The following is a 72,089-nucleotide window of genomic DNA, read 5'->3' as shown; positions in this document are numbered from 1 at the left end:
TTCCACAGCATGTCTTTTATCCTGTCTTCCTTCTCTCACCCCAACTGGTCGCAGCAGATGGCCCCGCCCCTCCCTGAGCCTGGTTCTGCTGGAGGTTTCTTCCTGTTAAAAGGGAGTTTTTCCTTCCCACTGTTGCCAAAGTGCTTGCTCATAGGGGGTCATATGATTGTTGGGTTTTTCTCTGTATCTATGAAGCGCCTTGAGGCGACTGATGTTGTGATTTGGCGCTATATAAATAAAATTGAATTGAATTGAACTAATCTGCTCTGTAAACTTGGCTGGACCACTTTAACCAGCCAGCAGAAGACAAAAGAAGATCATGTTTAATGGGGCTGGCAAAGTATTATGAGCACATTAAAATGTAATGAAGACCAGTACACCACCATTGTTGAGTAAATAATCCACATAAAGTAAATTAATTTTATGTTAGAGTTGGGGAACCTACACACTGAATGAACCAGCGATGGGGCAGCTTAGCCCCGTAGCTGTACTCCAGCAGATGACTGCAGATGTGTGAAGACTAAGCATAGCCCAAAACAGAAGATTGTGTTGCTGACGAAGGGAAGATTACTTAAGATTGAGGCATTTCAACAGATTATTTTAGGTACCCTAACACTGACTATGAACACTATAGCACCAGTCCAACATAGTTCTGTAAATACACCACAGTACAAGCTAAACTATGTACTCTGCACTGAACTGCCAAGTATTTTCATGCAACCTTTGAATAATACAAAGTTAGTACACTTCAGTTTGTTTGAATGACATTTCACAGTATGAGAATACATCATTTATCAAAATCTGAAATCTTCTGAAACCCAATATCCGATTTTATAAAGATTGCATTACATATGAGCTTTAGATTTCTAGGTTATCAGATGTTACTGAACAGTCGTTATATCTAAATGCAACCTCTCTTCTCCCGCTCCTGTCCTTCCTTTCTTGCATTCGTTGTTCCTTGTCTCTCCCTTAGAAATGCAGCAGCTAGAACTGTGAGACAAAATGCACAAAACATTTGTGTGTTTGCTGATATTCACTGAACTGTTAGAAATTGCTGGCCACCCCATATGGAAAAGAAATAGTAAAAACATATATGATTTACTCATGAAAGTGGCCACTTTCTCATTACTTTCATATATTTTTTTAGTAAGTATACAAAACATACAAGTTTCATTATATAATTTTTCAAGGGATCTTATATGTGTTTTCACTCTTGTATGCTTTTCATACAAGTTTCATACAAGACAGATACAAACTTTATAAGATTTATATATATCTTTTCCATATGGGACAACACATTACTCCATTTATGCTGGTGCCTCATCGAACACTAGCTAGATGTTGAAGTAATACAACCAAAACTTACAGACATCTGCACACATCCTGGTCCACTTTAACCCCTGGATATAGTGCTATTAATGATACGGAATGACAGAAGATACACCAGTAAGACCAGTAAGCATTTCTGTGTCACTGTTCCCTCCAGTTAGACTCAAAACAGTTTGATGTTTGAAGGCACATAGGGATTTGAAATATCAAATAACTTAAAAGTTTTAAATTGTCTTAAACAGATATTTGTGCAATTTCTTGCTGGTAAAAGTGAAATGTTGTCAAAAAATACTCAAGTACAAACGTTTGTATGAGTATCCACAGTAAGACTCTGTTGGACTCTGAGGACATAGCGCGCATACAGACTTATCATTATCACTTCACTTCAGAAGACAATAACTCTTTGTAAATGTAATAAAAGTCACATTAAATAATCCCTGGTTCAGTGTTTGGCAGCGTGTGGGACAGTTTTCTCAGCTCTGGCCTGAGACAATGATATGGTACTGATCCTGAAAACTCTAAAGGATCCTCTCCAAAAGGTGAAGTTCTGCACTTGCAGTGTTATGCAATCACAAGTATTAACCCCCAGAACAGCACCCAGGAAAACTGGTGGTAATGTCTTATGAATCCACCAGGGGGAGCAGTGTGGAGTTTTGACATTACCTGACGGATGGCATTACTGCCGCTAATCCTGGGATATTAAATTTGTGTGATTCAGTTTCATACTCTGTTTCAGAAATGTTGATCTATGAAAGGGACAATGCAAATGCAACAACGGACACATGTCCCACAATATAGGGTCCAACCTGCTGCAGTAGTTTGTTTGTTAGCAACGAAAATCACGTGCTGACTATGCAATCAATAGTTTATTAACAACTGATGTTGATTTTATACATTTTGGTATCATTTTTTGGGATTGTGGAATCAAAGCAACATCATCATATGGATGTAGAGGGTGTAAATCCTGCAAAATGTATGACAAACTATGTCTTAAAATGCAGGAACTGGCTGTCCATCCAGGCTTTCTTCAGACTGACAATAAATAAATAAACAACAGTATTAATGACAGGATTTGTAACATGTATTGCGTAGCTGTCTTAACAGCTGTTTTATTAATAGTGTAAAGACTGCATTATTTTAAAATGCAGTAAATTCCCAGCTGTGAATCCCTTGTATTTTCTTCTTCTTCCACACTCTGCACATCTCTGGTGAATCGCTGGAGTAAAAAACAAGTTTTGAACACGGGTAAGAAAGCCGGCCAGCGTCCAAAGAACAACTCTGAAACACCTTCATAAAGCTTCACATAATAAATGACAGTAGTTGTATTTTAGTATTGATTGGTGGCTTAAGGCTTTTGCACAATTATTGTGCACGATTTCCACAATTTAAAAGTTTAAATATTAAGTTGTAACCTAAAATAAAAATTGTAGGTCATGCTCATAATTCGTTATGGTGAAGAGAGAACTGAGCGTAAAAGTGAAGCAGAGATGCCTCCTGGGTACTTTTCTGTGAGTCCCTTCTGGCCCTGAGGAGGCCTCCGGGCAAACCCAGGAGGCGATGCAGAGATTACACCTCTCACCTGACCTGGGAACGCCTCGCTGTATCCCCGCATGGCAATGTTGGCATGGAAGAGGGGGCTGGAGACAGGGAGGTCTGCTGCCTCAGCAACCCAGCCTCAGATAAGCAACAGAAGATAAATGGATTTATTGCATTTCTTTCTCGTGATGTTGTTTTTTCTTCCAAAATCTTTTCCAGTTATGTCTTTCTTTCTTTTTTTTAGTAGGATAAGAATGGGATGATACTGCTCCTTTAAACAAATTAGAGAAGTGTTCAGATATGATTATTTTTTTAATGAAGAATATCCACTCCCTCTTTAAAACATGATTAAAGTCAGAGATGTGTTATAGCAGCATCTGGCGGTTGATTTTTGTTGGAGCTTTTTACTGAGCTTAAAAGAGACCAGGAGCATGACCGTTTATTGTTCCTGAGTGGATCTGTGTTTGTGATATATCTGGGTAAAAAGAACTGCTGGTTAACTAAACTTCTTTCAGGCAGAACCATGCTCAGTGAGGGACAGGCATCTGTGACAACTGGCTGAGGGTAAGAGGAAGAGAAGATGACAAAATAGCAAGAAAAAATATTCACAAATCCCAACTTAGGCTGTATAAGAAGTTTTGAAGCTTTACCAGATAAAACTAGAGAGAAATATAAATGCTTATCCTTATCAGGATCACGGAAATAAAATCCAAGAAGTAAATAATTCTATTGACCCAACAAACTGTCCAATTCAGGATTAAGGCTGAGATAAAATGTGACTCGTTGAGTCTATGGCAGGGCTAATAGAGACAGAGAAATGCTCAAACACACATTCACACACCTAGAGGCAATTCAGAAAAACCAGTTAAGTCCACAGACATGCACATTAGATTATTTCTTTGGTCTGTGCGAAGAAGCCAGAGAAGACCACAGAGACACAAGAAGACCGACATCTCGCTGTGAGATACGTGCTAAACACCCTGGTGGCATTGCTAATTTAATTTCCCTTCCTCCACTACATAGTGCCAGCTATTAAATATGGATGCAACATGTTTTAAATTCTCTAAAACGTGGTACTCTGCGTGCTTGTGGCTTATGGTGCAGTTTTCACACCGATAGTTTATTTACTTTGGTCAGAATCAGTTGATGAATTTTTAAACTTGTAGCTTTTCCTCATGATTTCATTTCTTTTCACACAGAAAAATCCAAGTGAACTCCTAGAAAACCAAAAAGCATGGTCCCATGGCTGAAGGGTGAGAGTCTCAGAGAACCAAAGGCCAGCCACCCGGCACCTGCCGTGAACACAGTTCTAGTGCCCCAGGTGCTCGAGACCTGCCCCCTACACCAAAGAGGCCCAAGGGAGCTGGTCATCACCCACACCAGAACATCCAGTCACACGCCTGAACTGGGGGGGCAGCAACATCCAGAAGGGTGTGGTAGGGACCATAACCATGCCCCAAAAAAGGGCCAAGCTCAGCATCAGTCCTTTGTCTTGCAGCATAAAGAAGTATGTAATTATTAGTTAACACAAACGTTTGGATATCAGAAGCCATAGTCGAGTCTCCAGGCCTATCTATCTGGACTCATACGTGTCAACTTGCATTGAATTTCCATAAATCTAAAGTGAATTCCCCTGCTGGGCAAAGTCTTCAGTTGACATGCTTGCTGTTCTGTCCTGATAGACCTTTATGTTCTGTTGTTGGGGTTGCTGACAGTAATGCTCTTTGTGGTCTTTCAAAGATTGAGAGCCGTCCATTACCGAAAGCAGAGTCAGAGTCAGGAGCTACAAAGGGAGCAAACAGTGTGTCTCTTAGAAACCTTTAGGCTTTTATCAGTGTCTAAAAGTTGCATCAGCATATTGTGGTTGTTTTTACTGCTGCACCACAGGGTTCATGGGTGCCGAGGGTTCGGTGTCTTTCAACTCTGAGGTCGTTTGAACTTAGACAGGAGCGCACAACACAACAGAAATCTGCATGCTCAAAGCTGTGGTTTCAAACACTGTGATCAAATGAAACCTGTTTTTCAAAACTGAGCAAAGTGTCTTCAGTTTTCAGGATGCTCTCGTCCATTTTAAAGCTACCATGATTCCAACACTCACTGTGCAGTACGATGAGCTGTTCAGACTGTTACTGATCATTACGTTATGTGCTAATGTCTTGCAGTTTACTGGCCTTCTTTCGCTACATAGCATTCAAGCTGAATTTGACAGAGATGTGAGTAAATATACAAACCTGTTTCCAAAGTAAGCTGAGAAACTGAATAAAATGTCATTGAAAAGTAGAATGCACTGATTTACAACTTAGAGCAAACAAACACAGTATAGCCAGTATCAGAACTGAGAATTACACAGAACACAGATTTTCAGAGCTGCTTAAAAATATTTTTTTAAACATATATATAATCTTTTTTAATTAGTGATAGCTGTGAACTCTAGGCAGACTCTGAAACTGAGAAAAGCCTGTGACGTGTGGCATCACAGTTTAGTATAAATAGCTTTAAAGCGTTTGAACTTCGATGGGGCGATAAACCTGCTCATGAAGTGATTTCATATTCTGTTTTTTATGCAGTGGTATTAGAGGCGAATTCATGTTTTTGGACTTTTTGGCCCCTAAATTCTTGAACTATTCACACGTAGAGCCTTACACAGAGCAGCCTGCAGCTTCCCATCATTAGTTCTGAAAGACTCGGGTTCTCTGGGGTACTTAACTAAGCAATCTTACTAAGAAACCAAGAAAAGATAATCTTGATTGATTTTTAGCAGTCCATACCTGTGTCACTAGGATCAAATTCAAACTCACGATTGTTTGTTTGTTCTTAAATTAACAAAAAAAACAATACAATTTCTCAGTTTCAATATCTCATGTGCTGTCTTTGTGGGAAAATAGAAATTTCCATCGATTAACTTGATGATTTGCAAGTTATACTGCTACTTACATCTTTGCACAGCTATTTTCAGAATTTTATTTTACACAACAGGTATAGCAGCACATAAAAAATGCTAAATTACATACCTCAACCCTTTGGCATAATGTGGCAACGAGAAAACCTGTTTTACAAGCAGTGGGCAGAAGTTACTGTTCACAGAAACTAACTTAAAGATTGCAACATGACATGATTGTGCATTAGTAAATCCCCTTGTTTTGATTTTTGCATTATTAAGCAAACACAGAATATTATCATGAAATAAGGTTGAAAGATCAGATAAAGGTTAGTGTATGTTGGTCAAAATAAGAGTTAGTAATTGTAAAAATCATTATTGTATGGCCATCAACAGCCACAGCGAAAAAGTAATCTTAACAGAAAATTCTTTTACTGGCAAAAAAGGTTGCAAACACTTGAAAGTGGCGACAGAATGCCAGACACCTTTATAATGAACAATCCGGTCTTTAAGTCTGACGTCATCAGCTGTTTCCGGGTCCAAACGCTGCTTCAGGTCCCAAAGTCAAACAAACACTGCTGCATCACTGCGAGTTAAAAACTGTCCACAAACTTTCATCATAAACTGATCAGCGTTGCTTCTTTACCAGGTGTAAGAGTTATGTTTAACATCCAGGCATCCGTGAAAACAGAATTTATGAAGTTTAACAGAGTTAGAATTTAACAGGAAGTTAGCTCGCTAGTTTCCACTGTTCCACTGTGTTACTGTTCACAACTGCGGTGACACAGAGTCTAACACAAAACTGCATTTGGTTGGTTTCCTGTCTCAATCGTTTCAATTCCTAACTGAAATGGAATCACACATAGTGCATAATAGTTTTTGGGGGGGGGGGCAATGGAAGGTACAGAATACTGTAACCAGAAAACTGATACTGGAGAGATTTGGCAGCCAAAGCTGCTTGCTGGTCTTTACATACAAATAAAGAACCTTGAGTTAACAGTTGTAGTGATTTTGTGCTATAGAAATAAAAGTCATGGCTCTCTGTTTTATCCTTGGATCACAGGAGAATAATAGTAAATCCTGTATGTGCTTGTGCAGAGAAGAAGATTTTATTGGTATTCAAAACAAATCATCAAATATTTAAACTGGGAAAATGTACCAGTGGAAAGATTTGGTAATTTTTAATCTGATGGCAGCAACACTTCTCACAAAATCTTGGACATTTTCTCACGGTGCACCCTCTCCTTCAACAACAATCTTTAAATGTTATAATTTTCATCTTTACTCCTGAGAAACTCTCTAACGTGCTCTTTTCTATACCCTGTCTTCTTAATGACCTGATGTTTCTTGTTAGCACCACTACTTTGTTCCACCTTGTTGTTTTTTGAGATGTGTTACTGTCAAAGTCAAAAGGTCCTAATATTTTTCATGACATAATAAAATGTTGCAGGTTAAACAAATTAACCTGATACATTCTGTTTGTTATGTTTTAATAAAATGCACATTTTAAACTGAGCTTGTATGTCCTGCTCTTCACTGTCACTTGATGACCAGTTTGTCATATTAAAGCCATTTAGCATTCTTGCTCTCAGTCGAACACCTGTACTCTGTGACTCCAGTTTGTCTGCCTCAGCCCGACTCCTGTTTCACTGCAGCTCTAACTGTCTTCCTAACGGTCCCTCTGGTCCTTCATTGTTTTTGCTCTCTAGAATAATGATCCTAAGGCAGCTGGCGCCTCCATTAAGGATGTGCTTCCTTTCAAGCCTGACTTTAGTTGTGTTGAAATCTACTGGTGAGCATATTACAAAGACTGCTGTACAGTTATCCAAAAGGCCATAGGGTCCTGTGGGAAATACACTTATCAGGCAACATTTATCATCAGCCTTTTTCAGATCTGTTGTAGTTTAATCATTTAGTGAAAAACAGAATAATCACATTAGTGCCCACTCTGATGTTGATGGTGCTACAGGAACAGAAGGGTTCAACAAGGGTTCGATCCTGTCAGTCTTGTCTCTGTGTTTCATTCTTTAGCGTCCCCCTCCCCTCCTCTTACACTCACTTTAGTGTCTTCCATGTTAAATCTGTCATGTGTCCGTGATTGCTACCTTCAGTCTTCCGAGCCCATCATGTCGCGGTGTCTCTCTCTTTCCCTGTCTTAAGTCTGGGTCTCTGTTTGTTGTTTCCTGTCCTATTCTGATCCTCGTTCCTTGTTATTATGTTCAGTTTTGCTTCAGTTTTTGCTTCCCCTGTCTCATTATGTCCAATTTTGTGCCCCCCCTTCCCTGATGTCTTTTGTCACAGTGTCTGTGCACTTGCCCTTGTGTCTCCAGGTTTCAGCGGGCCTAGTTTTCTATTTTTCCAAGAGGTTAAAAAGGGTACCTCTCATCACAGGACACTGATGGATCCTGCTCACACTGGACTGAGTTAGAACTGGATATATTCAAATGAAAAGATATGCCCATCCCCCTAAAGTCATTCTTTTAATTTAACAGCCACACTCGCATGAATGGCTTTCATGGTAAATGGCCTGTATTTATATAGTGCTTTACTAGTCCCTAAGGACCCCAAAGCGCTTTTCACATCCAGTCATCCAAACAACTGGTGATGGCAAGCTACATTGTAGCCACAGCCACCCTGGGGCGCACTGACAGAGGCGAGGCTGCCGGACACTGGTGCCACTGGGCCCTCTGACCACAACCAGTAGGCAACGTGTGAAGTGTCTTGCCCAAAGACACAACGACCGAGACTGTTGGAGCCAGGGCTCGAACCGGCAACCTTCAGATTACAAGGCGAACTCCCAACTCTTGAGCCACGTTCAAGGATGTCAGAGCCACAACACAAAGACTAAGTTAAAACTGGAGCCTCTGAGACTGAATAATAAAAATCACTGTGTGGAAACAGAAATATGAGTAATTTCTGTGTCTGCGTGACTCAGTCAATGTCAGAGAGAACGCCAACATTATATCATTTGTTCTTAAACTGAGTTTAAGTGCTTGCAATCCATCCTGCCTTTTTATGTAACACAAAACTCACCTGTTTCATCTGTATAGTTTGTTATCAGAGTATACTGTCCATGTAGACAAATTAATGTTTTTAATTTATGAGTCTGTTGTTATATAAGATGTGTGCCAGCTCTGAGAAACCTATGATGTGAAAGAGCATGGATAATATTCCATGTGGCTTTTAAATGTGGGACATGGTTGCATGTTGCCAGCTGAGCCAGCTTTGCACAGAGAGCATCTGCAAACCACACACTCGTGCTCGGTGCTGGAGCCTTGAGCTCTGTCACCTTCTGTCTCCAAGGGTCATGTAGTCAGAACAGGTTAGGTCCCACAGTGGGAAATGTTTGCTGCACACAGAGGACACATTGGGGGTTGTACCAAGGCCCAGTAAAAAATAAATGAGGATTATTTTGAATTGTGAATCATGCAGATATATAAGTCCACATATAAAAGAAACTGATCTAAAAATGAGCAGAATACAACCTGTTTAAGTACGTTTTGATTCAGAGTCTGTGTGGCCAAACTTGGACTGACTAGTTTCTCCATTTCTTTGGCATTATGAGTATGATTTGAAAAGTGTTTTGACTCCTACTCATCTGGATGGGACATCTCAGATTGCAGCAATTATTCTTGAATCAGCCCTGCACACATGCAGCTATGTGAAAAGCAACAATTTAAAAAAAAATCACAAAAAAGTCAAAAGCATTTGTCTGCTTTCTGATTTTCTTGTTTTTCTTAGTTTTTGCATATTTCTCACACTAAACTGTATCAGATAATTCAAAACATACTAATACTACACAAAGACATCCTGAGTCATCTCAATCTGATTTTAGTGTGGACTCCAAAATCATAATTTGTTTTTATTTTTTTTAATGTTTTAGCCATTTAGAGGCGGACTTGTGTTTATTGATCACTGTCCTGCTGCATAACCCAAGTGAGTTTGCGTTTCAGGGGATGAATTGATGACCCGACATTCTTATTCAAGAGATTCTGGTCGAGACCAGAAGTCATGGTTCCATTAATTACGACAAGTCATTCCTGAAGCAGCAAAGCAGCTCCAGGCCATCACACCACCATCACCATTTCTGACTGATATCATTTAGTTGCTGTCGTTAGTTTAATGCTAGATCTAAAGGACATGAACTCTGGAAAAACTTCAACTTTTGTCCACAGAGTGTTTTTCCAATAGTCTTGGGCATCATTGTGTTTCAGGAAGTGTGAGAATACCCTGTGTGTCCTTTTGGGTGCAGCAGTGGTTTTCACTTTGAACATTAACACGAAGAAACAAGTGTTTAAAGTTTTAAAAATAAGCCATCTTCTGTCAGTATGGAGGGTGATGTTACGTGTGGTTGGTTGCGGTTGCAGGGCCCAAAGAAGCCGTTGTATTATTAATCCAGGATAATTAACCTAGGGCCTGGCATCCACATATGTGGACATCACATTTTGGGTTGTCTGTCAATTTTGCTCTACAAGCGCCTGATATCCACTTACGAGGACATTGTGCTGCCACAGTTCTATCCAAATTTAAAACGAATGTCCTCAAATGTGGATCTCATTTTTCTTAGAAACAAAAATCTGGTTAAAAAAATTCTGGTAATTCTTTGTTTTTACATTCATCAGGTCCCAGTCAGCCCAAATAGCAAAGAGAAATTAAAAATGGATGCTGTGACAGAGCTGCGAGGTTAATGGTGTGCCCCTGCACACCTGCACACTTTTATGTGCATGCATAAACACCCAAGTGTCAGAGTTTCAGCTCACATTTCTGAGTTCAGTTTCAAAAAGCAAACCCACTGGGTAGAGAATCGCACAACAAACCAGCCATCAGCACAACCTTTATCTTGCTCTAACCTGACTATAGTAACGCAAAAGAAAATTTTATGAATGACTGATGAACTGATGAATAAAGGTGGTGCTGTGTTTGTTTATTGGCCTGTCTTTTTTCATTTCAAGTGTCATGTGACACAGAAGATATATATAGATATGCGTGTGTGTGTGCGTGCGTGTCTCTGTGTGTGTGTGTGCGCGCGCACGTGCGTGCGTGTGTGCGTGTTCTGGTTTGCCCACATTCACACACTTGCCTCCACCAGTGTGTGAATGTGAGAGTGAATGAATAGTGGTATTGTAAAGCGCTTTGGGTGCCTTGAAAAGCGCTATATAAATCCAATCCATTATTATTATTATTATATTCACTATTTCAGTCACAATCTTTTTAGCATTTACAGTCTTCCTCCTTTCAAACCAAAACAGGACATTAAACCAAATAGAACAGCACCCAGTTATTGGAAAAGCAGCCAGAAAACACAAACTGTGTTCCTGCAGCAGCTGTCAGCTCAGACAGTCAAATTATAGCATTTAAAATCACATCATATATCAACACATACATGACCCTGTGTTGGTGACAACACAACAACCAATACAGGCAGCATTACAACTGCTTGTTTGCTTCTGTGGTGGGGTTTCCCCTCTAAATATTAAATTCTCTCTTATTTGAATTATTTTCATGTCAGAGAAAATACATAAAGCAAGCCAACAATTTTACACCTGCATGTAAATTCACCAAGCCATGCATACAGAGAAGCATTCAGCCATGTCAGAGTGCCTCCTTTGCTCGCGCTGCATCAATTTCATGCTTACTCAGGTAATCTTTGCTTCCATGACTCACTCTGACTTTTGACAGTTCTGAGGTGGATACCAATGGATTGACTGGCCATCACATGATTGGTCGCTTTCAAATGACATACAAATGACAAGGTCCACATACTCAAGGCCTTGAATTTGAGTGACAGCTGTTGGAGTACTGACTAATGGCAGACAAATAAATGATAAATGCTGATAAATGGTTTTGTCCAACAACTCCGAACTTTGCTAACTTTGTCCTTTTGATTCAACGTTAAGATGGTTACTGTGAGCTTTGTTACCTGCTGTTCGACATAGTTTATAGCAACTAGAAACTAATGTAACTGCAATTGTTTCATGCAGCAAGATAGTTAACTAGCATTTGGTTGGTGTTAAAAGAAACTTTGTTATCAAGTCTGGTTTGCTTCCATGACTCACATTTGAAAAATGAAACTATGACACATCTTTAAAAAAGAAGTGTTTGGCCATGTTTCAGTCAATATACAAGGCTCCTTTATTTAGTCATAAATATGACTTCAGGATAATGTAAACATGGCTCATTAATCATGTCTTTCTTTCAACGGGGTGTTCTTAGAAATTAGAGTATTTCAAGAATGTGGGGAGGGCTGTAATGTTAATGTTCACCCAGAAATAGTACAGGCCTTAAGAGTCTCTGGCAAATGAGAATATCATGTTTGAAGCATGCTGGGTGTTTACTGCACCAGCCACAACCATTTACTCCACAGATTAGAGTTGCTAATTATGTTTCCTCCTGTTGGGTTAAAAAAAAAAGTGCCTTTGAAGCAGGGCTGGGTATCGTCACTGATTTCTATAATCAATTCGATTTGATTCAGTTTTGACTCAGACACTCAGCTTTTATAAAGGCTGACCCTCTGCATGCTTACAAGGTTTAATCCAGCAATTTCCTGAGAAAAACTAGAGCAAATATTGGAATGCTTTGGCACTAACAGAGTAATAAGGAATTGATAAACTCCTTCACAAAGTTAGGTCCCAAATTAAGGATAACAACACAGTACCAACCAAAACAGTTATTGAGTAGCTCAACGATCTCTTTGTTAAATGCCTGGATGAGTGTAGACAGTGGCAGCACTCTAGGTGGGCCTCGGGAGACCTTTCTGGTCACGTTCCAGGCTACAGTGGAGGAATGTCAATGACTGGAAGAGTTGTTCAGCCTTCCAGCAGCGTCTCCAGGTTGTTTTGCACAATGTTGGTGAATTAATTTTCCTTTTTCATCTTCAATACTAATATTTGTTTCTTGGGGCTGATTCTTCACTAACAGTTTTTCCTGTGTCTCATGACAGTCACTGATCCTTCCAACTAATGACAAGCAGATAAATGAACATTAATATGTAACATAAATCCCTTGGCTTTGTTGTTTTGTGGAATTCTACTCTAGCTTCTCGCGAGAGGAACATCTATAATGACAAAAGATCTTACAGTGAGATTGTGTGACTAAAGAAGAAATGATGCATTCTTTCTCTTCAGGATATGTAATAGCTTCAAGATTAATAATTACCCTCAGAGTGCTGTTACGCTAATTGCACCAAATAATCAAAGAAATGTAGTGTAATATTTTTGAATCCATTTTGGTTACTTTTTAACAAGTGCTTTAATCTGGGCAAACACACATTACACTGCACAGTGATGGTAGAGTCCTGCTTTCACAGGGAAAATGCTGATGAATTCCTAGCGCTGAAAGGTGCATGACTTTACGGCCCCCTACTTTCATGTATTAGAAAGCAGACCAGTCATTTTTCCAATCTTCCACTGCACTGGAGGTTGCCAGGACTATACTGCTTAAATCAAATTAAACTTAAATTGTCCCCTGTGTGAGACATATTACCTGGCTCTAAGAAACAAAAGGAAGAAGTGCTACGTTCTCTGTTATGCTTTCAGTGAACACATAATAAGGAGTGATGCACTGCCTGTTGACACAGCAGACTCTGGTTTGATTGGCATAAGAGAGGCAGTGAAAATTCAATCAAGAGTAAGTGAGCGCTGTTGGGCTTAAAGTAGTTGGACTTTTCTTACCCATGTTTTGTAATAATATAATACCACATGAAGAGATTAATCCAGACTAATCCAACTGGCTTCCCTCTGGCTTACCTCTCATTACATCTGAGAGAGGGTGAAAGGACTAGCTTTTTATTATTCAAGTGATCCACAGTGACAGAGCAGAGTTTACCTATATGTGCTTTTGCTGTTAGATCATCTTTACATTTCTCATTCATCATGTTAATTAGACACAATTAGAAACCCAGAAAACAATCCCTCTCCTCTTGCAGTTCCACTCCTGGAGGATCTCTATATAAATATCCCATAGGGGTCATACAAGCTAGGTCCCGTAGCTTTGGGTAGCTGTTGAAAGGATACAGTTGTGGTATATCAATGGTTAGAAATACCATTATTATTTTAGGATTAGTTCAACACAAAGTCAGGGCTGACCCGGGACCATTGCTGTGAGTCACAGTGTGCAGCATAAAGGCCCTTTCACAGTGGACATAGCATGTGCTGCTAATGCTAACTGCTAACTAAGAGCCAAGGATCCAGAATTTATTACGTTGGCTGCTGAGCTCTGTGGGTTTTTGCGGCAGCTCTACCTGTACTAGATGCACCTGCTCCTTGTCATTTCTATCTCTGACTTTATGTCCTCTACGAGAGTTTGTGTTGTTTTATCTTCAAATGTTCAATAAAAACATGAAAAACATGTATCGCTAATTCATAATGAAGAAAGCTTTGTAATTATCCCCACTAATGAAGACTGTGTCATTTCTACAACACTCCCCCGCAGCGCTGTTGAAAAGGCTCTGGAGTAGCCCATACTGGAGGTCTCCGTATAAGCACGTAAACCTGTGATACCAAAATCACCGAACACGGACACACACAGACTGTTTTCATGGTAATGAAGGAAAACACTGGGCTGGCATGTAAAGGGGCATTTATTCTTCCAGGACCTAAAGCTCAGTAAAGTACCCCTCCAACAGCTAAAGCCGTCTGTTCTCTGATTGGATTGTTAAAGTTGTGATTGACATGACATTGACCAATCAGCTGAAAGGAAGAAAAATCATGTCAAAATTTGTACTTGTATGTTGAGAGTCACACACAACCAGGGAACCTGAGCTCAGGGTTTTACACGTAGTTTTTTGCTTTGTATCCGTGAGCAGACCTTAACAAAAAAATTTGGAACTCATATAAATATTTTTTACAGATGCACAAACATCAAATTTTCACATATTTTGCTTTACAAGATTACAAAACTCAGTTCTCAAATACACATTTGATTTACAAGTACAAAATATTTATGACAACAATTTGAGCCCACAGCATTCTCTGTGTGAATTGTCCCTGTGTAAATAAAAGCTTGTAAATAGTTCATCGTCTGCATTTGGATCCAAAGCAACCAGAACCTGGAGTTCGTGACAGCAACTAATATAACAAATAAAAAATACTATCTTCATAAGAAATGTATTCTTATAGCAGGCCTCTCACTGAGTCTGAGACCTTGCAGGCTATGTGAAAAGGATGGGAGGGGGAAGTGAGCGTGAGGAGACCATCAGTCTCAAAGGATCTCTGACTTTAACATGTGTGTGTTTAAGAAAGAAATTACATAAAGCATACTGTGATTGATAAACACAAGTCATGACGAGAAAAAGTATTCCTATTTTACTGGGTTAACGATTTTATTGCTTGTTTTTAAGCCTCTTAATGGACGCTCTCCCATCTTTTAACAAGAAATTGTCATGGTCCTGGGTCGTGCGACCCAGTGTTTTGAGTTTTAGTCTATTTTGATGTTTATTGTTTGTTTAGGTTCATTAAGTTATTCTAGCTCATTTGTAATTATATTACCCTTGTGTTAAGTCTCCCTTGCCCTTCATGTGTTTATGTCTGTGTGTCTTATGTTGCCAAGTTCATGTTGTCATTTCTGTCATCTTCCCCTGTACTCAGTCTCCCTGGTTCGTGGGACTACCTGTCATGAGTCATGTCTGCGTGGTTATGTTTAGCTTATGTCATGTCTAATCTCCATGTTTCCTGTTTTACTTTGAAAGTCTGTATTCAAGGTCAGTGTATTTAGTTTCACTTCTCCTGTCCTGTCTTTAGGTTCATGTGTGTCAGCTGTGCTCCCATGTGTGTGTGTGTGTGGTCACTTCCCCTGATCATCCCTCATGTGTATTTAGTCTCTGGCTGTGTCCCAATTAAGAGACTGCACGCTTGAAGTACGCATTTTAAGTGCGGTTACGTCACCGCCACGCGACGACGGCTGTCCCAATTCGAAGTGTGCTTCAAATGCATGCTCCAAATGCGCCGTCGATTTCCCCAAATATCAAGCATGGTCCGGTGCATGCTTCATGGTCCCATATATCCCACAATTCATAGCGCGGCGGTGGGTGTGGAGAATTGTGCCGCAAAATACGGCAGAAGGGAGCGGCTGAAGAGGTTGTTTTTTTTTTCCCAAACTTTTTTGAAATCATAAAGCGAACAGTCAGTCATTCCAGTTCAGTTTGTGCAGTAGACATACACGGCAAATAAGAGTAACAATATACAGTACAATGAAATAAGAAGGATAAATAAATAAAGGATAAAAAAAGAAGAAAGGGGGGAATGTGACAGACTTCATAACAACTTTGTATTTGACAGTTGTGACAGCTCATTCGTTAAACATTTCTGAATGAATTTCAATCAATGATAAACCTTTTTTATTGAAAGTTAATTTAAGAGAGTTTAAGTACTATTCAGTTTCAATCAAAAACAAATTAAATGATGGGGTTGAGTTTTGAAATTTACATTTATGTATATGGAATTTCCCTAATAAGATGGAGCGGCCGCAGAGTGAACTGTCAAAAGTACTGAATATGACGTCACTTATTTATGTGCGAATGTTTAATAATTGAAGTCAGTCATATATCCACAAACACAACAAGCTGAAAGTCAGTGATATATGTGTGTGTGTGTGTGTGTGTGTGTGTGTATATATATATATATATATATATATATATATATATATATATATATATATATATATATATATATATATATATTCATAAGTCTTGTTAATGATCTCACTGAGGGGGTTCAGGCCTATGCAGAACAGAACAGAGGAGAAGTGTAGTCGGATGGTAACAAAGAGAGGGAAGGTAGTCAGGACTGAGGGCATTGAACTACCAGAAGGCAACATTGCAGACATAGAGGACAGTTACAAGTACCTGGGGATCCCGCAGGCGAATGGGAACCATGAAGAGGCCACTAGAAAAGCTGCAACCACCAAGTACCTGCAGAGGGTCAGGCAAGTCCTGAGGAGTCAGCTGAATGGTAAGAACAAGATCCGGGCCATCAACACGTACGCCCTGCCCGTGATCAGGTACCCTGCTGGGGTAATAGGCTGGCCAAAGGAGGAGATAGAAGCCACTGACATAAAGACAAGAAAGCTCCTTACCATGCATGGAGGGTTTCACCCCAAGTCCAGCACCCTGAGGCTGTACGCTAAGCGGAAGGAAGGGGGCCGGGGACTGGTGAGTATCAGCACCACAGTCCAGGATGAGACAACGAACATCCAAGAATACATTGGGAAGATGGCCCCAACTGACCGAGTGCTCAGTGAATACCTCAGGCAGCAGAAACCCAAGAAAGAGGAGGGAGACGAGGAACCATCATGGAAGGACAGGCCCCTGCACGGTATGTACCACCGGCAGATAGAGGAGGTGGCTGATATCCAGAAATCCTACCAGTGGCTGGACAAAGCTGGACTGAAAGACAGCACAGAGGCACTAATCATGGCAGCACAAGAACAAGCTCTGAGCACAAGATCCATAGAGGCTGGGGTCTATCACACCAGGCAAGACCCCAGGTGCAGGCTGTGTAAAGATGCCCCAGAGACAATCCAGCACATAACCGCAGGGTGCAAGATGCTAGCAGGCAAGGCATACATGGAACGCCATAACCAAGTGGCCGGCATAGTGTACAGGAACATCTGTGCCGAGTATAACCTGGAAGTCCCGAGGTCAAAATGGGAGACGCCCCCAAGGGTGGTGGAGAATGACCGAGCTAAGATCCTGTGGGACTTCCAGATACAGACGGACAAAATGGTGGTGGCTAACCAACCGGACATAGTGGTGGTAGACAAACAGAAGAAGATGGCCGTAGTGATCGATGTAGCGGTTCCGAATGACAGCAATATCAGGAAGAAGGAACACGAGAAGCTGGAGAAATACCAAGGGCTCAGAGAAGCGCTCGAGAAGATGTGGAGGGTGAAGGTGATGGTGGTCCCCGTGGTAATCAGAGCACTAGGTGCGGTGACTCCCAAGCTAGGCGAGTGGCTCCAGCAGATCCCGGGAACAACATCGGAGATCTCTGTCCAGAAGAGCGCAGTCCTGGGAACAGCTAAGATACTGCGCAGGACCCTCAAGCTCCCAGGCCTCTGGTAGAGGACCCGAGCTTGAAGGATAAACCGCCCGCAGGGGCGTGCTGGGTGTTTTTTTTTTTTTTTTTTTCATAATAATCTGACAATACTATAATATTGGCCATATTATATTTACATTGCCACAGTGAGTTGACTTTAGTCTCATGAACAACATTAACTAATTGTTATTTACTAACTAATCTTAAATGACTGTTCAGCACAGAAATGAAGCCCAACAATCATGTTTTACAGTCCCGTGGTCTCAGCCTCAGATACTCAACTAATCAAAGTGATGTCATGACAAAAATGAATGACCAACAAAACATTTTTCTCCTTCATTTCTGTCAAACAAAGCTGTATGTAACGTGTCTCGCGGTTAGTATCATGGTTGCTAGGCAACCTGAACAGCGCAACGAAGCGTATACCGTCCCATTTCACAAGCCTCTCACTTCCGCACTTCTCGTACTTATAGTACGCACCGTACGTAGTACGCGTAGTGCACGTACTTCAAGTGTGCAGTCTCTTAATTGGGACACAGCCTCTGTGTTTCATGCAGTCTGTGTCGCGTCGTCTGTGTTCCCACCTCCATGTTTTCACGGTCAGTCTTTGCAGTTATCACCATAGTCTCTGAGTCTTCTTAGTTTGTCACAGTACTAGTTTTCCCAGTTTAGTTATAGTCTAGTTAGTCACGCTATCCCTGCTGTGTTTGTACACTTTGTCTTCAGCCATAATAAAGGCTCGCTTTCTGTTAAGTTCACTCCCGTCTACTCACTTGTGTACGCACCTGGGTCCATCACACACACCACCACACGGCCTGTCTCCGCAGACCGTGACAGAAATACTCCAAGCAGAACTCTGAGGTCAGCTGATTGTTGCTTCTGATTGTTCCTAGAAGCAGACTGAAACACAGAGCGGCCTCTTCAAGTGAGGATCTGTCCAACACTCAACATCTTTGAATCCCGTCTGAAAACTTTTAATTGGGACTGAGTTTTTGTTTTGTGTTTGCTTTACTTTTTACTTTGTACAGCACTTTGGTCAACTTGTGTTGTTTTTAAATGTGCTCATAAATGCATTCATTGATTGATGATTTTTATGAGATTGAGCTGATGAAAGTCAGGTTGATGGAGTTAATGATGGACCATGTTAAAGTACAACATAGAAAAGGAGAAAATGTAATGAAGTGATTTTTAATGTTTGGGCATAGCTTTAAATCATGTATGAGAAAGGTGACACAGAGAGAGAAGCAACAGTGTACGACCTGATGTAGATGTAAAATTTCAAATTTCAACAGAGACACCAGAGGGATCGAGCGCTGCCAAAACTGTGCACTTACAACTTTTATCCTGGTCATTTTTGCTGTATTCAATTATAAATTTAAGAGGATTTGGATTTCCATTGGTTTCCCAGAGGATGGAATTTTCAGTTGATGCTGGTTTCCTGTAGGACTGTATCTACATGGAACACAGATTAGTGTGTCTAGAGTAGGTAACAACTACTGGAAAAGTGCATAAGGAAGAAAATGAGGAAAACCATTGTGCCCCATACCATACCATTCAGGTATGGTTTCATACAATGCCACGAACATTTCAACATTTTTCCAATAATTCAATGCACTCCTGCACTGATTATCCACAAAACAAAAGGAGTAATATATTTCTTACTTTCCTGTATTAATGTTTTATTTTATGTGTCAGTGCAGATGAAGAGCTTATACGGGTAAAATAGTCATTTCTGGCAAAAACAATTTTACATCATGTACAACATCAGGTGCTGCACAGCCCGTCCAAATCACTTCATACTACAAACAACTTTGTTTAAATTATGTAAGAGGAGGAAAAAAAAGAGGCAGAACGATTCCGAGCTACAGTTTTCCACTTCATTAAAATTTTGCAGTGAGCTCCTAACAAAGACTAAACCACAATTTCTGATCTCATCATCCACTGAACATAGAACTCGTGTAGAAGATCAAGAGGAGGCAGTAGAGCATTTCCTTTACTGTCGTACACAAGAGAAAAGGACTGGAAGCCTTCAGAGCTCTCCATTTTATCAACAGAATTGTGTAAACGAACTTCCAAAGCATCGCAGTTAGCTTTTTAAATCTTTCTGCAGAGAACTAGGAAAAAATAATAGGACTGCTCTTTATTAATGGAGTTTTTCCCCCCACTGTATGTCTTTCCCTTAGACTGCTGTATAAATGAATGCCAGATTAACTTTAGGACTAATTCTGCATCTTACACACTCGCTCATTATGCCATTCCAACTGAACACAGCGCTTTCAAACAGTGTGGCAGCTCCTTCCCACTAGGCGTTCAGATGTTAATGTCATTTGCTAACTTAGCATTCGATGAATCAATTGCCTATACAGCTTCTGCTGCTAATGTGGAAAATATAACCGTCAGGTGGTACACCTCTGTGTATACGTCTATGAATGCATACTCCTGCAGACCACAGTTGGATTGAGACACAGGTTTTCAGGATCTGAATAATAATCGGAACCCATCTTATCTTAAAGACCTCAAAGTCCTATAATACCCCAATAGAGCACTTCACTCTCAGACAGCAGGACTACTGTAATTCATTATTATCAGGAAGTCCTAAAAACTCCCTGAAAAGCCTTCAGTTAATCCAAAATGCTGCAGCAAGAGTCCTGACAGGGACTAGAAAGAGAGAGCAGATATCGCCTGTATTGGCTTCCCTTCATTGGCTTCCTGTTAAATCCAGAATCAAATTTAATATCCTTCTCATTACATATGAGGTCTTGAATAATCGGGCTGTACTTTATCTTAAGGATCTCATTCAATTCAATTTAATTCCATTCAATTTATTTGTACAGCGCCAATACACAACAACAGTTGCATCAAGGTGCTTTATAATATAAGGTAGACCCTACAATAATACATACAGAGAAAAACCCAACAATCATATGACCCCCAATGATCAAACACTTTGGCAACAGTGGGAAGGAAAAACTCCCTTTTAACAGGAAGAAACCTCCAGCAGAACCAGGCTCAGGGAGGGGCGGCTATGTGTTTATTATGTGCGTTGAAGGACATATCCTGGTCAAAAATGACTCCAAAGTGTTACTGGAGGCCAAGGTAATGCCATCCAGAGTAAGAATCTGGTTAGATACCATATTTCTAAGATTTTCAGTACAATAACCTCAGTTTTATCTGAATTAAGAAGCAGAAAGTTAGCGGCCATCCAGGTCTTTATGTCTTTAAGACATTCCTGCAGTTTAACTAATTGGTGTGTGTTATCTGGCTTCATGGACAGATAGAGCTGGGTGTCATCTGCATAGCAGTGAAAATGTATGGTATGTCTTCTAATGATACTGCCTAGGGGAAGCATGTATAGTGTAAACAGAATTGGTCCTAGCACTGAACCCTGTGGAACTCCATAATTAACCTCAGTGTGTGAAGAGGACTCTCCATTTACATGCTCAAATTGGAGTCTATTAGATAGATATGATACAAACCACAGCAGTGCAGTACCTGTAATACCTACAACGTGCTCTAATCACTCTAACAGGATATTATGGTCAACAGTATCGAAGGCTGCACTGAGGTCCATCAGGACAAGCACAGAGATGAGTCCACTGTCAGGCCATAAGAAGATCATTTGTAACCTTCACTAAAGCTGTTTCTGTGCTGTGATGAACTCTGAAACCTGACTGAAACTCTTCAAATAAACCATTCCTCTGCAGATGATCTGTTAGCTGTTTGACAACTACTCTTTCAAGGATTTTTGATATGAAAGGAAGGTTAGAGATTGGCCTGTAATTAGCTAAGACTGCTGGGTCTAGAGATGGCTTTTTGAGTAAAGGTTTAACTACAGCTAGCTTGAAGGCCTGTGGTACATAGCCGATTATTAGAGATAGGTTGATCATATTTAAGATTGAAGCATTAATTAATGGCAGGACTTCTTTGAGCAGTTTTGTAGGAATGGGGTCTAAAAGACATGTTGATGGTTTGGAGGAAGTAATTGTTGAAGTTAACTCAGAAAGATCAATTGGAGAAAAAGAGTCTAACTTAACATCAATGGTACTAAGAGTAGCTGTAGATAATATTACATCTGTGGGATGATTATTGGTAATTTTTTCTCAAATGATAAAAATGTTATTTGTGAAGAAGTTCATGAAGTCATTACTAGTTAACGTTAAAGGGATTGTTGGCTCAAAAGAGCTCTGACTTTTTGTCAGCCTGGCTACAGTGCTGAAGAGAAACCTGGGGTTGTTCTTATTTTCTTCAATCAGTGACGAATAGTAAGATGTTCGGCTTTGCGGAGGGCTTTCTTATAAAGCAGCAAACTATTTCTCAAGGCTAAATGATGATCCTCTAAATTTGTGACACGCCATGTCCTCTCCAGCTTACAAGTTATCTGCTTTAGGCTACGTGTTTGAGAATTATACCACGGAATCAGGTACTTCTGATTTGAGGCCTTAGTTTTCACCAGAGCTACAGTATCCAGAGTCGTACGTAGTGAGGAGGTAAAATTATTAACAAGATGATCGACCTCTGTTGGAGTAGCATTCAGGTAGCTGCTCTGCTCTGTGTTGGTACAGGGCATTGAAGATGATAAGGAAGTTATCATCTTCATAAGTTTTCAGGAAACACTGTTAAATGTTCCGTTTCTATGCCATATGTTAAAACAAGATCTAGAGTGTGATTAAAGTGATGGGTGGGTTCTTTTACATTTTGAGAGAAACCAATTGAGTCTAATAACAGATTAAATGCCATGTTGAGGCTGTCAACATGGCAAAATCACCCACAATAATTATTTTATCTGAGCTGAGCACTAAATCAGATAAAAAGTCTGAGAAATCAGACATAGTAAGATGTCACTTCAAAGGAGCACTTCGCTCATGCTGCGGGCTTACTTGTGGTCCTGAGGACATGAGATCCAAAGCCTTCAGGCCCCTCTTCTGTGGTACCAACATCTCCAAGATGGCACGGGCTCTTGAGGCCAAAACAATAGTGAGAAGCTGCACGGTGGATTTTGAGCAGAAATGTCCCCAGCTTCTGACAGACAGTTTGTAAAATTGACAAAGTTGATGTTCCAGTTCATAAGTTTAACCTGGTTTCAAATAAGTTCATTAATTAAATGAAATAAACCAGTTAAAGAAAAACAGGAAAATGTAAAATAACAACAAAAAATACATTAAATTGGACTGACTAAATGAATAGGCTCACACATAATAAATCGTGTTTGTTTTGTTGATAACAACAACAATGTTGATATTAAATATAAAAAATTACATCATAAATGTAAATTTCCTGCACCTGTCATCGATGTCCACATGACGTCCAACAAAATTACCCAGTCCAAAGGTCAAATGTTGAGTTGGGTCATGGTTGGACGTCCAAATTGTGGACCTGGTTTGGAATCGTATAGACATCTAGAATTGTTCATTAAGCAACAGAACCAATACAGATGTGATGTGCATGTTTCACGTCCTGTGTTTAGTGGGATATTACTAAATCACATAAAACCAGTACTGTCCTGGTTCTGATACATGTCTCTGCTGTCAGGCCAGGGTTGAATTCATTATGCAGCTATCACTGAAGCACAATGAGGAGTGAGAGCAATCACCCTGACTGTCAAATGAAGGCGACCTTAGCTGGCCTGGTCAAAGACCAGCAAGTTGGCCTTTGAAGGTTCAGATTTAGTTTTCTGTGACGTAGTGGATGATGGAGTCGACAAATACTTCACCATCACTGTTAATTTTCTTTATTAATTACTAATGTTTGGTGCATTTACTCTGCTGTGTAACTTTATGACTGGGTTATCTGCTTCATATACAGGGAGTGCAGAATTATTAGGCAAGTTGTATTTTTGAGGAATAATGTTATTATTGAACAACAACCATGTTCTCAATGAACCCAAAAAACTCGTTAATATCAAAGCTGAATGTTTTTGGAAGTAGTTTTTAGTTTGTTTTTAGTTTTAGCTATTTTAGGGGGATATCTGTGTGTGCAGGTGACTATTACTGTGCATAATTATTAGGCAACTTAACAAAAAACAAATATACACCCATTTCAATTATTTATTTTTACCAGTGAAACCAATATAACATCTCCACATTCACAAATATACATTTCTGACATTCAAAAACAAAAGAAAAACAAATCAGCGATCAATATAGCTACCTTTCTTTGCAAGGACACTCAAAAGCCTGCCATCCATGGATTCTGTCAGTGTTTTGATCTGTTCACCATCAACATTGCGTGCAGCAGCAACCACAGCCTCCCAGACACTGTTCAGAGAGGTGTACTGTTTTCCCTCCTTGTAAATCTCACATTTGATGATGGACCACAGGTTTTCAATGGGGTTCAGATCAGGTGAACAAGGAGGCCATGTCATTAGTTTTTCTTCTTTTATACCCTTTCTTGCCAGCCATGCTGTGGAGTACTTGGACGCGTGTGATGGAGCATTGTCCTGCATGGAAATCATGTTTTTCTTGAAGGATGCAGACTTCTTCCTGTACCACTGCTTGAAGAAGGTGTCTTCCAGAAACTGGCAGTAGGACTGGGAGTTGAGCTTGACTCCATCCTCAACCCGAAAAGGCCCCACAAGCTCATCTTTGATGATACCAGCCCAAACCAGTACTCCACCTCCACCTTGCTGGCGTCTGAGTCGGACTGGAGCTCTCTGCCCTTTACCAATCCAGCCACGGGCCCATCCATCTGGCCCATCAAGACTCACTCTCATTTCATCAGTCCATAAAACCTTAGAAAAATCAGTCTTGAGATATTTCTTGGCCCAGTCTTGACGTTTCAGCTTGTGTGTCTTGTTCAGTGGTGGTCGTCTTTCAGCCTTTCTTACCTTGGCCATGTCTCTGAGTATTGCACACCTTGTGCTTTTGGCCACTCCAGTGATGTTGCAGCTCTGAAATATGGCCAAACTGGTGGCAAGTGGCATCTTGGCAGCTGCACGCTTGACTTTTCTCAGTTCACGGGCAGTTATTTTGCGCCTTGGTTTTTCCACACGCTTCTTGCGACCCTGTTGACTATTTTGAATGAAACGCTTGATTGTTCGATGATCACGCTTCAGAAGCTTTGCAATTTTGAGACTGCTGCATCCCTCTGCAAGATATCTCACTATTTTTGACTTTTCTGAGCCTGTCAAGTCCTTCTTTTGACCCATTTTGCCAAAGGAAAGGACGTTGCCTAATAATTATGCACACCTGATATAGGGTGTTGATGTCATTAGACCACACCCCTTCTCATTACAGAGATGCATATCACCTAATATGCTTAATTGGTAGTAGGCTGTCGAGCCTATACAGCTTGGAGTAAGACAACATGCATGAAGAGGATGATGTGGACAAAATACTCATTTGCCTAATAATTCTGCACTCCCTGTAGACTGCTGGAACAAACCAGGAACACAAAGACAACAGTGATCCAGAAGAATCTGCTAATACAGAGAATATTCTTCCAGCTGTATGAAAACCACATGAAGTGCCCTATGGAGGGTTATCTCTCTATGGTCAGGTGACACAATGCCACCAACTAATCTGAACAGAATAACACAGTCTGTCTGGTGCTAAGGGGCTTACATACAGGAGACTGTTCCACAGAAACCCACAGAAATACTCGTGAATAATTTACTGTGATAGTAAGGTCTATTTAAGAGACTATGTTTCCCATTTTGCAGTTGAGTAAGGAAGGTTTTGTGTAAATGTTTTGTTTGTTATTACAATATTCAGACCTCTGTATTGGGTGTACAACTGCATTCTGGGAAATGAAAGGTAGGACAGCTTGATCCCGTCATGTGTGCTTCACGTTGTTTCTTTGTTTTATTCCTGTCACTCAAACTAAATCATCTCTCTACAGCAGCGGTCCCCAACCTTTTTTGCACCATGGACCGGTTTATGCCCGACAATATTTTCACAGACCGGCCTTTAAGGTGTCGCGGATAAATACAACAAAATAAAACTAGTACCAGTACCAAAAAAAAGATTTATTTGTAACACACGTGAAAAGACCCAGGAAAACCGAGTTAACGATAAAAACGATAACAAAATAGCGCTGAAAACCGATAAAAACCCTGAAAACCACACATTTCACACCTGAGCCTCTACTCTTGCGGCCCGGTACCAAACGACTCACGGACCGGTACCGGTCCGAGGCCCGGGGGTTGGGGACCACTGCTCTACAGTATTGTCAAGTGTGGTCCTGTCCCTGAGGTAACATTCATCTGGGCTGATTCTACTTAAATAACACTGAAACAGATAAATATGTAGTATCTCATTACAATAGAAGCATTACTCACAATAGAAAAAGTGTTTGAAATTGTGTGTTTATTTAAATTTAATTTAAAAATCGAATTATTAATTAGATTTTTACTAATATAATCTAATAATGTAAAGAAAAAGTCATATTTCCCACCCTATTTTATTTGATTTCAGGAAAATAAACAAAACAAAACAGAGGTTTCTTCAGTAAACCAGTTTTGTAAAAGTCAACATCCCAGCAGGACGCTTCAAGCTTCTGCAGAACATCCAGCGAGTAAAGCTGATTACTTTGTGTGAAAGAAATGAGAGAACTGCACCATAACTGTGTTATATATATCTGTGTGTGTTATAATGCTCAAACACCACATTGAACTGGGTTTGGGTTGGGGGTGGGGTGGGGGCATCTTCAGAGCATCTTTAATACTGCCATTGTGCCATCATTTGCATCATCCATCCTTCCATTAACACATTATCTTCTTCATCTGTCACTTATCTTTTCACCCATCCATTATTAGAACTTCTTTCTGCTAACTCAGTCTCCAAAGACTAACCTTCGTCATTTCTCCCCCACTCTGTCTCTGCCATCATCTCATCAGTGGGCTTGAGACTGATGTAATATCAAACCTCTCTACATCCAATAAAGCTCATCTCCTTCTCTGCCTCTTTGTCAAACAGATCAACACTCCATCAGAAACACATACAAGGTGGAAAAGACCTTTGACCTTTGTGACCTGCACAGCACAGTGTGGTCTTCACTGCGTACTGCCATCTAAAACTGAGCTCAGTGTCACTGCTGTCTGTTTTTAAACCACAGTGTTACTTGGTGTCAGTGATCAGTGCTGATTAGCGTGAGGCTAGAGCAGGGGTCAGCAACCCTGGGCACGGGTTAACTGATGGCATGGCCATAGCTGGACTGGCCATTGGGCCACCGGGTATTTGCTCGGTGGCCTGATGATTTTTGTTTGTTTGGTTTTTTGGGGGGGGTTTTGTAACGGTATAAACAATGAAAGGTGTTGGATTAGCCAGATGCTGGCCGGTGTGTAAAAATAACTCAGTTGTTTGGTGGTGGCATCGCGGAGGTTCCACAGATTCAGTAAAATTAATAAGTGGTGGAGGCCAGCAGGTGGATGAGGGAGATCGGAGGCAGGAGGAGCAGAGACCCAAGGCGGCCTCCGGTCCAAGTGTCAGGTGAACTGAACTTCAGGTAAGAAGTTATGACCTGCAGTCTGTCTGGGTCAGATATAAATCAAGTTTAGGTGGAGTTTATTTTCATTGTGCTGACTTTTACAGTCAGTTACAATAACTCATACTGCATACTAGCTAGCATGATGGAGTTTCTATACAGTTGGGTGGGTGCTTTGATGTTACTGATGTTGAACTTTATTTAATTCATAAGGTTAGTTAGTAGAGTTGCCAACCGTCCCGTAAAAAGACGGAATCGTCTCGCATTCAGAGAAATCATTATGTTTCGTGTTTTTGCTGAGAGGGGACGCAGTTTGTCCCGGACTTCAGCTAGAATGAAAAAGACACAAAGGTGGAGTTATTCTTTGTCTTTGCTGCACAGCTGCCTCTTCTTCTCTCATTCTCTCCCCTCTCTCGCCTGTTGCTACTTTAATCATGAAACTGATCAATGATCAGCTGATTGGCTTTTCTCTCTTGTTTGTTTATCGCCCACTTTGCGCCAGAAAGAGTCAACCAGCGGATGTCGCGCTAAACAACAGCAGCACGTTTAAGCTTGATCAGCTGTTATTAGAATTTATTTAATATTAATTTCTAGTATCAGCTGATTTTTGCTGGAGCCACAGCTGCAAAAAAGCTGCTGGTCATGATGTCGGTTTGGTTATCTGGTGGATACCAGGAGATGTTCTTACTGAATCATCAGAGCTGAACAGGTGATGGAGAAACAGGTTTACCTTTTAGGTGACATGAATGAGTTGAAGGGACGTTATGAACTGTTTCTGAGAGACAAATAACACCAGGATCCTTTTCTAAATAGCTGACAGCTGGTAACTGTGCAGGGGCGGGTCTAGCAAAGTGTTGCCAGGGGGCCAGGTAGGGCATTAACAGGGAAAGGGGGTCACAAAGAAATACTTTCTTATTTTCATTTAAAATGTCTGGCTGTTATTAAATAATTATCTGAAGCTTACAACCAAAGTTTTTATCTGATGTAAAATGTATAGAAATCATACATATATCAACAAGACTGTACATCACAGTCACAACAGCATTTGTTTTCATTCAAAGGCTTTATGGCTTTAATACCTGGTGGGCCGGTCTTTAGTCAAAATGCCCGGACTGTTTTTTTGTCCCAGTCCAGCCCTGTGCATGACACGCAGTGAATTAATCTGAGAAGGTGCATCAAAAAATAAATGGTCGTGCCAGCGGTGCACATTGCAAATCAGCTCGCATAGACACATTAGTTGTGCCTCTTCTTAATGACGGTATCTTAACTAACAACCCCAAGTACCAGATTCAATTCAATTCAATTTTATTTATATAGCGCCAAATCACAACAAAAGTCGCCTCAAGGCGCTTCATAGATACAGAGAAAAACACAACAATCATATGACCCCCTATGAGCAAGCACTTTGGCGACAGTGGGAAGGAAAAACTCCCTTTTAACAGGAAGAAACCTCCGGCAGAACCAGGCTCAGGGAGGGGCGGCCATCTGCTGCAACCGTTGGGGTGAGATTCAACTTGTAATTGGCTAAAAATAACTTGGCCTACTGGTAAGAGGGACGTTGTTAGCTTTCCACATTCCGACACTTCAAAAGCTTCAGGAGCTTTCCGCTCAGCACATCATCAGCACCACAGAGAGACACGGATACATCCGTAGACTTGACACACAATGCATTTTTGGGACGTATGGACCAATGTTTTATTTTCTGATCAAACCAGAAATCTTTAATGAGCAGCTGGATTTGTCTCGCATTAACTGACTGAGTTAAAGCCAGTTAATGCAACATCGAAGCAGCTGGAATCCACAGCTGTGCGTGTTCATGGAGCTGCATTTTCACCTGCTGGACATCACTACCTGACAAGTTTAACTGTCTTCAGAACATTGCAGAGGCCTTATTGACAGTATTTGGCTCTACATATCTGTGTGAGCAGATTTTCTCTCACATGAGTGTCCTCAGGTAGCCGTCTGAATGCTGGACACTCGGAGACCTGTGTCTCTGAGTGGGAGACCAGAGATCAGAGTGTATTAACAAACATGCCATATTGGCCCAGTTTATTTTTCTTATCATTCTTGTGAGGAGACCATAAATAGCATCTGTATTTCCTGTCTACAGTCCATTTGCTGTTATGGAGTTCTTGTTATGGATAAAAAGTGTCTTTTTTTGTTTCAAAATAGCTGATAACTATTCACTGATAGCTGCCAACATCTGCGAACAAATATAATTCTATAAAGTGGTTCTATATAGTGTATAACTGTTATCATAGAGCGTTATTAAATTTATTGCTAATGCAATCATGGCACACTGACCTCTGAGGAAATTTTAAATGGCACTTGCCATCAGAAAGATTGCCTACCCCTGGGCTAGAGTAATGTTTGGACTGTTTCTTTGTGTCATGATGGGCTCACACTGAGCTCTGGACTGACAGTCAGCATATGCTTATACTACATGTGTATTTGCTAAGCCTTCTGCTCTTCAGCTGCAAGCAAACATTTCACTTTTGGGTCCCAAATTTTTGTAAAATTAGTTGATTTTTCTTTCAAATCGATTTAAAAAAAAGTTTGAGTCTTAAACGTTAAACTGTGTATGTCTTTATATTCAGATAATTCATAATTCAGAGGATGAATATAACTGAAAAAAGACCTTTACACAACCAAAGAGAGAAGCAAAAGGCAAGCCTCCGCCTAACCTCATGCTGAAGCTCAGCAGGCTGAAGACATAATGAGCAAGTGATGGATTCATCAGAAATGTATGAATCTCCATTCGTCTGCACATTCTCTCTCTGCCTCTCTCAGTTTTAGGTCATTACTAGATTGGAGGCAGGAGTAGACTGTACACATCTGATGTACTGACACGGATAAATGAGCATGAATGGTAACACATGAAAAAGAACTGCAGCCAACCAAAATCTTCCACAGCATCAGCCAGTTTTCTGATGTTAACAATCAAACATAATAATTAGACATCTCAACCATCATGTTACTGTTTAAGCACACCGATAACTTTTCATTATGCCACGCAGCCCCAGTAAACCAGTCCAACCAATTAAATTGTAGCCAAATGCTTCAAATCAAGTACAAATTATATCTGACTGCTTGATGAGCCATAAAAGGAGCAGCAAACAGAACCAGGAGCAGAAAAGAGGAGCAAAGGCTTACTTACTGAATCTCTGAGGCTCCAGCTCCATGCTGCCTGCTGCTGTGGCACTGAGACAACTGACACCAAAACAGACTGAAAGCTCTACGTAGCTCCCTCCCTCACTCGCTCACTTGCTCGCTCTCCCTTTGTGTGTCTGTTGTGGTCAATGACTTCTGCCATGATAGCACAAAGCTCATTTTTCTCTCTTTTTCATTTTGCGTCCCTGACTGCATTGAGGCTTCTTCACAGCTCTCCTTACTCCCCATCACCGCCCTTCATCTCTCTGTACTCTTCTCTTTCTCATCTCTCTCCAGCCTTGGTTGCTATGCTCACTAGCTGTGTGTAAAGTCTGCATACTCCCATGTTACAAGTGGCAAACAGAAGAAGAGTTAATACAACATTCCAGTTGTTATGTGCAATGTTTAACTAATCGTGGCTCAAAGATTTGGCAGTTCGTCTTGTAACCGGAAGGTTGCCGGTTTGAGCCCCGGCTCAGACAGTCTCGGTCGTTGTGTCCTTGGGCAAGACACTTCACCTACCGCCTACTGGTGATGGCCAGAGGGGCCGATGGCATGATATGGCAGCCTCGCTTCTGTCAGTCTGCCCCAGGGCAGCTGTGGCTACAACTGTAGCTGCCTCCACCAGTGTGTGAATGAATAGTGGAATTGTAAAGCGCTTTAAGGGCCCTGAAAAGCGCTATATAAAAGCAATCCATTAATTTATTAGACCACCTGTAAACAGTGTGTAATACATTTATTAGACCTTCTGTCATAACAACAAGAAAACACAGCTACTTATTCTCAGAGGATGCTGTGCTGTAGTAACACAAGATGAACCTTGAGAGGATTGAATATGGTGTTGAGCGACTGATTACAAATATTTCACTCATTAGTTCTCTCCTTTAATTTCTAGAAAGCCTTAAAGGAACAGAATTCCAATAAGGACAGATCATTGGAAGGAACTGCACATGATTTATTGATATACAGAATTCAGTTATGCTGTCTGGCGATTACATTCTGATAACCCATCCCAGTGGTGATAGGAGCCTACACCCCCAGAGTCTAGATGCTGAAAAGGAAAAGAACTGGAGGAACGAGAGGAAGCAGACAGCACAGACACTAGTAGATGAAAAACTACACCAGTTAGCTCTGTATAAAGCACTGTAAATCAAGTACAGCACATCATTTAATGCTTCGAGCATGAGTCGTACTTCCACAGTGGTGCTGAAACCCAGTCCAGTGAGGGATGACAGAGCAGTGACCAGCACAGCATGTAGAGGTGCTGGCCCAGATGGTGGCAGAGCTTCTCTCTGTTTGTGCTTAGCGAAGTTCCAGGTGGAGGCTAGCCATTGTTGGAAGACTGAATTATGCCGGCTTTAAATTGTGACCCATCCGAACCGGCAGCCGCGCCTACTTCCTGCTTCCAAACAAGCTGTGCATTTAGCCCTGTGTCTTGTGGTGTGCTGCGTGAACAAGTTTACCTTTTGAAATTAATAAAATATCTGGTTGTTGTGAAACTGCAATCCTGTGGCAGCATTGGTTTTTTTCCTTGGGAGCAGGGAGCGGGCACGTTATCCTTCCTTCTTTTTTTGTTTCCCCTAGGCCGGGGTGTAACAGGGATATACACAAATATCCCACAGTGCTGCTAGAAAAAAAAGTTTAAGGGCAAAACACATAGAGTCAAGGCTGCAATTGGCTTAGCGATGTGCGTCATTGGTGCGCGTCCTTCCAGCAGTCTCAGCTAGTGAACCAGCTGACCATTCCAAGCTCTTTTGCACTATTACTGTTAATGGAGGTCCCTTTGAGTGCATTGGCAAGACCTTATCACTTTGATTTAGTTCTGCTGGATTATGCAACACAATATCCTGAGGCAGTGCCATGGCACTAGTTTTCCAAGTCGGCATTCCTAAAAAGATACTGACTGACCGCGTCTCTTAATTCATGTCTCGCACAATAAAGGCGCACCTGTCATAGACGCCCACATGACATCCCAAAAAACTACCTAGTCCAAAGTTCAAATGTTGAACCTCATGTTGACGTCCATGTTGGTCATGGTTGAACATCCAAATTGTGGACCTAGTTTGTACCTGGAACGAAGGACCAAGTACAGACATGGTCTGCAAGTCTATCCAACATCCGGTGTTTAGAGTGGCCAAATTGAAAAGCTAAACATTCTGAATATGTCTATTTTTAGCATAATAAATAATTTTACTGTACTTTAAATATATGTTCATTGTAAACCTTTGTACTGTTATGGCAAATGTTAGTATTATGACCTTTGCGTAAAACAGTTATTCAATACAAAACCATTTTTCATATAACACGATTGTACCAGGAAACATGGTAGAACCTGAAAATTGTAGCAACTGCTTTATGCAAAACAGTTTCTGTACAGTTTCTCTTTGGTCTTGAAAACCTCCATGTTTGTGTCTTTGTACACATGAATTTCTTTTTATTTACTCAAATCTTTCCTTTGGGACTTTTTACACAAGAGTGTATGACACTTTTCCTCATAGACAACCTCAAGAATAGCAATGTACTACTCTCTGTTTTACAAGACCTTAGGAGTTTTTATTCAATGAATGAATACACCCATTTGCAATAACTGCTGTTACAAAATCAGAGACACCTCTGATAACTAAAACCTGCATGGCCACACCGACAGCTCTGATAATCCATTCATGGTTTTGCTGGTGTGTGGATCAGCAGGGACACCTGTGCTTGTGGTTCAGACTGAAGAATTTTGGTGTGACTGACTTGTTTAACTTTCAGTGGTTTTCTAAGCTGTTTGAGGAAGAAAGACGTGCATACATAAACAGACACACAGCAATGATTGTTCAGTTCAGGACTGAAATTCATTAAATTCATTTGAGAAATGGGATAGTCACTTCATATATCAGGAGCTAGATGTTATAAACCCAAAACCAAAGCAAAGAAACACCATGGCTCTTTCTTTCTTTCCCAATCCCCCTGCCAACCACACAGCACATGCAGACGTGATGGCATCCACTGAATACACCAAAGTTCAAAATGTTTCATGAAAGTGTCCCTCACATAGTGTGGTGCATTACTCTGTCCCTCCAGTTTCATCGTCTCTGTCATGACCCTGTGCCTTCTCGGCTGACTCTGTATGGCTACAAGTGTTTTTGTTGTGCTGCATCTCTCTCCCCTCCCGCACACTGCGCTCTACCGGGGCGGAGTCATGACGGCTCCAGCCCCTGGCTCGGACAACTGCAAACAATCATCTCATCCACTTCTTAAGGCGGCTGCTGAGAGTGCTTCTTCGCTGGATTATTGTGTAACACTCGTCAGTGTCATCGCTAATCTGAGCTTTTTCCCGAGTTTCCTCCCTGTGTCAGATTTCTCGCCAACCTGAGGACCGCCGTTTGGTGAGCTAAAAGCCGGAGTCCAAGCTACCTGAGCTTCAGTGAAGGATTGTGTACTTAGCCATCCCCTTCCCGTGCCTGTGTTCCCCGGAGACCCTCTTCCTGTGTCCCCTCGCCTGTATATATCCGCACCTGGTGTCTGTGTGTAAATAAATTGTGAACTGAAGTGACGGACTGCCTCCGAGTCTCTCCTGAGCCTGACAGAATAATCCAGCCATCGCTATGGACTCGGCAGACCCAGCCTCGGCAGCGACAGCCCCCAAAGCTTCTTCAAGCTACTGCCGTCAGGGAGGAGACTGCGGAGTCTCCAGGCCAGGACCAGCAGACTGAAGGACAGCTTCATCCATCAGGCTGTCAGGAAGCTTAACTCCCTCCCGATTCTGCCCCCTCTCCCCTCTTCTCCTCCATGGTCTCACTGAACTCTGTCACATACACACACACACACACACACACACATACACACACACACACACACACACACACACACACACACACACACACACACACACACACACACACTCTGGCTCACTCACTGGCCTGCACCAGTTACCAGTCACTTTGTGGAGCATTGGACTGCCACTACCTCATAAGACTTTGTTGTTATACTATCTCTTACTGTACATTACTAAATCTCCATTTGCACTATTTGCCTATTTGCACTACTCTGCCTGGTTTACACTCAATGTCATTTACCCTTACCTGAATACTGTATATTGTATATTGTATAGCTTTCTTGTTAATTTGTATTATATTTATTTAAATTTTTACTTACTTAGTAAGGCTCAGCGGAGAAGTGGCATCTCTAACTCAGGCTTTCGCCCAACGGACTCCACTGGCCGACGATCCGCTTCCTGCGGCTCCTCCCCAGGTAACACACGCTCCTGCCGTCACTACAGCAGCCACAGCAGCCACAGCTACTCCGGCTGCTAGCGCAGTAGCTTCAGTAGCCTCCGCGGTTTCGCTGGATAAGCTTTTACCTTCACCTGAGGTTTTTTCTGGGGAGATGGGAAAATGTGCGGGATTTTTGTTGCAGTGTTCCATGCAGTTTCAATTACTACCTCATGTGTTTGTTACTGACGGGGTTAAGATCGCTTACGTCACCCAGCTACTACGTGACCGAGCCCTGGCCTGGGCCCAGGCCCAGCTGCAGGCTTGCCCCGGAATGTCTTACGATGACTTCCTGTCTCGCTTCAAGTCGGTGTTTGATAAAGGCTCTAGTACGGAGGCTGCCGGCTATCGTTTGATTAATCTGAAGCAAGGTAGGCGGAGCATGGCTGACTTTTCTGTTGATTTCTGGACCCTAGCTGCGCAGACCAAGTGGGGACCTGAGGCCCTGAAGACCACTCTGCTAAATAATATCCGCGAAGAGCTCAAGGATGAGATAATGATGCGGGAGCTTCCTGCTTCTCTAAATGCTTTAATGTCCCTGTGTATTCAGGTGGATGATCGCCTGCGGGCGCGCCAGAGCTCACGAAGACAGCAGTTTCGTGAGCCCCTGGCTTCTCGGGAGCCCCAACCCGACGCACGAGAGGCTAGAGCTTTTGGAACTGAGGAGGAGGTACCCATGCAGCTGGGACGTTCTCGACTCACTCCTGCGGAGCGACAACGCCGGTTTTCCGCGGGTGAGTGTTTGTATCGCAGTCGCATGGGGCATTTCATCTCTGCCTGCCCGGCGCTGGCAAAAGGAGGCGCCCGCCAGTAATTGAGAGGGTACTGGTGGGCGACCTGTCCAGCAACAAGCCTCTTCCCCGTCTCTTGCTGTCTGCAAAACTCACCCTCCGGTCGTTGTCCCATTCCCTCCCTGCGTTAATTGACTCTGGTGCAGAACAAAATTTCATTGATGCGTCGCTAGTCTCAAAGTTCAACATTGGCACACGGCCACTGCCTCATCCTCTCCGCGTGTCCGCCCTGTCCGGTCACCGGTTGCCTGACATAACGCACATCACCCTACCTGTCACACTCACTCTCTCCGGTAACCACGTTGAGAACATTTGTTTCTGTGTGTTTAAGGCACCAGTGACCCCGCTCGTACTAGGTTATCCATGGCTTTCACAACACAACCCACACATCGACTGGAAGAAAGAGCAAGTTATGGGGTGGAGTATGGGCTGCCACATGACCTGCCTTCGGGCCGCCACGCCTTCTGCCCTTTCTTCCCTCCCCGGGAAGCCTTCAAAGTCGCCGGAGCTATCTTCGGTTCCTTCCGTCTATCATGACCTCGCAGCAGTTTTTAGTAAGGATGAGGCGAGCTCTCTTCCACCACACCGGCCCTATGACTGTGCCATCGATCTTCTCCCTTGGGCGCCTCTCCCCTCTGGCCGCCTCTACAGCCTCACACAGCCCGAAAGGGAAACCATGGAGAGATACGTCAATGACTCTCTGGCTGCTGGGATAATTCGCCCGTCATCTTCCCCGGTGGGGGCAGGTTTCTTCTTTGTTGATAAAAAAGACAAGACGCTCCGGCCGTGTATTGATTACCGCGGCCTCAACAAGATCACTGTAAAGAACAAGTACCCTCTTCCCCTCCTGAATTCAGCTTTCGAGCTACTCCAGGGGGCCACGGTGTTCAGCAAACTAGACCTGCGAAACGCTTACCACCTGGTGAGAATCCGGGAAGGAGATGAGTGGAAGACCGCTTTCAACACGCATATTGGACACTTTGAGTATCTCGTCATGCCCTTTGGCTTAACCAATGCGCCCGCGGTCTTCCAGGCCCTAGTTAACGATGTTCTGAGGGATTTTATTAATTGATGTGCTTTTGTGTACCTAGATGACATTCTCATTTTCTCTAAGTCCCAGGCGGAGCACGAGAGTCACGTGAGGCAGGTCCTGCAGCGCCTCCTGGAGAACCGGCTGTTCGTGAAAGCAGAGAAATGTGAATTTCACGTCGACACGGTGGCCTTCCTTGGCTATATCATCTCTCGGGGGGGATCTCAAACCTGACCCTAAGAAGGTCCGGGCCGTGGTGGACTGGCCTCAACCGCCGAACCGCCAGAGGATTCGCCAACTTCCACCGACACTTCATAAAGGACTACAGTAAGGTTGCCTCACCTCTCACTGCACTTACCTCCCCCAAAGTTCCTTTTCAGTGGGACCTCTCTGCTCAGAAGGCCTTTTCCCTACTAAAGGAGAAGTTCACTACCGCCCCCATCCTCCGTCAGCCCAACCTCAGGCAACCGTTCGTGGTGGAGGTGGATGCTTCGGACTCTGGAGTGGGAGCAGTTCTGTCACAGCGATTTGAAGGTACGCTCCATCCCTGTGCGTTCTTTTCTCGTCGTCTCTCACCCACAGAACAGAACTACGGCATCGGCGATCGGGAGTTGCTAGCGGTCAAACTGGCCCTGGAGGAGTGGAGGCACTGGCTTGAGGGCACGGAACACCCGTTCATCGTGTGGACCGACCATAAAAACCTTGAGTACATCCGGTCCGCCAAACTCCTAAATTCACGACAAGCCAGGTGGGCCCTCTTCTTCACTAGATTCAATTTCTCCATCACTTACAGACCAGGGTCGCGCAACGTGAAACCCGATGCACTCTCCCGTCAGTTTTCCAGTACGGAGGGGGACTCCGATCCAGAACCGATTCTTCCAGCTACCTGTGTTATTGGAGCTGTCACATGGGAGATCGAAGCTCTCGTGCGAGAGGCCCAGGATACTGACCCCGACCTGGGCATGGGCCCCCCTCGTCGGTTGTTTGTCCCTGCTGCTGTCCGACCCAAAGTGCTCCACTGGGGCCACACTGCCCGGTTCACCTGTCATCCAGGAGCCCGCCGCACCATCACCTTCCTCCAGCAGTTTTTCTGGTGGCCTTCCTTGGACAAGGACGCCAGGGAGTACGTTATGGCGTGCGCCACATGTGCCCGGAACAAACGTCCCAACCAACCACCCGCCGGGCTTCTTCAACCGCTCCCCACGCCAGGACGGCCCTGGTCCCACATAGCGCTGGACTTCATTACGGGGCTCCCACCGTCATCAGGTAACATCACCATCCTCACTATCGTTGATCGTTTTTCTAAGGCAGCTCATTTCATCGCCCTCCCGAAGCTCCCTACGGCCCTGGAGACCGCCCGGCTGCTCACCACCCACGTCTTCCGGCTTCATGGCATTCCAATGGATATCGTTTCCGACCGGGGACCCCAATTTACCTCTTGGGCTTGGAAGGAGTTCTGCACGCAGATCGGCGCCACGGTCAGTCTCTCTTCGGGCTTCCACCCTCAGAGCAATGGACAGGCCGAGGGTACCAACCAAGAGCTCGAAGCAGCACTCCGCTGTGTCGTCTCTCTCAACCAGACCACTTGGAGCGAGCAGCTCCCCTGGGTTGAGTACGCCCACAACTGCCTGACCTCATCAGCCACTGGACTGTCGCCGTTCGACGCCTCATTGGGCTACCAACCACCCCTGTTCCCGGCCGTGGAAGGTGAGCATACCGTCCCATCAGTACAACATCATTTCCGCAGGTGCCGCCGGGCCTGGCGGTCCACCCAAGCCGCTCTGCTGCGGACGGCGGAGCGCAATAAGGCGCTCGCCGACCGCCGGCGGGTCCCTGCACCTGCCTATACGGTTGGGCAACAGGTATGGCTCTCCTCACGCTTCGTTCCCATTCGTGTTGAGTCAAAGAAGCTTTCCCCGGCATTCATCGGTCCGTTCGAGATCGAGGCCCTGGTCAATCCGGTATCTGTCCGTCTGAAGCTGCCTCGCAACATGCGTATCCATAATGTTTTCCATGTCTCCCAGGTCAAACCCGTGCTCTCCAGCCCGTTGTGCCCTCCTTCCAGGCCCCCTCCGACCCGCCCGGCTCGTGGCTGGGCAGGAAGTGTTTGACATCGCCCGCATTATGGACTCTCGGCGGCGGGGGAGGGGCGTTCAGTACCTGGTGGACTGGGAGGGCTACGGGCCAGAGGAACGTTCCTGGGTGCCCCGGTCGGCGGTTCTGGCTCCTGGTCTGCTCCGCGAGTTTCACCGGCGGCATCCGGGTAAACCGGGTGGGTCGCCGAGAGGCTCCCGTTGAGGGGGGTACTGTCATGACCCTGTGCCTTCTCGGCTGACTCTGTATGGCTACAAGTGTTTTTGTTGTGCTGCATCTCTCTCCCCTCCCGCACACTGCGCTCTACCGGGGCGGAGTCATGACGGCTCCAGCCCCTGGCTCGGACACCTGCAAACAATCATCTCATCCACTTCTTAAGGCGGCTGCTGTGAGTGCTTCTTCGCTGGATTATTGTGTAACACTCGTCAGTGTCATCGCTAATCTGAGCTTTTTCCCAAGTTTCTTTCGTGCCGCAACTTACCTTTTTTCCTCCCTGTGTTAGATTTCTCGCCAGCCTGAGGACCGCCGTTTGGTGAGCTAAAAGCCGGAGTCCGAGCTACCTGAGCTTCAGTGAAGGATTGTGTACTTAGCCATCCCCTTCCCGTGCCTGTGTTCCCCGGAGACCCTCTTCCTGTGCCCCCTCACCTGTATATATCCGCACCTGGTGTCTGTGTGTAAATAAATTGTGAACTGAAGTGACGGACTGCCTCCGAGTCTCTCCTGAGCCTGACAGTCTCATTGTTTGTTTTTTAATGAACAAACATTTTCCCCTCAGGCACTTTAATCAAGTCTTCCTCCCTCAGTGTCACTGTTATCACAGATAAAGTGCCTGTTTTCAGTGCTGTTACTGTCAGTCTCGTCTGAACTGAGCTGAAAACAAGCACCAAGGTAAAAAACAACAACAACAAGCTTTTACAAAGGTACAGCTCCTTTCCCAGCAAACATTGTGATGATGATGAAAAACTATGTTTGTTATGTTCTGTGCCGTGAGGTCACTTTGAAAATGTTGGCCGTTTGCTGTTCAGTCTGTTTCACAGTGAGTGCTCTCTTTTTATTTCTTCTTTATTTCACCAAATAAAACCCATTATTCAAAAAAACTTTTAACTTTTCATAAAGTTCTTCTTCTGTAACGAAACGATTTACATGTGTTAGTTTTTGTGTTATATGTTGTTGCCTTTGTTTATTTTGTTTGTTCTAATGTGTAACTTTACTTCATAACGCCTAAAAATTCAACTTAAATTCTTGTTTTGTTAAATCTGATGAAAATTAACAACCTTTTCAGGTAATAGCATCTCTGCCATTTGTTGCAGGACATTGTCAGTCTGGCCTAATGTCAAATGTGCTGTCCTGTTACTACTTATTATTCCGTCATGACTTAGATTGATATGACAGGTTTGTTCTGTTATGTGAGATGACAGCAACATCAGTGTTACGGAGGCATAGCTAAGGTTGTTGCAAGTGAAGCAGGAAGGGAACACTGATCATTCATTTCACATCTCCCGACAAATGAAACAGCACCAAATATTTGAATCAGTCACGTCACCTCTGGTGTTTCGTAGCCTTAGCGTCGTCGGTCATGTGATTACAAAGATCTGACATAAGCCCCGGCACAGTGAGACAAGACGCTTCGGCTGAGATGAAACAAGCTTCAGAGTCTCAGTGTCAAACATCTTTAATGACGCCTCGTGGACTGTAGCACGTTCCTCTTACTGCATCCACATTGTGTTGGCAAGATGTTGATGTGTCGCTCAGTTGTGCCATCTGCTGGTTGCAAAAAATATTGCAGGCGACCCGGTTAAAAAGCGCTGTGGAGACTAAACTCTGTTCATTCATTCTGACATCTGGACACCAAATGAGTGATAAGGCATTATGCATAAACAAGAATGATGTGCATCATATTTGTGTGTGCAGTGTATGATTTCATGGGGTTACAAACATCACAGTTGTGTGACTGCAGGTGTGATCATCACATGACAGAAAGTGCTTTAAGTGCTCAAAGTGTTTGTTTTTAGGGCAGAAAGCACAGAATACAAAGAAAAAACTAAAAACCAGCTTATAGCAGGACTTCACATATACTGTAGTGTGCATCCATGTGGGTTTACTGGATATAAATACAGGCTCCATATTTATGCAAAGGTGTAAAGAAGGTTGGTTTTAGGAGTGATTTATGAGGTCAGTCGCTGATGTTGGACAGTCGGGCTTGCATTCTCCACTGGAATTTATCCCAGAGGTGTTCTATCAGGTTAATGTCTGAGTGGGTGAGTGATTACTTTTGGCAGTACAGTTTAAGGTTATGACATATTGTATCACAACTTTTTGGCAGCTGGGCAGACATACCAGTGTGTAATATTACAGAAAAACCAAGGTGAAAGAGAATCGATTGAACTGATTGTCCTGAATTCCCTTCTTTGGTTGTATTCAGTATTTTATTTTATTTTTTTGGGCCCATTGGTGTACCCAGAATAAAGTTGTGCAATATCACCTGTGCAACAGCAGTAGCATGTACAATTGGACTGCTAAATGAACTAGTCGGCCAGTTGAAGGATTTTTCCTTTTTTACAATTGTTGTGTTGTAATCTGGTCAGCTTTTGCTGTTTTACATTTCGAATTCTTGGCATGTGATTTAAAGATCAGCCTGTGAGTGAATATGAAGGGAACTCATTTCTGAATCCAGTGTTCAGAGAATATCCTGCATATACTGAACTCAGTCAAACTGTTTGACATGCAAAATGACCTCAGTCTTTTTTTATCGCCCTCATGTGAACTGACCAGTGTCAAAGTCTTTACTCAGTAACAGTAAAGTATTACTCATTACTTTACTCTTTACTTTTAAAGTAATGCAGTATGTTCTTTACTATCACCAATGTGAGTCACAGATAACGTGTCTAACAGTCACGTGTGCTTGCTCAGGCATTGTACGGTGAATGCAAACACCTTCTTTTGATCCATGATGCCATTAAAACCTTCACCTTCACTGAGTCGCCTGTAAGCTGTATTATATAATTTGACTGTCAGAGAACAGATCTGTGCATTTATGAATCTTCAGCTCATTGACTGAGCCATCATACACTGTGCACTGTCTCAGAAACCTGTTTGTACACAAACACGAGGTTCATGAAACATGACATGTTTCTGTTGTAACTGTGAAATCTCAGCCTCTCTTTGTGTACTGCTAATGATTTACTCCTTCTCACACCTTCCTCTTTCTATCAGCAATATAGTGATGCTATTAAAAAGGTTGTTGTAGTTTAAAAATGAAAATCTTTCCCTTTAAAGATTAGATGAGGCCAATTTGGCATCCAGACTCATATATTTCAGCATTAATGGTGCTTTCACAAATGTGTAACTCATGCCGCATGTCTGTGAAGGTTCTCAGTCAGCCAGGTCACCGTAGTCTAAAGCAGCGGTCCCCAACCTTTTTTGCGCCACGGACCGGTTTATGCCCGACAATATTTTCACGGACCGGCCTTTAAGGTGTCGCGGATAAATACAACAAAATAAAACTAGTACCGGTACCGGAAAAAAAGAAGATTTATTCATAACACAGGTGAAAAGACCCAGGAAAACCGAGTTAACGATCAAAACGATAACAAAATAATGCTGAAAACCAATAAAAACCCTGAAAACCATACATTTCACACCTGAGCCTCAACTCTTGCGGCCCGGTCCCAAACGACTCACGGACCGGTACCGGTCCGAGGCCTGGGGCTTGGGGACCACTGGTCTAAAGAGCTTGGAAAGAAGTCCAGAAGTCCTTTCTTTCCAAGCTTCTTAGACTAACTCATGCCAAAATATACACATTAGCACGAATGTTGGCTTTTGAACTATGCTATGATAACTAGATGGATGGTCACCCATATTTTTAGCTTATATAGCACAGCATCCATGGTTTCCAGAGGATATGTCTAACTGTGCCCGAGTCCATCAGTGAGTCACGTGTTCCTTCAGTCAGACCTGTAAGTACTTTCACTGTGTCTAACTCATCTGTTTGATGTGCACACACAGATCTCTACAATATCAGCTTTTTAGAATTTTGATTGTTTCCTTCAGTTGTTTCCACCCTGTACATGAGCACTACAATGCACACTGGCTCTTCTGAACATGTGCTTTCTGTTGCTCAGTTTACAGGGTCAGGTGGTCTTTTACTGAGTTTTTGGCTGTCATGGTTTGGTTAGGAGTGTATGTTTTAAAAGCTGAACACATAATATAAGACGACAGCTTGATACCTTGTTAAACACAATCATATGAAATCCAAACCTTGTGCGCTTGTAATGCTCCTCCCTGCCCCTGAGAGGCGCTGTGAGTTATAGTGTTGGCTGTCTGTCTCCAGTAATGTTTCCTGGAGCGGCTCAAAACTCTGCAGCTACTCTGAACACTCTCAGTGGATGTTAGTGGACGCGAGAGTGTGCAAAATGCAGCCCAGATAAGAACAAGCGCTGTTAAGTTTGTTTTCAGCCCAGTCACGTTTTATCTCGTGTAGTGACCGGACGACTGGACATCAGCCTGCGTGTGAATGAAGAGCAGTCCACTGGACGGTGATATCTCGGTGTCACAGCGTGTGACCGGCTGTACCGGACGATGCCCCTGGCTCCTGCGACTCGGGCTCAGCTGATTCGGTCCAGTCAGAAGGACGACTACTATCGAAGCTCTCTGAGAAACAGCGCTAACGACGCCTTCCAGACTCTGGCCGGTAAGAGAAGCACAGCTAAGCTGGCACTCAGTCATTCTGGTATAAGGAGGACTGAAAGTCTTCTTTTTAACTCAGTTCACTTTTGGGCTCGTCCTGCGATGCGACAGGTGTTTGTCTCCCGGTGTAATCACGGTCTGCGACTTCAGGTGCTTCTGATGTCTTTACTTTTATAGGGAAACAGCCTTTAGTGAGCAGGATTATTTACAAAGGGGTTTTATATAAACTGTAGATAAGATCACTCTTAATATGTATATGTGTATATGTGTGTATATATATGTGTGTATATATATATATATATATGTGTGTATATATATATATATATATATATACATATATACATATATATATATATATATATATATATGTATATATATATATATATATATATATATATATATATATATATATATATATATATATATTAGGGCTGCTCGATTATGGGAAAAATGATAATCACGATTATTTTCACTGAAATTGAGATCACGATTATTTGACGATATTTATTTAACCCTTTAAGACCTACTATGGAACCAAGTCCACCAGAGCTTATATTATTATTATTATTTTTTTACATGTTGTAGTGCCATTTAGAATAGAATAGAATAGAATACTTTTATTTGTCAATTTCTTCAAATGTACTTGCCATACAAAGGAATTGAAATTACGTTTCACACTGTCCCATGCGTAGACATTGACAACAATAAGGTGCAGATGCACAACAAAAAAAAAAAAAAAAAAAAAAAAAAAACAGCCCTAACAATAAAGTAATAAATAGTAATATAATAATATAAATAATATAAACAGTGCCAAAAGAAATACCAAAAATATATATATAGCTGCAGGTGTGTGCAATTGCAATGCAAGTCAGGAATGTTTTCAGTTCCCGGTTCAGAGAGTGTTTCCTTGCTGGAGAGTGTGCGTGGGTGAGGGGGAGTAGAGTCCAATCTGTCTTCCTATACTTCTGCCAATCTGGTGATTCTGCTGGCTGGGAGTCGGGAGGGAAGAGAGTTCAGCAGTCTCACAGCCTGGTGGATGAAGCTGTTGGTGAGCCTGGTAGTGCGGGAGTGGAGACTTCTGTATCTCTTTCCAGAGGGCATTTGTGGGAGCATTTCAAGTTGCTATACATCAATACAACTGTTATAGCCCATATTTTAATAATATGTATGCATTAAGTCCATAGTAACTACATAAATTGCAAAAAAGTGCAATAAACTACAAAAAAAATTGAAAATCGCTTTTGTTTTGTTTACATATATTTCTACTTGGAGAAATTTAAGAGGTTTATCCCTCAAAACTTTAAATACAATAAAGTTGCAAAAAATAGTTTACAACAACAGGAAATTTATTTTGAGTGTCTTCATAGTTTTATTTTGGAGATACACCAATTTTTATACACTGCAGGAAAAACAAAAAACAATCCTATGATGCAAATTTGCAAAGAAAACAGCATGTGCCTCATTTCACTGTGGGAAGTGTTACGAACAGCTGATAGGAACGGCAAAGCGTGTTTCTGGAATATTATGTTTTTGTTCCTGCAAGCGCTTTTTATGCAATTTTTGCAAAGCTATATGTGGAAGGAAACCGTGACCGAGGACAAGCTGATGGCATCAGATGTAAGTACAACTCCTCCGGTTTCATATGCAAAACAAATTATTGCGCTAGCTTACACGGTTCAGGTTCTACTTAGCTTTCCGAGCTTCCCTCGGGTCCTCTTAATCAGCGGTCTCCAACCTTTTTTGCGCCACGGACGGTTTATGCCCGACAATATTTTCACGGACCGGCCTTTAAGGTGTCGCGGATAAATGAGGGAGGGGCTAATAATCGGCTCAGTCGGCCCAGATCGTAATCGTGATTAAAATTCGATTAATTGAGCAGCCCTAATATATATATATATATATATATATATATATATATATATATATATATATATATATGTGTGTGTGTGTATGTATATGTGTGTGTTAGGGCTGAACGATTATGGAAAATAATCTAATTGCGATTTTTTGCCCCAATATTGCGATTGCGATGCGATATGCGATTATTTTTTAAGGTCTTTGTCTTCTGTATTATTAAACAAAGACAAGCAATACATCATATAGTATGGCCAATACTATATTACATTAATTTTAAACTGTTCTTTCCTGGAAGACAGACCTCTGTTATGATGACATGAGGTGATGCATGAATTGATGACTGACATTTTTATTTAACTTCTTCAATCACAACAGTATATTTGGACATACACAATAGTTTATTTTTAGCTTACAAACATCTGAGCATAAAGTGCTGACAAGGAACCCTGGTGTAAACATTAAAATGAAAGTCAGTACAATGTGCAGATTGCAGAAATATACATAAACAAAATCAGTGGCTTTACCACACTCAGTTTTTCGACATCTGTGAACTACTAGACAGTCATTCAATTAAAAAATAATATTAAATAAATAAAACTAATAAATAAAAAATACACACATCTTACTGATCTCTGCAGTCAGTAACATTACACATAAAGTGCAAACATAATAGCAATTGTATAAACACACACACAAACACGCCTTTAAAATTTAAAGGCGTGAAATTGGACGGTCTAGTTCTGATTAGTGTCACCGCTGTCTCGGTGGAGTTTAATAAACTCGGCCGTCTGCTTCTTGCTATCTAAAATATAACCAGACACTGGTGTAAATTCTCGACTGTCTCATACTTCTGTTTAATAAGTTTTCTGTTTGACGTTTAGTCAGCTGTGTGAAAACCAAGGAGGAACCCACCCGGGGGATTAATAAAGTTTTATTTTATCTAATCTAATAACTTTAATCTCAGCCAAACCGATTTACTCACGAACAAACAAAACACTGAAAAAAGCCCAACAATAACACTTTTAGGTTGTCTAAGTGACTTATATATTACGTTTAACCCGAGCAGCGAAACTCCGCGGTGATCTGAAAATGATGTGCCGGGAGTTGTGCCGTTCTCGGCCGCATCAGTAACCCTCGAGCTCCCGGCTAGCTGTCGAGCTGGTGGGTAGCAGACGCCTCTGAAAACGTCGAAGCACTTTTGCAAATATGGGATATCTTGATAAACCGAGCAGATATTTGATGTTTACACAACTACTTTCTCGCCTGAAAATATTTTAAAAGTTTATTTTTGTGACCCAGAAAGATTAGTATGAGTAATTTTAAAACTTAGTAGCGGCCGCCATTGCTGGAAACTGGAGTTTGGCTGGGCCGCGCTATTAATTCTGGGATATGGTAGTAATTTGGACAGCCTTCGGCGCGTCGCTGTGACGTAATCGGTCTACAAATGCGGCCTCAGGAGGATGCAGCCCATGAATTTGGACATGTCCAGAGTATAATCGCAGCCTTTGCGGTTAGAAAATTGCACTTGATCATGTCGCGATACGTGTGTATATATATGTATATATACGTATATATATGTATATGTATATATATATGTATATATACGTATATATATGTATATGTATATGTATATATATATGTATATGTATATATATATGTATATGTATATATGTATATGTATATATGTATATGTATATATGTATATATGTATATGTATATATGTATATGTATATATGTATATATGTATATGTGTATATATATATATATATATATATATACATACATACACACACACACACATATATGTATGTATGTGTATATATACTGCTGCACGTGTGTGTTTTGACGTAAGCGTTTGGTGTTTGTATCGTCTCTGCTCTGTTGGACTGTTTAGCCAAAATCAGCCCATCTGACCTAAAACTGTTATGATATAGTGAGATTTTCTCATCCAATAAAGGAATATTTAATTTATAATCTACTCTTTATTTGATCAGAAACATGCAGCTTGTGAGTTTTCTTTTTACCCATGTAAGCAGAAGCTGAAGCTGTCGGACAAATACAAGTTTGTCTCCGTGTATAATCCATGTGTATATGCACTGTAAAGATATTTGTCTGTGGGATGATATTAATCAAACATATTTCATGCTGGGCATTATATGATATTGCCAAAGTGAGGTGACTGTAGCCTCCGTATGTTTTCTTCATCTCCCTGTAGGATCCAGACGATGGCTGGAGTGGAGGAAGGAGATCGAGCTGTTGTCAGATCTTGCATATTTTGGCCTAACAACATTCTTGGGTAGTCACCATAAACCATGTTTAGTTAAGGCATTTAGCAGATTTCCTGTTTTGATCGATGGTTCTCCTCTCCAGGCTATCAGACTCTGGGTGAGGAATATGTTAACATTGTCCAAGTGGATCCCACTAAACGTCAGATCCCCTCTCCAGCCAGACGAGGTGTGTTTGTCCTCTGCCACGCCTTCGTTCCTTATCTGTTGGACAAGCTGCTGGTGTGTCTGGAGAACGAGCTTGAAGGCGGGCAGGAGAGCCGCCGTCGGCAGCAGGTGGGGTCTGTGCCATGGAGCCTCGAGTCTTGGCTGAGGAGATGGGTCCAGAAAGCGGCGGCGCTGTGTTCAGAGCCCCAGAGGAGGGCGTGTCTGAACGCTGTGTTTGTCCTCCAGCAGAGCCTGACCCTCCTCTATCGCCTCCACTCGGCTCTGTTTTACGTCAGCGGGTCGTTCCATCACCTGTCCAAGAGAGTGGCTGATATTAGTTATGTAGGTAATTTAAAAAAATCCAGTGCTGTAGGAAATATTTGTCCCTGATTTCTTTCGTTTTGTTGATTTTTGCATATTTGTCATACTTAGACGCATCAGATCATCTTTGGTATCACTGTGGATGAATTCTGTGCTACTCTTCTTCGCAGAATTGTGACCCTGATTTTACTTGGAGTCCAATGAAAGTGACATTTCATCCTACAGCTCGTATCTTCATGAATGTGTGTGTGTGTGTTTTAGATGCGTGTGGTAGGGCTGAACAGTAACGACAGCACCGTCGGGAGCAGTTACAGGTTACTGGGAGTCATGTCCCTCCTCCAGCTGCTCATCACTGTGTGTCTGCAACTCAACAACTTCAGACAGAGACAGAGAGCCAGGCAGGAGTGGAGTCTCCACAGGAAGCTCAGGTACACACTGGTGTGACAGCTTAAATCCCAGCACCATGTGCTCATGTCGGGGCATCGTTCCTGTTCCAGCAAGATTTAATCTACAAAAAACGCATTCTAGAAATAAAACCTGATGAAATTCATGTCTTTATAAAAAAAACAAAAAACAAACATTTAATTGAAGTATGTCTGTGTAGTCCACAGCACAGACAGAGCTCCGGCCCCAGAGCTGCCCTCTGCATCCTCTGCCTGGAGGAGAGGAGACACTCCACCTCCACCCCCTGTGGACACCTGTTTTGCTGGGAGTGCATCACAGAGTGGTGCAACACCAAGGTCAGTGTGCACCATCTTCAGTGTTATTGGACAAACAGCAGTGTCAGCTGTCATTAAGTTCCTGTTGCCGTCTTGTCAAAATAAAGTAAGAAAGAACCAAAATGCTTACTAGATTACTGACACTAATGGTATTTGTAGCCAAGCCAATGTCCTTTTACTGGCTTCTGACATGTTTGATAATTAATGAAACGCACTGTAAGCGCACATTTTTAATAACTTGAACATTAAAATGGGCAGAAATAACTGATCGAAAATTTTGAAACTTTGAATGTAGACATTTTCCAGTCTGCCCACAGTGATGCCAGTTCAGTCGTGGTGGGCAGCATTGCTTACATTTACACCAGTAAGACACTTAACAGCTGATTAAATCTACAAGCTAGCTTGTTTAACCAATGAACACAGGGGAATCCTGGAACAGGAGTACAGGTAGTTTTTGAGGGTCAGCATCCCGGTGTACCCTGGACGGTCTCTGCAGATGTTGTTCCTATAACAGGAATTCTGCTGATTTGTGGTGTGTGGTCGTGCTATGCTCCTCCCACAGCTGGCTTTCACAGACGGCTGCCCCTCCCTGAATGTTCTTCATGATGCTCATCAGAGATTGTTGAGATTTTCTTTTAATATAAAGTCTTACAATACTTGACAACTAAAATAAAAAGCAAGTGACCAAGTTTTACAGCAGAAAGAATGCAGTTTTCTTTCTGACGTGAGTCCTTTCTGTCCTCTGGAGGTGCCTAAGTGCAAGTCTTACTTTTCTATCTAATTAAAAGATAGAAACAAGAAATGGGGGAAAAAAGATACATTTAATTTTTAATTCCTTTTTTTGGGCACGTCATCCAACGGATAGTCCTATAAACTGAAAGTAGGCAAAGACAGACACCAACTGCTCCACCATGCTTCCTTCCTGTTGGGCTGCCTTCCTGTGGCACCGTCGGCTTCACACCTTCAGCTACTAATGCAGGCTTGCTTGCGGTTTGTGGGTGTATATAAAAAGAGGCACTGTGGTGATCTGGTACCGTGGGACATGATTATTCAAGACCTTGTGTGGGAGCAGATGTTAAGATTTAACAGGGAGCCAATGAAGAGGAGCCAGTATAGGAGAAACACGCTGTCTCTACTCACTGCAGCATTTTTTACCTGCCCTCTGAGACAACCTGATAATAACTCGTAGTTCATTGTTATCAGTCCAGCCAGAAGTAATCATTATATGAACTCGTTTTTTTCAGCATCACTCTATATTGTGCAGTCTTACATATTTACACATCGTGGTCGTTAAAGCCATCCAGAGTGTAGTTAGACAAAAGGTTTCTAAGATTCTTAACATCATCTGAGTTTAGACATCAACTGACATCAAGGCCTTTGTCTTTGCTATGTAATGAAAATGTGTGCTTCTGCATGCAAGAGCTTTCTGTAAACCTTTCAGTCTGCTGTTTCACAGCACAGGAGTCTCTTTGAAATAGAAACTAAAGGCCTGAGATCGGTCCATAACTGGCTAAGCTAGGCTGGTCAACTGACATCTTAAATCTATGTTTAATTACCAGTAAGTGCAGTACATGGCCATGATTAAAGATAGACTGATGATACTTAATGTTGAAGCATTAATAGATGGTAGAGCAGTCTTCACCTGACCTCATGTGTTTTACAGGCAGAGTGCCCCCTGTGTCGGGACAAGTTCCAGCCTCACAGACTGGTGTACCTGAGGAACTACAGCTAGAACCACAGAGCCTCCACTGTAATCAACTCAACTGCAGAAAACACAACTTGTTCTTTTTTCTTTTCTTTTTTTTGCATTATTAAAAGAAAATTGAAAATATGTTACCAATAAACATTAAGTATTAAAATATGAATACAAACATGTACATGATTTGTGTTGCAGCCTCTGTTTCTGTTAGTTTTTGCATTTCTGTAGTAGCACGCTCCTCGGATAAAACGTAGCAGCTGATCCAGTGACAGGTGTCAGATGAGCCGTATCCTGCTCATATTTTGGAATAAGGCTGCAAATATGACGAGACACGGAACCAGTGAAGGGCTCTACGTACTCTATGGCTGAAAAAAAAAACGACCAGTCTATGATGGAGCTTAGTGTCTGTGGTCTTTGCTTCGATTCTAGTTGTGCAAGACTTCTCGAAGAATATGCAGTATTAATACTGCAAACCTGGGCCCATAATACTCTTGCAAAATACTTTTTTTAATTACCAAGAGGTTCACTTCTTGGTTAAAAGTAGATAAATAAATAAAAATATAATGCTACAGAGTTCAGAAGCAATACAGGAAGTGCAGAATAATTAATTGTCAAATATTAGAAAACGTACAACAGCAAACAGTGGTATATAAATATTGTACATCCACCTTCTCCAAAGCCCTTATCTGACTCAGACGACATGCAGAGCATAATGACGAGCACAGCATCTGCAAACATTGCTGGTTTAAAAAAAAAAAACAAAAAAAAAACAAAAAAACAACCATGCGCGCGCGCACACACACCCAATAAAACAAGTCATTCTACATCAGTTTCTTTAAGCCACCACATCTACGGTTTGGTTAAAGCATGCAGAGCTGGAGCATCATAACAGACTGTTAAAAAAATGGAACCCAGCCATTCAAATAAAAGGAGCACTGTATCCTAAAATGTACTGAGATTTATCTACCCACTACCTGTATATACTATATTACATAGAAAAGTCAAATCTTTGATTTAAGACTCGCAGAAGACCATTCCAGCAGAAACATGAGAAACAAACCAAACATTTAGTTTTCACAAACCAGTCTAACATCCGTGATATCTTTGGATACAGCTTCAACTATACGAGCAGAGTTTCATCTTGGAAATATTACATCTGATCATTTAAAAACACAGCATTAATCTGATCAAAATACAATTTAACAACATTGCTAAGAGTTTGGATTCGCTGAAGTTAAAAAGGGGGGGGGGGTGGGGGGGGTCTACACCTCATTCAAACAAACAGCATTTTGAAACTACTGTGGCAAAAAGCACTTTCCCACAATTCCAAAAAAGTTCATTTACATTCACTTTAAATGACAGCATTCTGGATATTGTGTTCACTGAAGAATCATTTAGCCCTCAATGTGGATGGACCGACTCCCCACTGGTCCTGTCTGCTCTTTAGTGGAGACAAACTCATGTTCAAGCCATTTCACCACCTCTTTATCACATCAAATAGATTTCAAGCTGCAGCAAACCAGTTTGAAGGAAAATCAAACCAGTCCAAAGTGCTTTGAAAGCAGTGATAAGCGCAGAGGTGGCAAAGAACCATTAACAGAGCTGGAGCACAATCCTGGGGTCAAAGTGTTAACACCATTTAAAGCTACATATTAATGGACCAATAATCATGTCTTAAAACCCTCACTTTTATGCATAATACAAAAGTTTCTGAAATTGTTAACCGACTAGTGTCTGGTAACAACTAGTCAGTCGCACATCCATCATAAGACTGTTAGTCAATCACTCAAACAATTATTCATTCTTCAATTTAATCTTATAATCCATTTTAATTAAAATATATTCCCCTTTAACTAAAGATGCTTGCTGGTTGGCTCTCCTGAACATTTGTAACATTTGTCTCTATAACTCTGAAAACAAGTCACCAATTCAAAATGATTAGTTGCACATTAAATAATGAGCACAGCCATTAGTGGGCGTTTCCTTCCCCTGCCCTGTCAAACCCAAACTATTATTTTAAGCACGCAATATAAGGAGCTGGAGGCTTGATTATACTACAGCGACATCCACATCATTTAAGGTGCAGAAGGCAGACATGATGGGGTCAAATGTCACATGATCTGTGTGTGTTTGTTCCATAAAATTCATAATTCTCAAATATGCACGCTTTAACCTAAACAAGCACAACAGAGTTAGTGGAAGTGAAGAAATGGAGAGATCAAACATTCAGTTCAGTCTTTGGTTTGATCTTAAGAAGCCAGCAGCACTTTAGACAAGCCCAGAAAAAGGAAACATAAGAAGGGAATCCCTGAAAAGCATCTATTTCATGTCACGTGACGATTTGATGCCATCTTCAAGTTGACATGTTTAAAAAAATAATTTCAAGGAGGGGGATGTGCTGGTTTGGAAAGACAAGAGCACTTGGTAAGTCCAACAACAGTGTGCTCATTTTACACACAGGGAACATCAATGGTGCTATCAGGAGTGAAGAAAACCATCTGCAGCCACTGGTGGAAAATACAAGTGGACATATTATTCCCAGTTCAGTGTCATTGTGAGCAGGAAGTAGAGAAGTACCCTCGGAAGCATTAGATAGAGCGAACAGCTGCAGAATGATTGCAGCAGTTCCTACTAGTGAAACGAAACATTCCTGTGGAAAGCAACAGAGGAAAAGTAGTCCCCTTTTTATTTGCAAAGAGCTGTGTGACACCACACAGACAGTTCTTTCAGGACTCGAGACAGCTCCTTCAGGATTCATGGAGGAGTTGGACAAGCACCCGTGTGGTGGTGTTCATCTTTTCCCCGACTTCATGTAGGACGGGATGGCACCTCGAGCCGTCAGGCCTTCGAAGCGTTTGTAGGTGTAGTTTATGAAGACCCAGTCCTTGTTCTTCAGATCAGCTTCAGCCTGATTGGACACCTGAGTGGCTGGAGTAACACAACAAGTAGTAAGGCATTTTAATAATCTGAGATTTCACAACAAAGCATGAAATATTTGGAGCTACACTGTATGTACCTGTAGGTGTGAGGATATCTGAATCAGGGAATTCGTCAAAGTTTGAGGTGTCGTCAATGCTTCTGATATTTATGGGAATGGCAGCAGGCCTCTCCCTGGAAACATCAGTAAAGTTACAAAACGAAAGTCAAAGTTTGCATTTGAAAACAGAATCAGCAAATTGCCTGAATGGCTAACGGTCCTCTCCACAAATCGCCGCATTACTTTGTTGGAGGGTTTTGTGTGTCCCAGTGATCCCAAGGGCCATGCTGACCTCTGGTAGGATCTCCCAAGGCAAACGATGAAGAGCGATTCAATTGACCCCTACTGATAAAAGATGACCAAGGCACCAGTGTACCCTGTCCGGGATAGAGTTACGGGGGCCCCGCCCTATGGAGCCAGGCCTGGGGAAGAAACTGGAGAGAGAGCATTTGGTGGCTGTGCCCAGCTTGGGCTACCCTCTTTTAGGCCCAGCACCTACAGGTGGCGCAGTAGCATCAAATGAAGTGTGTGTGTCGGTGGCAGAGGCCCGATCCCTAGATACAGAGACTGGCTATCGGGAAGTGGAACGTCAACCTTCCTGCGTGGAAGGAGCCTGAGCTAGCGTGTGAGTTTGAGAGATGTCGGCTCAGTTGCGCTAACCTCAACGCATGGCTTGGGCTCTGGAACCAGACTTGTAGAGAGGGCCTTGACTCTATTTCAATCTGCAGTCAAATATAAGGATGTCCATAAGTGCACATGGCACCACAACACCCTAGGGCACAGGTCGATGATTGATTTTGGAATTCTTTCATCGGATCTGTGGCTGTATGTTCTGAACCTTCACGTAAAGAGAGAGACTGACAGGGTGCACCCAAGTGTATAGTGAGGGATCACTGGGAACGTGTTGCAGAGGCCGAAAGTATGTCTGTAATCCCACTGACACGCTTTCTATAGAGGAAACAGCGTCTCGGGATGAGGGGAGGGTGACCCTAATCCTTGGCTGACATGCCTCTGAAATGTCACGTGGAGATCTGGGGAGGTGCCTCCGGACTGACAGACTGGGGTAGTGGTTCCTATGTTTAAGAAAGGGGACTCGAGCGCCTGCCTGTCAGGGAAGGTGTACGCCAAGGTTTGCCTGTTAGTCAAACCTTAGATACGGGATAAATAATGTGGGGTTTTTTTGTCCTGGTCACAAAACAGTGGACCAGGGTCTTCATCCTCAAGGACATCTGAGGGTGCACAGGACTCCAGCCAGACAAAGATCATCTAATGAAACTCATTTTTAAATGCCTTCCTGTTGACCTGTAGGCACATTCACAACTCTCAGAGATTCTGGGTTCTTCTGTTTATGTTAAGTTGATTATTACAATTTAAAATGAAGACATTTGAGAATTCAACATGTCAGCACAACCATCTTTAACGTGCGTGGCAAGTATGCCCACCTGATATGGTCGTAGTCTACGCCCTCAAAGAAAGGATTAGACTTGATCTCCTCCACGCCCGAAGCCCCAATCCTGTGCTCCTCCTCACAGCAGAACCTGTAAACTCACGATCAGTTAGTACAATGCAATACAAACACCTCAGGTGTTAGAAGCCATTAGAAAGTTGACATTTTTGAAACCTCCATGGTCCGCATACAAAACAAGAGTGACAACAGCATGAACTACTATGACAGGATGGGAGATGAAGGAAAGCAGAGGTGCACTTGCCTGAGAATGAGGTCTTTGGCCTTCTCCGATATAGGCACCTCTGGAGGAAAGACGAGTGTTTCTCTCCAGTTCATCACTTTTCTGTACGTCTCCTGTGGCGTCTCTGAGCAAAATGGAGGATAACCTGCACAGACCAAAAAACAGGAATCAGATATTATAAAAGTCCATCTTATAATAACCTCAAAAGGTGAATAAGATTCATTTCCTGAAAAATTACCTATCAGCATCTCATACATGATCACACCCAGGCTCCACCAGTCACACAGTTTGTTGTATCCATTTTGCATGAAGACCTCTGGAGCAATGTAGTCCGGTGTTCCCACTGTGGAGAATGCCTGATGGATAAAGGAAGGGGGTCAATACATAGGATGAAAGGATGGGAAAAGCTACCACCTTTGTTTAAATGTTACACTTCCCACAGACAGGCTTCACAAAGACATTGCTTTGTCTGCACCGGGTAAGATCAAGATTTAACTCAGGGCTGATCTAATCAAAACAAAAGGAAGTGAGATTGTAATTCTAGCCACACAATGTCATGCTTCCTTTGTGCCATACATTTACATTATTATAATAAATGAATATGAGCTTTATATGTCGGTAACATGCAGGACTTTGACCGTGAAAAGCATAACACTGTGCTTTCATCCTTCAAATGCTGCTGTCGACATAAGTTTCAAGAAGAGCACATTATTACACTTTTTCTGTAGATTCAATGAATTAATAGTTTAAATAATGAGCATTTCATTACAGCGGGGGCAGAGGAGTGAGGGGAAGACATGCGGGGTGGACTCGAACCCGGCCGTCCGCTCTCAGCCTTATGGCATGTGGTCGCCCGCTCCACGCACTGAGCATTTCTTTTTTACATTTCAAATTGTACAATCAAATACTCCCGTGGGTTTCTCTTTTTATTCACAACTAGTAACATTTGGCTCTGGGGTTTATCGTGAGCCCCTGACTGTGGCGCCATGTACGATTTCTAACAACTATCCCAATGACAAAAATATTTCCATTAACATTGTTTTTGTGGTGTTACCAAATCCAATCGAGCACAATACCAAATAGCAGACATTTTCTACACTTTCTAATCACATGTGTGTTCAAACCTACCAGCTGCCTCCTGTTCCTCTTCCAGGTCTCTGCTTTCCTCTTAGAGTTCATGTTCTGGGATGCTGTGTAGGCAAGACAACTCCATATTAAAAGCTACGACTCCATCACTGTGCATACAAACAGCGAGGCTCTCATCAGTCATTGAATACATAACATTTGTGCCACTGAAGGTGAGTGCAAGTCTTCCTCACGGTCAGGCCTGCTGTTTCAGCATGATGTCTATGATCACTGTGTGAACACAACTGTGAAAAGGCTGAGGTGTGCCAAACTATACAAGAACCAGACTGAAACCAGTCACAACAGCTCATGTTTTGAGGCTGCACTTCAGCCAATGCTTCAATACACAGAAATGTACCATCTGGTACACCATCTGGAAAGTATCTGATTGCCAGTGGCTTAATTTGTCCAGCATGACAATGATTTCACCCACACTGCCAAAGCAGTGAAACCATTCTTGGATAGACAAACACACAATGGAATACACTCAGACTGGCCTGCCCAGATCCCAGCATTATGGAGGCAGAGTGGGATCACGCTGAAAGGATGATACAAATGGGCAGCCATCATCCAAATAAGAGCTTTAGAGTGTTCAGGAGAAGTACTCCTGAAGACTCCTTACAGAAATAATTAAAGGGCGAGAGAGAGAGAGAGCGAGAGAGAGAGAGCGAGAGAGAGCGCGCGCACCTGTGCTGAGGAATAAAAGTGTCCGACTTTCAAGTAAGGCTGCAGCGATTCATCAAGTATTTGGAATAATTCAACACATTTGGAGCTAAAAACAAACCTGCAATAGAAACGTATTTAGAAGCAGCGCGTGAATAAAACGTATAACGAGCCCACACAGCCGCTAGTTTTAAACAAAAACACTGATGAATATGATGCTGTCATAGTTTGATCACACACACACACACAAACACAAAGAGGTGGAGTCCTTACAGACAGTGAGTGAAAGAAAGTGTTTGTCGTCCAAAACAGCAGCGCTGCTCCTGCGATCACCATTAAAACCTTTACTTTGAAAAAGTAAGTGTCCTTCATCAAAGCAGCTGATCAACAAACTCCAACATGAAGAAAAGCAAACTCAGCAGCTGCTGTTTGTTTCACACAGAAATCTGCAGTAAGCCTCCAGAGATTGCATTTAAACCTGCAGATGAACTGCTAACTTAGCCTGTTTGTACAGCAGCTGTCCTATTTGATGCCTGCAGCAAACGGGGGGAGTCTAAAGGGGGGCATTGGGTGTACTGGACCATATTAAGCCTTTGTAACACTTTTCAGATTAAAAGTGTTAATTGAAATGAATTAAACATTAATATTTAAAAATAAATAAACACCTTTTCACAAGCCAGTAAAACTAAGACACTGAGCCAAGCAATTTTAGGTTGTTATCAGAATGAATGAACATCTGCATCATAACATCTGTTTCAGCAGCACAGCAAACTGGCCTTCCTTCACTGCAGCCAGCACACGCTCCGTGTAAGGCTTACAGTCATTGGCTGCACACAAACCCACACACAAACACTGAACATGTGCACACCAGATACCTCATCCACGAGATAAAACACTGTCAGAGAGAACTTTAGAGCATTTATAGATTTTGGCACTTAAGGAAGTGTTTTCTTTTAAAATTTTAATGTAATATTTTATATAAAAACAGCCTAAGGGTTGAGTTAATGTTACAGTTTCTAAAATGGAAACCACTGAGCAGTTCATTTTAAAAGACCCGTGTTTATTCTCTTTGTATATTAAATATTTATTATTGCAAAGCTATTTCTTATACGATTCATCGATGGAATAATCGATAGATTACTCAATTACTAAAATAATCAATCGCTGCAGCCTGACTTTCATCCTTACTAGAACTGTACAAATTCTGTTGTGTGCACATTTTAATAAAAGTCTTTTGTACAGTACTGTAGGCCCAGATATTATAGTCACCATGTCAAATGTGACTGCAAACACTCAGACACTGTGTAGAAACATCCAACTTATAGCAGTATTCCTAGCAATCCTGCACATTTCCTGTCATCTGATTTATGGAAAACTGAGCAGAGGAGGAAGTCTGCTCACACTGACCGTGGTCAAACTTCTGAGCTGTGAGCACTGTTTTTAAGGAAACAAGTTAAATGCAAGCAAGTGACGGGGGCTGCATGCAAGCCATATTTGAATTAAATGAACTTTGCTGACTTTGCTTACTGAGGTCATTGGGCAGGCTGTGGTTCAGGTTCTTGTAGAACTCAGTCCGATGAGCCCTCTTTAAGCCTGTGCACAGCCCAAAGTCAGACAGCTTCACGTGACCCTGAAACCAAGAGCACAACATTACACATAGCAGCAAAGTATGACGTCATACCAGGGTCACAAAACCAGACGTGTGCCCCACTGTGACCAAAGGTCAAAGTTCCTCATAGATAAACAGACCAAACAGAAACTCAGTCTAGCTATGGTCACATGTTCTAATCATTTTTAAAAAAATGGTGTTTCCACAGAAAACGTGAGTGTAGTAAAAACGAGAGCTCGGACGCACCCTGGAGTCCAGCAGCAGGTTGTCTGGTTTGATGTCTCTGTGGATGAAGCCCAACTGGTGGATGGAGTCAATGGCCAGCACCGTCTCTGCTATGTAGAACTGCGTAGCCTCTTCTGACAGAGTGTCCTTCTTCATCAGCAGGGTCATCATGTCGCCTGCACCACAGCAGCAGAGAACAGTCATTCTACAGGACGGATGAATACGGTTTCCAGCACATTTAAGCGGGTTTATTTTACTAATTAGCATCAACGTCTGTGCAATGCATCGAAAAAACAAAAACAAACAAAACACAGAGACATGAGAGTGTTGTTAATGTGAAGCAACAGGATGACTAGTTTTTTCCCCTAAACTGTTTTTGACTGTGAGTGATGAAATCATAACTGACTGCCAGACTTATAGAGGGGTGCAGCTACAGTACTATTGAAGATGACAACAGCATTCTTGTGTCACAGCAGTTTTTCATGCTGAGCAGCGCCCCGTTCGTACCTCCAGGTAGAAACTCCATGATGAGGTAAAGGTTCAGCTTATCCTGGAAACTGTAGAACATTTTGACCACCCACAGACTGTCGGCCTCGACCAGAATGTCTCGTTCAGCACGGATGTGACCAACCTGTACATGGACAGGAAGAAGGGGTTACACACAGATGTCAAAGGGCAGCACTCCAGGGTGTGTATCCTGTAGCTCACCTGTTCTTTCTCAAGCATATCAGCTTTGCGGAGGATCTTCATAGCATAAACATGACCGGTGTCTTTCTTCTGCACCAAGCGTACCTGCAAGTAGAAATCAAGAGTGCTCATCAAAAAGCTGATGATGGGTGTGGGAGCTTCTCCTGCCCAGAAGTTAGCCTCTCTTCTTCTTTCACTGATTGACTGCAGGATGGATGGAGAGGACTATGGAAACCCGTTTTTGCCACTAAAAAAAATGTATCCTTAACTCCAAATTTTGAGTTATTTTCTCAAAAATTTCACTTATTAACTCAAAATTTCGAGTTAGCTCTGCCAATCTGCGTGAACGAAGTCATTTTCTTGTTACCCAGAAGCATATGGCGCAGAGTAATGCGCACTCAAAACCGGACCGCAACAGAGTTTTCGAGAGTACGTTTGCTGATTTTAACGCCATGTGATTCAGCTAATAACACAAGGATTTCATCATTTGTGAAGCCTGGCTGAAAATACTCAGCAATTCATTCATGTGCATTCATGACTGGCTGTAATACTGGTAGCTTAGCTGTAGCAGTACTTGAGGGCTTTAACTTCCGGGTAACAAGGAAATGACATCATTAACGTAGATTACTGATTGGCAGAGCTAACTCGAAATTTTGAGTTACTTTTCTGAAAATTTCGAGTTAATAAGTCAAAATTTCGAGAAAATAATGTGAAAATTCGAGTTATGGATACTTTTTTTTTTTAGTGGCGGAAATGGGCTTCCATAGAGGACAGATCTACTAATGAAGCAGAGATTCTTTAAATGATGGAATTTTTTTTCTAATCAACCAGGTGAAGCGAGTGCACTACACTCTGCAGTGATATGCTGAGGGACCAGCACTGGAGCTAGTAACATGAGGAATCAGCAACATGTAACAGTCAAGACGTGGTTACTTGTTACATTTGGTTTTTTTAAATGCTGTAACAAAAAATATCTCAAATGTGGACAAAAATAAAGTATTTCTTATCTCATGTTCCGTTGGAGTAAAGTTCTATGTTCACTGAACCTTTAAAGCAACAGTTTAAATCAGAATGAGCTCCCCTCAGTCTCCTAGCATAGACCAGCTACAGTATCAGTTTCAAAATCCCATGTGGGCTTTTTGCCTAGCTATTGCATTCACAAGATTTTTACAAGACTTGACGTCTAACCTTCACCCTGAGGTTTAGGTCACCGACATTTAAACTCATCTGAAATTTTCAGCAGATACACCTACACTATCAATTTGAAACTTCGTCACCTCATTTTAGAGTTATTGCATTAGCAAACTTCAACGTGTACGTCAAAATTGTAATTGGTGCATTTCTACACAGTGATGAGCAGAGTTAGAATTGTTTCCGTTTTTTTCCATGTTTCAAAACAACAGCATCAAATGCTTTTTACCTCTCCGAAAGCTCCTCGGCCAATCACCTTCAGGGATTCAAAGTCCTCCAGACCCAGTCGAGTACGTTTCAAACGCAGAAATTCGGTCTCCTTCCTTGCATGCTCAGAGCGCCGGATACGTTTCTGCAGAGGACACAGCACTTTAAATACACTATACTGTTTAATTCACACTTCAGAGGTGTCTTATTTTAAAGCAATAATTAAAATTTACTGTTAAGCAAATTAAGATGTAAGAAAGAAAAATGACTTCCAACAGCCCAGCTTAGATTACTGTCTGGTGGATTTTCAGTGCTTCTAGCTAAAAGAATGAAGAACTGTTTACTGTTTAAGGGACTGCCAGTGAAAGTGGACGGTATAGCCATGATTTTTTAAACATAAAGCTCATTGTTGCAGCCCGAGGTAGCACAAAGGTGATCCCTTAGACTGGTTTATAGTTGAAATCCCCCTGTGTTATTGGTTCTGTTACCAGTTAGTTAACATAAACAAATGGAAGTCTACTGACCAAAAGCAACCAGACTCATTTTTAAAACTTTAAGTTCCGATTTCTTTTTTAAATGCAGCTACAGAGGCTGTTTGAGAGCAGGGCTCCATGCTGTAAATTAGCCTTTGTACATGAAGCGTTTCATGTCCACTGTGAGACTTTATTATACTCTGGAGCAGACACAGACAGCTGGAGATACAACAGCTGATTGGTTGTTCCCGTTACACTCTTTGAGTATAACATTTGAGTGCACTGATTCTTATATAGTGTTTGTCTACTCTCCCGGAGTACTCAAAGCGCTCTATACAACATGCCTCATGCCAATAACACTCATTCATACAAGCACTTTCTTCTATACTTTAGTGCTGTGTAGCTAACATTCATACTCAGATGGTTAGTATCTTGCCCAAGGATATTTGGCAATCCCTGGTAGGGCCAGGGATCGAACCACCAACCTTCCAATCAGTAGCTGACCTGCTCTACCTGACCTACACCAACACGGAGATTACACACACTGTGACATAAGTCTCCAGAACACACGGGTCAGTAAACACCTTACTCACCTCTTCATCAGCCAAGCCCTCCTGATCCATAACTTTCTCCAGCTTCTGCTGCCTGAAACCACAGCACAGCTTATTACTGGTTACAGGCATAAGTTATTATGTTTCTTTATTAAACACATGACAAACACAGAACAAAGCTTTAGTGCACTTTTACTACCCTATCATTTTCATATAGCAAAAACGTTCTGTACTAAAAATGCAATAAACCAGTCAGGACGAGGTTATGACTATACTGTACTGTGAATGTCACAACAGGAAGTGACCCCTCCTCAGTGTAATACTGACAGGAGCCACATCCTGATGAACCAAAACAAACAAAGTGGGTTGTCCAAGCATTAGCCATCAGGTTCAGTTGTGCTGCGAATTCAGTGGTTAGTTGTTTTATTTGGAGGACAAATTAATCGGCCCACTGTTTTTTTTTGTAGCTCATAACTAAAGCTAAAATGGCAACGTTAGCCTTTGTTCATGTAAGAAGCACTAAAGCTTGTGAGCGTTACCTCATCTCTCTCTCCTCATGCTGAGCGATGAGGTTACTATAGAAGTTCTCCAGGGTGACTTTGGCCATGGTGACCCTCTCTTTGGTGTGGTTACTCATGGAGGGGTACGAGGTCTGGCTGGTCATTGCCATGCTTTACCTGAGACAATAAAAAGAGCAAAGAGTTGTGCACTGAAGGATGCAGAGAAGACATCTGCTCTATTAAAACATGTTTCGTGTTATGGTAATCTCAGATTTCCCACATCTAAAAATACTAAACTATGAAATAAGAAGACCGTTGGTCCACAGAAAGAGGAAGGAAAGTAGCAGGCTCTGCTGCCTGTGACAATGCTGCTATGAAGAAACAATGAGGAAATCTAACATGTAAAAAAACTGACACCAGACCAGAGGAGGATATTTTAAATATTATGTGGAAGGGCTGGGTTAGAGTTGCATTTAAGTCAGGAAATTGAGCAACTGTTGATTATTGTGCTTTAACACAACTGTGCAAAAGCCTTTTCCCACATGTCACTTTATGTTTTGCTAGGAAACAGTTTGGACCATTTGAACAAGCTTGAACAGTCATACTGATACAACCAGGTATCTATATTACCTTTGAAAACAGCCTGAACTCTCTTAAGCAAGCTTCCAACTATTTCTCTCAGTCATCTTCAGGTTTATCAGGCTTCCTGATGAATATTCCAAAAGCTTTCTTTGGATGATGTCTGCTAGTGATGTGCGCGACTAGTGGACTAGATGATCGTGGACGGTAGGGCAGGGCGATATGGCCAAAAATATATATCATGATATATATTTGAAAATTTGCGATAACGATATAATTTCTGCGAGACAAAATACAACTCCACAACTTTACTAACGCAAAAAAAAAAAAAAGCTCATCCATTTATTTTACTTAAACAAGCAGCTGGGTTTTTTTTTTTTTTTTTAATGTGCATTAAAGCTATATAAACATTTAACAGTGCAAACGCAAATTCCAAGTTTAACCAAAATGCATTTCCAGTAGAAATGGGCTGAGATATCCTGAGCATAACCATGTATAATATCCACTTAAGTAAAAAAAAAAAAGAGGTGCTTTGCTACATTAAACTGCAGTGTGCCAAATAAAAAAGTCAAATACGTATTTTTAGGGCTACCACAAACGATTATTTTGATAGTCGACTAGTAGGGCTGCTGAATTAATCGAATTTTAATCACGATTACGATCTGGGCTTTCAACGATCATTAAAAATGACTGCGCCGATTATTTGCACCTCCCTCGTGCTTTACTCTCGCGCTGCTTGAGCAAATCAAGCGCACCTCTCTGCATTTCGAACACGCGTCACAACAATTAAGAGAACCCAAGCAAAGCTCGGAAAGCTAAGCAGAAGTTATTTGGAGAGGAGAGAGTGACTGCTGTTGGTTGAAAAGAGAGGTATATATTAAAAAAAAAAAACAAAAACAAAAAAAAAAACAAAAAAAAAAAAACACCAACACTTCAGTGGTGTGGAAACAGTATGGGTTCGCGGAGTTAGACGTGGATCAAGTAGACACAGTGTGTAAACTTTGCTGCAGTGTAGCTGGACCACAGAGCAACACTGCAAAGTTAACTAAACATATATTGCAAAACATTTGCACTGTATTTGCAAAGTATTTGCACACTATTTTATATTATTTTTTTAAAGTCATTATTCAATACATTGTTATTGTTAACCCTTTAAAGCCGGTCAGAGCAGCACGCTCCGTTTTGCGTAACTATTTTTAAATCCCTGTAGAACCGGAACCGCGCAAGCTAGCGCAATAATTTTTTTGCATATGAAACCGGAGTTGTTGTACTTACATCTTATGCCATCAGCTTGTCCTCGGTCACGGTTTCCTTCCACATATAGCTTTGCAAAAATTTTATAAAAAGCGCTTGCAGGAACAAAAACATAATATTCCAGAAACACACTTTGCCGATCCTATCAGCTGTTCGTAACACTTCCCACATTGAAAAAGACGTCAGCGCGAACTATCGCATGTCCGCCATTTCCTGCCCGAAACCGGAAGTGACGTCATTTTCGCGGAAAATGTAGTTTTTTACTTGTAGGCCTTAAAAGCCTATACTGGTGTTTTTATAAGTCATGTTTGACTCTATACTTTTCTGAATAGTTTCTGGGATGCTTAGAACTTCAATTGCACTGCTGGAAAAGTTTATTTTGATGCACCTGCTGTTTTCTTTGCAAATTTGCATCATAGGATTGTTTTTCCTGCAGTATATAAAAATTGCTATATCTCCAAAAAAAACTATGAAGACACTCAAAATAAATTTCCTGTTGTTGTAAACTATTTTTTGCAACTTTTTTGTATTTAAAGTTTTGAGGGATAAACCTCTTAAATTTCTCTAACTAGAAATGTATGTAAAAAAACAAAACAAACGATTTTCAATTTTTTTGTAGTTTATTGCACTTTTTTGCAATTAATGTAGTTACTGTGGACTTAATGCATACATATCATTAAAATATGGGTTATAACAGTTGTATTGATGTATAGCAACTTGAAATGCTCCCACAAATGGCACTACAACATGTAAAAAAATAATATAAGCTCTGGCGGACTTGGTTCTATAGTAGGTCTTAAAGGGTTAAATAAATATCGTCAAATAATCGAGATCTCAATTTCAGTGAAAATAATCGTGATTATCATTTTTGCCATAATCGAGCAGCCCTATCGACTAGTCACCGATTATTTTTGCGATTAGTCGACTAATCAGATCATGCATCCATTGGACGTAAAACGTACAGCTTATTGCACCAGCAGCATCTGCTCTTATATAACTATCATTAGCTTACAGCTTTAAGTGTTTAAGGTATGTGCTAACTAAAAATAAAGACAAGATGATAGTTTATTACATTTTAATGAAATTTGCAGATTGTTTCCGTGAAGTTTAATAAACTCCTTGCTATCTAAAATATAACAGGACACCGGAGTATATTCTCGAGCATCTCACACTTCTGATAATCAGTTGTCTGCTTGATTCAGCTGTGTAAAAACTTTAATCTCAGACAAACCGATTTACTCAGGAACAAATAAAACACTGGAAAAAGCCAAACAATAACATTTTTAAATGGTAGACGGCCTGCATTTGTATAGCGCTTTTCTAGTCCATAGGACCCCAAAGCGCTTTACACTATTCAGTCATTCACCCATTCACACACACATTCACACACTGGCGATAGCAAGCTACATTGTAGCCACAGCTGCCCTGGGGCGCACTGACAGAGGCGAGGCTGCCGGACACAGGCGCCACCGGGCCCTCTGACCACCACCAGTAGGCAAACATGGGGTTAGTATCTTGCCCAAGGATATTTGGCATGCAGCCAGGATGCAGCCTGGGATTGAACCACCGACCTTCTGATTAGTGGCTGACCTGCTCTGCCACCTGAGCTACAGCCAGGTTTAAGTTATCTAAGTGACTTATATATGTTTAACCTGAGTAGCGAAAGATTGCGGTGGGTTTGAAAACTATTTGCCGGGAGTCCGGTGTTCTCACCGGCTCTAGTGAGCCTTGCCCCCGGCGAGCTATCGAGCTAGTGGGTAACAGATGTCTCCGAAAACGTCTGAGCGCTTTTGAAAATATGTGTTCTTGATAAACTGAGCAGATATTTGAGGTTTACACAGCTACATTCTCGACTGAAAATATGTTAAACGTTTATTTTGTGACCCAGAAAGAATAATAAGAGTAATATTAAAACTAACTAGCTGCCGCCATTGTTGGAAACTGAGCTGGGCTGCGCTATAAATTCTGGGACACAGCTTCTTCTTCTTCTTCTGGGTTTAACGGCAGCTGGCATCCTTGTACACGCAGTGCTGCCATCTTCTGTTTCAGTCCGTTATTACACTCTTAAATCCCACTACTTATTCCTGCGTCTTTTGTGACCTTACAAAGCTTCAAACGACGCGTCGACTATTAAATCAGTCGTCTGCGATTTTGATAATCGACATAATCGTGACTAGTCGACTAATCATGGCAGCCCTAGTATTTTTCGGACTATAAGGTGCACGGGGTTATAAGGCACATTAAGCGAAACAAAGCAGTCAGATAAATCAAACTTTATTCAATTCATTCTTCTTGCTTCCTCCACTTCTGTACCATTGATTCGTTAATGCTGTATTCTATCACAGCTGCTCTATTCCCATGTTGTTGTAGTATATTAATGACTAACTTCGTATTGTGGCTCAGAATAGAGCTGCTACTCTAAGGAGACAGGAGGCAGTCGAGGAGGTCGCCTCCTGGGTAAAGTATTCCAAAAAATCCCAAAATCCCGAACACCGCTGAAATGGAGCCTCAAACCATGACAGACACTCCACCGTGTTTACAGTTCGCTTTAGACACTCTGAACAACTATTTCTTTAGATTCATTGTACAATCAGACTTGTTGCCACTGATTTTTAGTCTAGTTTTTGTGTAATTTGGCACAGCTCAGCCTTTTCTCCATGTTTCCTTTACTTGAGAATGGCTACTTGACAGCCTACTCTTTCATTCATGCCTGTGCATCTCGCAGGTGCTATGTTAGGGCTTTGGTAGGTCTTTTAGATAATGTTCATCTGTAGACAGTTTTGTCATACTGGGGTTTTTTTTGTGTGTCTTATCAAGTTTCCTCAAATTTTTAAGGAAAATCTGCAAACCTCGCTGAGATTGTGAGTTTTTCAGAATCAAAAGTCAATCAAAAATACTATTTCATTCCTGCCAAACTGTTATGGCTGACGTACAGCTAAAGAAGAAAATAAATCATACATTTGTGACATAGGCTGCTAGTGAAGAAAAAAAAAAAAAAAAGAGCCATACAATTTAAAATTGCATTCAAGTTGTTTGGTATGTGTAGATGAAACACTGGTTCATCCCTTTTGTTTATGATTGAATGATTCATAGGTCAGTTTGTGACACACTGGACCTAAAAAAAAAAAAAAAAAATGCAGCTAACATGTTTCATGAATCACTGTTATGACCTGAAATCCAAATATAAAACTGTCATATTCAAATGTCATGCAGCAGTTATATACAACCATTTATATTAAAATGCATTAAAATGCTGACAATGCCTTGTGAGTTTTTGGGAAACAAAAGAAACAACTAGACTGCACACCAACTACACACTCCAAACACATTAAATGTCACAAATCTCGCCACTGTCACAACTTTCCTCAGCAAACAAATGTCAGCACAATCAGCTTGCCTCCAGTATTTCCTTAGACTATCGCCTTTTTATTGTTTCTTTCTGCACGTATTATTAGAATCAGGATTGTCGTTATTTAGCCAAGTTTGTGCACACGGACAAGGAACCTGACTCCAGTTCACACTTTGCTCTTCTGCAAGGAAGAAGACTCTAAAGATGTAAAATTATTGCATATACTGCTTATTTATTTATTAATTTATTAATTAGGGATGTTCAACGTTTCCTCAGATCTCTTAGTCTACTACACGAGGAAAAAATTTTTTGACTAACTGACTAGTCTAAAAACCAAGAAACACGCAGGTATTAGGTTGAATTTGATACGCAAGTAATGGAAAGTGTCAAACTAACAAAGGCACCTGACACCATGAATCACATTCTTCAATAATGAATCATGCTGCTTAAATGCACAGCACCTCACATCACGCCTTGCCAACACTGCACACTTACTGCAGACCGACAACGCAGAAGAAAAATGATGAAAACAAATCGACGTTTAACATGACATGAAAACACAGAACGCGTTCACGCATTACTAAAATATGACATCCGAAAAACGAATGAACTGTGTAGTGTGGTGCTTAGTGCTGTGCACACTGTTTGAATGTTCATGACAGCCACTGAATTAAAAGTTTAAATCTAAAATAACAAAATAATAAATCATCCGCTTATCTGATGTCGGGTTGCAGGGCAGCAGGGAAGCCCAAATCTCCCTCTGCCACCTCCTCCAACTTATCCGGAGAAACATTGAAGAGTTCCCAGGCCAGCCAATCGATATAAGCTTCCCAGTGTGTCCCAGGTCTACGCTGCGGCCTCCTCCAAGTAGGACATGCTTGGTCTAAACACTTTACCGAGGAGGACACAGCTTTAGCCGTGTCCTTTCAATGTGGAGGAGTAGTGGGTCTACTCTGAATCCCTCCCAAATGACTGAACTCTTTATCTGAGGGAGAGCTCATCCACCTTTTGGACAAAGCCAATTTGTATCCGCAATCTAATTCTAATATTGTTAACAAAAAGATTACGCCTACATTTACAGATTCATGGTGTTTCTCAACAACAATGTGTCATCTGGAGGCAGATGGCTAACATTCATGACACAATAATATATCGAATCGTTAGTCTGCCTGCCTGTTGATTCTTGCACTCTCACTACGATCAGCTGATTTCAGTTTGGATATGGACATTAGCTTTATTGCACAAAAGGATGAGAGCGCAATGGTAAAGTGGAGGACAGATACAAATGCCTCATACTGTTAACACAACTTTGGCTCTTTGAAAGCACCTGCACAGCAAGCATGCTAACGCTAAGCCGAGAGCCCACAGTGATGTTAAAGCTGAGTAAATGCTGACCCCAGACCAGCACCGTGATAAAGTGAGCCACAGCTGAACATCAACAGGTAACAAACTGATGAACAGCCAGGCTGCAGCTTCCGTTCTACCTGTTCATGTTCCTACAGTAGAATCTCTGTGGATCACTTTAAAGTGTCTTATATTTGATTTGTGTCATCAGCTCTGTTTTCATACCTAAATGCTCTGAGAAAGCTCAGGTGTGTCCTCATTAGGACAGGGATTTGTGTTGGTTGTAGCCTCGGGTCTATATTGTTAATTGGTCATTATGAGACAGTATTTCAGATCATTCAACATGAAAGTAATGTAACAAATCCTAGGTGTAATCAAGTAACCTACTGCATTACCTTCAAGGAAAGTGTTCTGTGTAATATGTGCATTAATTACTTATTTGAGTAATGACAGGAACACTGATCACAACAAAGAGTGGCAACACCTCCAACATGCACAAACATGCAATTCATTTGCATGAATATGATGACTTTGATATGCTGCTTAGAGATGGTGGTGACTCAAAGTGGAGCCAATGAGAATTGATAAGTGATATCTATAATGGAGTAGAAACTGCTCACTTCTTCCCCATCCCTGATGATTACAGGACCAGTGCTGCTGTTTTGGATGCTGGAAACATGTTTCTCACTCAGCGTCTCAGTAACAGCTCAGCCTCTTTGCTCTTAGTGGTGTGCACGCTCCATGTGACAACATCATATTCACTATGTTATCAGTGTTTTTGTTTATAACTGGGGGCTGTGTGGGCATAATGTTGTTATTCTTTTTATTCACACGCTGCCCCTAAATACTGTTGCAGGTCAGTTTTTAGTCGCACATGTGGGTGAAGCACTCATGCTACAGAGTGGCACATCATTGAAGCAAAACCTTTTACAATTGAATTACTTGATGAATTGTACACTATACTGTTACATAGTTTGTGACAAAGGATTCAAATATGTATAAAGAAGGAACTTATACATTGGACTGTTTAACAATTTGTTAGGAAAGCACACAGGCTTCCACTGTGGGAAATCAGCACATCTCCAACCTCCAAACCACCACTAATCCCTAAGAACCACAAGTATTATCTCACCAAGTTTATAATGGTAGACTGACAATGTCATGATCCCCTGCAGCCTGTACAGCTAACATTAGTAACTTTAGTTACATTTGGTGCGTGGGAGAGTAAATTATTTTTTATGTGTAGTAAACAAATTCTATGAAATTATGCACCACGTAACACAATTAGAGAAAAACAGGGGGGGGGGGCTATGTCATGTTTTGTCAGACGTTTATGACGTTTCACTGAAGTCCACACCGTCTGCCTTTTTCCGCAAGTTGCATCTGCTCAAAGTTTTATGATCTCAGATAAACAAGTGCATTAAAAGAGGAAATAAATAAAACGCGACGGTCAAGAAATAGCATTTAGACCCGACAGGAGCCAACAACACGTAGTTCCGGATGCACGCAGTGCCGAAAGAGTAAAGTATTACGGATAGAGAATGACTTAAGCCAACACTCACGATCCTTCCTCATTCTCTTGAAGTTTAGAACTTTAAATTTACAAAGTTTCATTAATCTCACTCTACTACACTAACTTGCTATCATTAGTTAGCTAGCTAGTTTGCTATTAAAGTTCCTGCCAGCGTAAAGTCAGCGAGGGAAAACATAAGCGATACCCAATACTTCCTTCAAAATAAAACGGCCCTTTTTCGAGGAAATGTTTCGCCTCAGCTTTGAATGTATGCGTCTTTATTTTTTTAAAGCCTTGACCAGAAAACACCGGCCTTCGTATCCACTGCTTTACAACTTGACTTGAAGTTCTCCAAACCAAACAGCTAAGTGAAAGTTAGCTAGTTAACGTTAGCTACTTATCTGCTCAAAGCGCCCCAGTCGTTTGTCACAAGTACAATAAGGAACAAAAAAACATATTCGTTACTTGTTTCACAAGGCAGCGAAAAAAAGAAAGCAGCTACTACAGCAACTTGTCGTCGTTTAATTCCACGTTTTTAGAGTTACTCTTTGTTCGCTTACCTTGGTCGAAGGTGCGGTAGCTGTCGCCTCTTGCTCTGCTTTGCGATGAGCGTTGCGTCACCAGCAGTTTGAACTCAGCGGACACCTAGCGGCGCATCATGCCCTCCTCCGTGAGCCAGCACAGGAAAGAGTGGATTTCTCCACTGCTCGTCACATACATGACACTTTGAGCGTTCACTCAAACACGTGGCGACATGTTAATAATTTGATTCTCATAAGACGACCGAGAAACAGCTCAACGGCATTACTGCACTGTACTGTAAGCTAGCAACATTATTTGACAGCAGTAACAAAGCTCTTTATAGAAAATAACAATTTTAAAGGAATATAAAAATAATAATACACATTTAAAGGAAATCAAGAAAGCTTTAAACTCAGCAAACAATAAAGTTACAGCTATAAAATAATAGGCTATTCTCTGCATAAAGAGAAATGAGTGGCCTCAAGTTTCGCAATAATATTTATTTTTGCTCTGTCCGGTATTTAAAGACTCCCTGTGGCCTCTTTTGGATCCTCAAAGTCCAATTTCAGGATAATGTATTGCTGGTAATGCTGGGAAAAGTTTCACACAAGTGTAAATGGATAATTAAAGATTCATAGTTAACTGTATAATTAACCATGAAAAAGTTCGGCTGCAAAGTTTTATTAGAAATCAACCAAGAGTTATTTTTAGGTTTAGTATCACTCACAGCACATGTATGTAGGGTAGACCTCTTGTTACACTATCTACGCATGAATTGCTAATAATTGATAAGTCTTTCAATAATCATTTCTTCATTAAATCAGAGCTTAAGGTGCTGCCTCCAAATGGGAAATGTTTTCATTTTTGCATTTAATTGGAACTAAAAGCCATTACCGTCAACAACAGTCTGATACATTGTATTGTAAGTTTCTGAGAGTTAATAGCTTGAGTGATAGGCGGCTCACAGGACAACTCCAATTCTTTATTTGTACTATCCTTTCATTTCAGAGTGCAATGAGACATCAAACTTCATAATTTTCAATAAAAGAAAAACTGGAAAAATTGGGGTGTTGTTTAAATTTTGACCATAAAAAAATTATTAAATTATTTATGTATGTTTTTCAGATAGAGATGTCAATAAGTTTAAAAATGAACACCACCTAATGCCCCCATGAATTTGAAGCAGTGCTAAATATTATGAAATATTTTACATACAAGCAGTGAAAGGAATGAATTTACAGTACTATATAGCTATTGTTAAAGCCAAAAAACCCAACTGTGGACAGATTCCAAATTCCATGGCTGTATTTTTTGTATTTCTAACTGATGTGTCATTGATATCATTTTAAAGGAAAGAGGTTCCCAACATCTTTTTTGCAAGATTGAGAATAAAAATGAAACA

At 41.7% G+C, this 72,089-nt stretch overlaps 2 protein-coding genes across 3 annotated transcripts; one reads left to right on the top strand and one right to left on the bottom strand.

The window, feature by feature from the left end:
* Positions 1-42,837: 42,837 nt before the first annotated feature.
* pex10 (peroxisomal biogenesis factor 10) lies at positions 42,838-50,413 on the top strand. Its single transcript, XM_004545935.6, has 6 exons — positions 42,838-43,206; positions 47,275-47,355; positions 47,430-47,833; positions 48,074-48,240; positions 48,417-48,552; positions 50,195-50,413. The coding sequence occupies exons 1-6, from the start codon at positions 43,095-43,097 to the stop codon at positions 50,261-50,263; spliced, it is 969 nt and encodes a 322-aa protein (XP_004545992.1). The 5' UTR covers positions 42,838-43,094; the 3' UTR covers positions 50,264-50,413.
* A 303-nt stretch (positions 50,414-50,716) lies between these two features.
* On the bottom strand, positions 50,717-70,872 carry stk38a (serine/threonine kinase 38a). Of its 2 annotated transcripts, none has more exons than XM_004545932.2 (14): positions 70,726-70,872; positions 62,166-62,303; positions 61,669-61,720; positions 60,625-60,747; positions 59,226-59,309; positions 59,025-59,148; positions 58,539-58,693; positions 58,202-58,313; positions 56,024-56,085; positions 55,134-55,251; positions 54,917-55,040; positions 54,650-54,745; positions 53,247-53,341; positions 50,717-53,158 (listed from the first exon to the last, which is right to left on the bottom strand). In XM_004545932.2, the coding sequence occupies exons 2-14, from the start codon at positions 62,294-62,296 to the stop codon at positions 53,022-53,024; spliced, it is 1,413 nt and encodes a 470-aa protein (XP_004545989.1). In that variant the 5' UTR covers positions 62,297-62,303; positions 70,726-70,872; the 3' UTR covers positions 50,717-53,021. The 2 variants fall into 2 exon arrangements, with proteins under 2 accessions (XP_004545989.1, XP_004545990.1); XM_004545933.2 differs by having other exon boundaries at positions 58,211-58,313.
* Between the last annotated feature and the right edge of the window lie 1,217 nt (positions 70,873-72,089).

Source organism: Maylandia zebra, linkage group LG20 (genome assembly GCF_041146795.1).
Source record: "Maylandia zebra isolate NMK-2024a linkage group LG20, Mzebra_GT3a, whole genome shotgun sequence".
NCBI classification, from domain to species: Eukaryota; Metazoa; Chordata; class Actinopteri; order Cichliformes; family Cichlidae; genus Maylandia; species Maylandia zebra.
This window is presented reverse-complemented; position numbering and strand designations above follow the sequence as displayed.

What these genes read in the sequence shown, in the direction of transcription:
- pex10 (XM_004545935.6), top strand. Translation starts at nt 43,095, where the DNA reads ATGCCCCTGGCTCCTGCGACTCGGGCTCAGCTGATTCGGTCCAGTCAG. An exon ending in CGCCTTCCAGACTCTGGCCG is followed by an intron (nt 43,207 to 47,274) that starts GTAAGAGAAGCA and finishes ATCTCCCTGTAG; the next exon opens with GATCCAGACGATGGCTGGAG. An exon ending in GAGTGGCTGATATTAGTTAT is followed by an intron (nt 47,834 to 48,073) that starts GTAGGTAATTTA and finishes TGTGTGTTTTAG; the next exon opens with ATGCGTGTGGTAGGGCTGAA.
- stk38a (XM_004545932.2), bottom strand. Translation starts at nt 62,296, where the DNA reads ATGGCAATGACCAGCCAGACCTCGTACCCCTCCATGAGTAACCACACC. An exon ending in ACCTGCTGCTGGACTCCAGG is followed by an intron (nt 58,314 to 58,538) that starts GTGCGTCCGAGC and finishes TCTTGGTTTCAG; the next exon opens with GGTCACGTGAAGCTGTCTGA. An exon ending in CATGTATGAGATGCTGATAG is followed by an intron (nt 55,041 to 55,133) that starts GTAATTTTTCAG and finishes TGGTCTGTGCAG; the next exon opens with GTTATCCTCCATTTTGCTCA.